The sequence below is a fragment of the Schistocerca serialis genome, unplaced genomic scaffold (assembly GCF_023864345.2).
Source record: "Schistocerca serialis cubense isolate TAMUIC-IGC-003099 unplaced genomic scaffold, iqSchSeri2.2 HiC_scaffold_1393, whole genome shotgun sequence".
In the NCBI taxonomy this organism is placed as follows: domain Eukaryota; kingdom Metazoa; phylum Arthropoda; class Insecta; order Orthoptera; family Acrididae; genus Schistocerca; species Schistocerca serialis.
The window spans coordinates 11,469,459-11,541,547 of record NW_026047617.1 but is presented as its reverse complement, the minus strand read 5'-3'; the positions used below and the strand labels follow the sequence as shown (position 1 = coordinate 11,541,547).

General features: G+C 39.1%; 1 protein-coding gene across 1 annotated transcript; it reads left to right on the top strand.

Moving 5' to 3' along the window:
• Positions 1–42,173: 42,173 nt before the first annotated feature.
• Positions 42,174–66,486, top strand: LOC126442626 (craniofacial development protein 2-like). Its single transcript, XM_050090713.1, has 3 exons — positions 42,174–42,299; positions 42,494–43,262; positions 66,470–66,486. Exons 1-3 carry the CDS (start codon positions 42,174–42,176, stop codon positions 66,484–66,486), a joined length of 912 nt encoding a protein of 303 aa, XP_049946670.1.
• Positions 66,487–72,089: the final 5,603 nt, after the last annotated feature.

Sequence of the window (72,089 nt, the reverse complement as noted above, 5' to 3'; positions counted from 1 at the left end):
CAATGCCGACTTAAGTACAAGAAGACTGGCACTTCTTACTGTCTATGATTTGAACCATTCCTGAGACACTAATCATAGATTCCGAAGCTTCACTTCAGGTTTACTGTATCCCTTGGACCTTCTTATTGACGACGAAACACAGAAATTGCATCGGAATTAAATACAAAAGGTACAATGCCGATTAAAGTACAAGAAGACTGACTCTTCTTACTGCCTATGGTTTGAACCATTCCTGTGACACTAGATATAGATCCGATGCTTCACTTTAGGTTTACTGTATCCATTGGACCTTCTTATTGTCGACGAAACACAAAAGTTGCATCGGAATTAAATACAAAAGGCACAATGCCGACTTAAGTACTAGAACACTGACTCATCTTACTGACTATGTTATGAACATTTCCCGTGAGACCAGTTTTAGATTCCGATGCTTCACTATATGTCTACTGTATCCCTTGGACCCTCTTATTGACGATGAAACACAGAAGTTGCATTGGAATTAAATACAAAAGGCACAAGGCTGGCTTAAGTACAAGAAGACTGACTCTTCTTACTGACTATGTTTTGAATATTTCCTGTGAGACCAGTATTAAATTCCGATGCTTCACTATATGTCTACTGTATCTCTTGGACCGTCTTATTGACGATGAAACACAGAAGTTGCATCGGAATTAAATACAAAAGGCACAATGCCGGCTTAAGTACAAGATGACTGACTCTTCTCACTGACTATGATTTGAACATTTCCTGTGAGACCTGTATTATGTTCCGATGCTTCACTATATGTTTACTATATCCCTTGGACCTTCTTATTGACGATGAAACACAGAACTTACATCGGAATTAAATACAAAAGACACAATGCCGACTTAAGTACAAGAAGAGTGGCTCATCTTACTGTCTATGTTTTGAACCATTCCTGCGACACTAGTTATAGATTCCGATGCTTCACTTCAGGTTTACTGTAACCCTTGGACGTTCTTATTGACGACGAAACACAGAAATTGCATCAGGATTTAATACAAAAGGCACAATGCCGACTTAAGTACAAGAAGACTGACTCTTCTTACTGACTATGTTTGAACATTTCCTGTGAGACCAGTATTAAATTCCGAAGCTTCGCTATATGTTTACTGTATCCCTTGGACCTTCTTATTGACGATGAAACACAGAAATTGCATAGTAATTAAATACAAAAGGCACAACGCGGACTTAAGTACAAGAGGAGTCGCTCTTCTTACTGTATATGATTTGAACCGTTCCTGTGACACTAGTTATAGATTCCGATGCTTCACTTCAGGTTTACTGTATCCCTTGGAGCTTCTTATTGACGACTAAATACAAAAATTGCTTCGGAAGTAAATACAAAACGCACAATGCCGACTTAAGTACAAGAAGACTGGCTCTTCTTACTGTCTATGTTTTGAACCATTCCTGTGTCACTAGTTATAGATTCCGATGCTTCACTTCAGGTTTACTGTATCCCTTGGACTTTCTTATTGACGACAAAACACAGAAATTGCATCGGAATTAAATACAAAAGGCACAATGATGACTTAATTACAAGAAGACTGGCTCGTCTTACTGTCTATGTTTTGAACCATTCCTGTGACACTAGTTATAGATTCCGATGCTTCACTTCAGGTTTACTGTATCCCTTGGACCTTCTTATTGACGACGAAACACACAAATTGCATCGGAATTAAATACAAAAGGCACAATGCCGTCTTAAGTACAAGAAGGTTGGGTCTTCTTACTGTCTATGTTTTGAACCATTCCTGTGTCACTAGTTATATATTCCGATGCTTCACTTCAGGTTTACTGTATCCCTTGGGCCTTCTTATTGCCGACGAAACACAGAAATTGCATCGGAATTAAATACAAAAGGCACAATGCCGAATTAAGTACAGGAAGACTGGCTCTTCTTACTGTCTATGTATTGAACCATTCCTGTGACACTAGTTATAGTTTCCGATGCTTCACTTCAGGTTTACAGTATCCCTTCATCCTTCTTATTGATGACGATACACAGAGAATGCATCGGAATTAAATACAAAAGGCACAATGCCGACTTAAGTACAAAAAGACTAACTCTTCTTACTGACTATGTTTCAACATTTCCTGTGAGACCAGTTTTAAATTCCGATGCTTCACTATATGTTTACTGTATCCCATGGGCATTCTTATTGACAATAAAACATAGAGATTGCATCGGAATTAAATCCTAAACGCACAATGCCGACTTAAGTACAAGAAGACTGGCTCTTCTTACTGTCTATGTTTTGAACCATTCCTGTGACACTAGTTATAGATTCCGATGCCTCACTTCTGGTTTACTGTATCCCTTGGACCTCCTTATTGACGACGAAACACAGATATTGCCTCGGAATTAAATAGAAAAGGCACAATGCCAACTTAAGTACAAGAAGACTGGCTCTTCTTACTGTCTATGTTTTGAACATTTCCTGTGAGACCAGTCTTGATACCGATGCTTCACTATATGTCTACTGTATCCCTCGGACCTTCTTATTGACGATGAAACACAGAAGTTGCATCGGAATTAAATCCAAAAGGCACAATGCCGACTTAAGTACAAGAAGAAGGACTCTTCTTACTGTCTATGTTTAGAACTATTCCTGTGACACTAGTTATAGTTTCCGATGCCTCAATTCAGGTTTACTGTATCCCTTGGGCCCTTTTTTAGACGACGAATCACAGAAATATACATCGGAATTAAATCCAAAATGCACAATGCCTACTTAAGTACAAAAAGACTGACCCTTCTTACTGACTAAGTTTTGAACATTTCCTGTGAGACCAGTTTTAGATTCCGATGCTTCACTATATGTTTACTGTATCCCTTGGGCATTCTTATTGACAATGAAACACAAAGATTGCATCGGAATTAAATACAAAAGACGCAATGCCGACTTAAGTACAAGAAGAGTGGCTCTTCTTACTGTCTATGTTTTGAACCGTTCCTGTGACTCTAGTTATGGATTCCGATGCTTCACTTCAAGTTTACTGTATCCCTTGGACCTTCTAATTGACGACGAAACACAGAAATTGCATCAGAATTTTATATAAAAGGCACAATGCCGACATAAGTACAAGAAGACTGGCTCTTCTTACTGACTATGTTTTGAACATTACCTGTGAGACCAGTATTAAATTCCGATGCTTCACCATATGTTTACTGTATCCCTTGGAGCTTCTTCTTGACGATGAAACACAGAAATTGCATCGGAATTAAATACAAAAGGCACAATGCTGACTTAAGTACAAGAAGACTGGCTCTTCTTACTGTATATGTTTTGAACCATTCCTGTGACACTAGTTATAGATTACGGTGCTTCACTTCGGGTTTACTGTATCCCTTGGACCTTCTTATTGACGACAAAACACAGAAATTCCACCGGAATTAAATACAAAAGGCACAATGCCGACGTAAGTACAAGATGACTGGCTCGTCTTACTGTCTATGTTTAGAACCGTTCCTGTGACACTAGTTCTAGATTCCGATGCTTCACTTCAGGTTTACTGTATCCCTTGGACCTTCTTATTGACGACGAAACACCGACATTGCATCGGAAATAAATACAAAAGGCACTATGCCGACTTAAGTACAAAAAGACTGGCTCTTCTTACTGTCTATGTTTTGAACCATTCCTGTGACACTAGTTATAGATTCCGATGCCTCACTTCAGGTTTACCGTATCCCTTGGACCTTCTTATTGACGACCAAACGCAGAAATTGCATCGGAATTAAATATGAAAGACACAATGCCGACTTAAGTACAAGAAGACTGACTCTTCTTACTGACTATGTTTTGAACATTTCATGTGAGACCAGTTTTTAATTCCGATGCGTCACTATATGTCTACTGTATCCCTTGGACCTTCTTATTGACGACGGAACACAGAAGTTTCATCGGAATTAAATACAAAAGGCTCAATGCCGGCTTAAGTACAAGAAGACTGACTCTTCTTACTGAATATGGTTTGCACATTTCCTGTGAGACCAGTATTAAATTCCGATGCTTCACAATATGTTTACTGTATCCCTTGGACCTTATTATTGACGATGAAACACAGAAATTGCATCGGAATAAAATACTAAAGGCAGAATGCCGACTTAAGTACAAGAAGAGTGGCTCTTCTTACTGTCTATGTTTTGAACCATTCCAGTGACACTAGTTATAGATTCCGATGCTTCACTTCAGGTTTACTGTATCCCTTGGACCTTCTTATTGACGACGAAACACAGGAATTGCTTCGGAATTATATACAAAAGGCAATATGCCGACTTTAGTACAAGAAGACTGCCTCTTCTTACTGTCCATGTTTCAACCATTCCTGTGACACTAGTTATAGATTCCGATGCTTCACTTCAGGTTTACTGTATCCCTTGGACCTTCATATTGACGAAAAAACACAGAAATTGCATCGTAATTAAATACAAAAGGCACAATGCCGACTTAAGTACAAGAAGACTGGCTCGTCTTACTGTCTATGTTTTGAACCATTCCTCTGACACTCGTTATAGATTCCGATGCTTCACTTCAGGTTTACTGTATCCCTTGGACCTTCGTATTGACGAGGAAACACAGAAATTGCATCGGAACTAAATAGAAAGGGTACAATGCCGAATTAAGTACAAGAAGACTGACTCTTCTTACTACCTATGTTTTGAACCATTTCTGTGACACTAGTTATGGATTCCGATGCTTCGCTTCAGGTTTACTGTATCCCTTGGACCTACTTATTGAAGACGAAACACTGAAATTGCATCGGAATTGAATACAAAAGGCACAATGCCGACTTAAGTACAAGAAGACTGATCTTCTTACTGTCTATGCTTTGAACCATTCCTGTGACACTAGTTATAGATTGCGATGCTTCACTTCAGGTTTACTGTATCCCTCTGACTTTCTTATTGACGATGAAACACAGAAATTGCATCGGAATTAAATACAAAAGGCACAATGAGACTTAAGTACAAGAAGTCTGGCTCTTCTTACAGTCTATGTTTTGAACCATTCCTGTGACACTAGTTATAGATTCCGATGCTTCACTTCAGCTTCACTGTATCCCTTGGACTTTCTTATTGACGACAAAACACAGAAATGGCATCGGAATTAAATACAAAAGGCACAATGATGACTTAATTACAAGAAGACTGGCTCGTCTTACTGTCTATGTTTTGAACCATTCCTGTGACACTAGTTATAGATTCCGATGCTTCACTTCAGGTTTACTGTATCCCTTGGACCTTCTTATTGACGACGAAATACACAAATTGCATCGGAATTAAATACAAAAGGCACAATGCCGACTTAAGTACAAGAAGGTTGGGTCTTCTTACTGTCTATGTTTTGAACCATTCCTGTGTCACTAGTTATAGATTCCGATGCTTCACTTCAGGTTTACTGTATCCCTTGGGCCTTCTTATTGCCGACGAAACACAGAAATTGCATCGGAATTAAATACAAAAGGCACAATGCCGAATTAAGTACAGGAAGACTGGCTCTTCTTACTGTCCATGTATTGAACCATTCCTGTGACACTAGTTATAGTTTCCGATGCTTCACTTCAGGTTTACAGTATCCCTTCATCCTTCTTATTGATGACGATACACAGAGAATGCATCGGAATTAAATACAAAAGGCACAATGCCGACTTAAGTACAAAAAGACTAACTCTTCTTACTGACTATGTTTCAACATTTCCTGTGAGACCAGTCTTGATACCGATTCTTCACTATATGTCTACTGTATCCCTCGGACCTTCTTATTGACGATGAAACACAGAAGTTGCATCGGAATTAAATCCGAAAGGCACAATGCCGACTTAAGTAAAAGAAGAAGGACTCTTCTTACTGTCTATGTTTAGAACCATTCCTGTGACACTAGTTATAGTTTCCGATGCCTCAATTCAGGTTTACTGTATCCCTTGGGCCCTCTCATAGACGACGAATCACAGAAATTACATCGGAATTAAATCCAAAATGCACAATGCCGACTTAAGTACAAATAGACTGACCCTTCTTACTGACTAAGTTTTGAACATTTCCTGTGAGACCAGTTTTAGATTCCGATGCTTCACTATATGTTTACTGTATCCCTTGGGCATTCTTATTGACAATGAAACACAAAGATTGCATCGGAATTAAATACAAAAGACGCAATGCCGACTTAAGTACAAGAAGACTGGCTCTTCTTACTGACTATGTTTCAACATTTCCTGTGAGACCAGTTTTAAATTCCGATGCTTCACTATATGTTTACTGTATCCCTTGGGCATTCTTATTGACAATAAAACATAGAGATTGCATCGGAATTAAATCCAAGACGCACAATGCCGACTTAAGTACAAGAAGACTGGCTCTTCTTACTGTCTATGTTTAGAACCATTCCTGTGACACTAGTTATAGTTTCCGATGCCTCAATTCAGGTTTACTGTATCCCTTGGGCCCTCTTGTAGACGACGAATCACAGAAATTACATCGGAATTAAATCCAAAATGCACAATGCCGACATAAGTACAAGAAGACTGGCTCTTCTTACTGTATATGTTTCGAACCATTCCTGTGACACTAGTTATAGATTACGGTGCTTCACTTCAGGTTTACTGTATCCCTTGGACCTTCTTATTGACGACAAAACACAGAAATTCCACCGGAATTAAATACAAAAGGCACAATGCGACGTAAGTACAAGATGACTGGCTCGTCTTACTGTCTATGTTTAGAACCGTTCCTGTGACACTAGTTATAGATTCCGATGCTTCACTTCAGGTTTACTGTATCCCTTGGACCTTCTTATTGACGACGAAACACCGACATTGCATCGGAAATAAATACAAAAGGCACTATGCCGACTTAAGTACAAAAAGACTGGCTCTTCTTACTGTCTATGTTTTGAACCATTCCTATGACACTAGTTATAGATTCAGATGCCTCACTTCAGGTTTACCGTATCCCTTGGACCTTCTTATTGACGACGAAACGCAGAAATTGCATCGGAATTAAATATGAAAGACACAATGCCGACTTAAGTACAAGAAGTCTGACTCTTCTTACTGACTATGTTTTGAACATTTCATGTGAGACCAGTATTTAATTCCGATGCGTCACTATATGTCTACTGTATCCCTTGGACCTTCTTATTGACGACGGAACACAGAAGTTTCATCGGAATTAAATACAAAAGGCTCAATGCCGGCTTAAGTACAAGAAGACTGACTCTTCTTACTGAATATGTTTTGCACATTTCCTGTGAGACCAGTATTAAATTCCGATGCTTCACAATATGTTTACTGTATCCCTTGGACCTTATTATTGACGATGAAACACAGAAATTGCATCGGAATAAAATACTAAAGGCCGAATGCCGACTTAAGTACAAGAAGAGTGGCTCTTCTTACTGTCTATGTTTTGAACCATTCCTGTGACACTAGTTATAGTTTCCGATGCTTCACTTCAGGTTTACTGTATCCCTTGCACCTTATTGACGACAAAACACAGAAATTGCATCGTAATTAAATGCAAAAGGCACAATGCCGACGTAAGTAAAAAGACTGGCTCGTCCTACTGTCTATGTTTTCAACCATTCCTCTGACACTCGTTATAGATTCCGATGCTTCACTTCAGGTTTACTGTATCCCTTGGACCTTCTTATTGACGACGAAACACAGAAATTGCATTGGAATTAATAACAAAGAGCACAATGCCGACTTATGTACAATATGACTGGCTCTTCTTAATGTCTATGATTTGAACCATTCCTGAGACACTAGTTATAGATTCCGAAGCATCACTTCAGGTTTACTGTATCCCTTGCACCTTCGTATTGACGACGAAACACAGAAATTGCATCGGAACTAAATTGAAAAGGTACAATGCCGAATTAAGTACAAGAAGACTGACTCTCCTTACTGCCTATGTTTTGAACCATTTCTGTGACACTAGTTATAGATTCCGATGCTTCACTTCAGGTTTACTGTATCGCTTGGACCTTCTTATTGACTACGAAACACAGAAATTGCATCGGAATTAAATACAAAAGGACAACGCCGACTTAAGTACAAGAAGATTGTCTCTTCGAACTGTCTATGTTTTGAACCATTCCTGTGACACTAGTTATAGATTCCGATGCTTCACTTCAGGTTTACTGTATCCCTCTGACTTTCTTATTGACGATGAAACACAGAGATTGCATCGGAATTAAGTACAAAAGGCACAATGAGACTTAAGTACAAGAAGACTGCCTCTTCTTACTGTCTATGTTTTGAACCATTCCTGTGACACTAGTTATAGATTCCGATGCTTCACATCAGGTTAACTGTATTCCTTGGGCCTTCTTATTGACGACGAAACACAGAAATTTCATCGGAATTAAATGCAAAAGGCACAATGCCGACAAGTACAGGAAGACTGGCTTTTCTTACTGTTTATGTTTTGAACCATTTCTGTGACACTAGTTATAGATTCCGATGCTTCACTTCTGGTTTACTGTATCCCTTGGACCTTCTAAATGACGACGAAACACAGAAATTTCATCGGAATTAAATACAAAAGGCACAATGCCGACAAGTACAGGAAGACTGGCTCTTTTTACTGTCTATGTTTTGAACCATTTCTGTGTCACTAGTTATAGATTCCGATGCTTCACTTCAGGTTTACTGCATCCCTTGGACCTTCTTATTGCGACGAAACACAGAAATTGCATCGGAATTAAATATAGAAGGCACAATGCCGCCTTAAGTACAAGAAGACTGGCTCTTCTTACTGTCTGTATTTTTAACCATTCCTGTGACACTAGTTACGGATTCCGATGCTTCACTTCAGCTTTACTGTATCCCTTGGACCTACTTATTGAAGACGAAACACAGAAATTGCATCGGAATGAAATACAAAAGGCACAATGCCGACTTAAGTACAAGAAATCTGACTCTTCTTACTGTCTATGTTTTGAACCATTCCTGTGACACTAGTTATAGATTCCGATGCTTCACTTCAGGTTTACTGTATCCCTCTGACTTTCTTGTTGACGATGAAACACAGAGATTGCATCGGAATTAAATACAAAATGCACAATGAGACTTAAGTACAAGAAGACTTGCTCTTCTTACTGTCTATGTTTTCAACCATTCCTGTGACACTAGTTATAGATTCCGATGCTTCACATCAGGTTAACTGTATTCCTTGGGCCTTCTTAATAACGACGAAACACAGAAATTTCATCGGAATTAAATGCAAAAGGCACAATCCCGACAAGTACAGGAAGACTGGCTTTTCTTACTGTTTATGTTTTGAACCTTTCCTGTGACACTAGTTACAGATTCCGATGCTTCAATTCAGGTTTACTCTATCCCTCTGACCTTCTTATTGATGATGAAACACAGAAATTGCATCGGAATTAAATACAAAAGGCACAATGCCGACTTAAGTACAAGAAAACTGGTTCTTCTTACTGTCTATGTTTTGAACCATTCCTGTGACCCTAGTTATAGATTCCGATGCTTCACTTCTAGTTTACTGTATCCCTCGGACCTTCTTATTGACGACGAAACACAGCAATTGCATCGGAATTAAATACAAATGGACATTGCCGACTTAAGTACAAGAAGACTGGCTCTTCTTCCTGTCTATGTTTTGAACCATTTCTGTCACACTAGTTATAGATTCCTATGCTTCACTTCAGGTTTACTGTATCCCTTGGACCTTGTTATTGACGACGAAGCACAGTAATTGCATCGGAATTAAATACAACAGATACAATGCCGACTTAAGTACAAGAAGACTGACTCTTCTTACTGACTATGCTTTGAACATTTCATGTGAGACCAGTTATTGATTCCGATGCTTTACTATATGTCTACTGTATCCTTTGGACCTTCTTGTTGACGATGAAACACAGAAGTTGCATTGGAATTAAATACAAAAGGCACAATGAGACTTAAGTACAAGAAGACTGGCTCTTCTTACTGTCTATGATTTGAACCATTCCTGTGACACTAGTTATAGATTCCGATGCTTCACATCAGGTTAACTGAATCCCTTGGGCCTTCTTATTAACGACGAAACACAGAAATTTCATCATAATTAAATACAAAAGGTACAATGCCGACTTAAGTACAAGAAGACTGGCTCTTCTTACTGTCTAAGATTTGAACGATTCCTGAGACACTAGTTATAGATTCCGGTCCTTTACTTCAGATGTACTGTATCCCTTGGATCTTCTTATCTACGACAAAACACAGAAATTGCATCTGAATTAAATACAAAAGGTACAATGCCGAATTAAGTACAAGAAGACTGACTCTTCTTACTGTCTATGTTTTGAACCATTTCTGTGACACTAGTTATAGATTCCTATGCTTCACTTCAGGTTTACTGTATCCCTTGGACCTTCTTATTGACGACGAAACACAGAAATTGCATCGGAATTAAATACAAAAGACACAATGCCGACTTAAGTACAAGAAGACTGACTCTTCTTACTGACTATGATTTGAACGTTTCATGTGAGACCATTTTTTGATTCCGATGCTTAACTATATGTCTACTGTATCCTTTGGACCTTCTTATTGACGATGAAACACAGAAGTAGCATCGGAATTAAATACAAAAGGCAAAATGCCGACTTAAGTACAAGAAGACTGGCTCGTCTTACTGTCTATGTTTTGAACCATTCCTCTGACACTCGTTATAGATTCCGATGCTTCACTTCAGGTTTACTGTATCCCTTGGTCCTTCTTATTGACGACGAAACACAGAAATTGAATCTGAAATAAATACAAAAGGAACAATGCCGACTTAAGTACAAGAAGACTGGCTCTTCTTACTGTCTATGTTTTCAACCATTCCTGTGACACTAGTTATAGATTACGATGCCTCACTTCGGCTTTACTGTATCCCTTGGACCTTCTTATTGACGATGAAACACAGAAATTGCATCGGAATTAAATATAAAACGCATAATGCCGACATAAGTACAAGAAGACTGGCTCTTCTTGCTGTCTATATTTTGAACCATTCCTGTGACACTAGTTATGGATTCCGATGCTTCACTTCAGGTTTACTGTATCCCTTGGACCTACTTATTGAAGACGAAACACAGAAATTGCATCGGAATGAAATACAAAAGGCACAATGCCGACTAAAGTATAAGAATTCTGACTCTTCTTACTGTCTATGTTTTGAACCATTCCTGTGACACTAGTTATAGATTCCGATGCTTCACTTCAGGTTTACTGTATCCCTCTGACTTTCTTATTGACGATGAAACACAGAGATTGCATCGGAATTAAATACAAAAGGCACAATGAGACTTAAGTACAAGAAGACTGGCTCTTCTTACTGTCTATGTTTTGAACCATTGCTGTGACACTATTTATAGATTCCGATGCTTCACATCAGGTTAACTGTATCCCTTGGGCCTTCTTATTGACGACGAAACACAGAAATTTCATCGGAATAAAATACAAAAGGTACAATGCCGACATAAGTACAAGAAGACTGGCTCTTCTTACTGTCTATGATTTGAACCATTCCTGAGACACTAGTTATAGATTCTGGTGCTTCACTTCAGATTTATTGTATCCCTTGGACCTTCTTATTGACGACGAAACACAGTAATTGCATCGGAATTAAATACAAAAGGTACAATGCCGAATTAAGTACAAGAAGACAGATTCTTCTTACTGCCTATGCTTTGAACCGTTCCTGTGACACTAGTTATAGATTCCGATGCTTCACTTCTGGTTAACTGTGTACCTTGGACCTTCTTATTGACGACGAAACACAGCAATTGCATCGGAATTAAATACAAAAGGACATTGCCGACTTAAGTACAAGAAGACTGGCTCTTCTTACTGTCTATGTTTTGAACCATTTCTGTGACACTAGTTTTAGACTCCTATGCTTCACTTCAGGTTTACTGTATCCCTTGGACCTTCTTATTGACGACGAAACACAGAAATTGCATCGGAATTAAATACAAAAGACACAATGCCGACTTAAGTACAAGAAGACTGACTCTTCTTACTGACTATGTTTTGAACATTTCATGTGAGACCATCTTTTGATTCCGGTGCTTCACTATATGTCTACTGTATTCTTTGGATCTTCTTATTGACGATGAAACACAGAAGTTGCATCGGAATTAAATACAAAAGGCACAATGCCGACATAAGTACAAGATGAGTGGCTCTTCTTACTGTCTATGCTTAGAACCATCCCAGTGACACTAGTTACAGATTCCGAAGCTTCACTTCAGGTTTACTGTATCCCTTGGACCTTCGTATTGACGACGAAACACAGGAATTGCTTCGGAATTAAATACAAAAGGCAAAATGCCGACTTAAGTACAAGAAAACTGGCTCTTCTTAGTGTCTAAGAATTGAACCATTCCTGAGACACTAGTTATAGTTTCCGATGCTTCACTTCAGGTTTACTGTATCCCTTGGACCTTATTGACGACAAAACACAGAAATTGTATCGTAATTAAATACAAAAGGCACATTGCCGACGTAAGTACAAGAGGACTGGCTCGTCTTACTGTCTATGTTTTGAACCATTCCTCTGACACTCGTTATAGATTCCGATGCTTCATTTCCGGTTTACTGTATCCCTTGGTCCTTCTTATTGCGACGAAACACAGAAATTGCATCGGAATTAAATACAAAAGGCACAATGCCGACATCAGTACAAGAAGACTGGCTCTTCTTATTGTCTATATTTTGAACCATTCCTGTGACACTAGTTATGGATTGCGATGCTTCACTTCAGGTTTACTGTATCCCTTGGACCCACTTATTGAAGACGAAACACAGAAATTGCATCGGAATGAAATACAAAAGGCACAATGCCGACTTAAGTACAAGAATTCTGACTCTTCTTACTGTCTATGTTTGAACCATTCCTCTGACACTAGTTATAGATTCCGATGCTTCACTTCAGGTTTACTGTATCCCTCTGACTTTCATATTAACGATGAAACACAGACATTGGATCGGAAATAAATACAAAAGGCACAATGACACTTAAGTACAAGAAGACTCGCTCTACTTACTGTCTATGTTTTGAACCATTCCTGTGACACTAGTTATAGATTCCGATGCTTCACATCAGGTTAACTGTATCCCTTGGGCCTTCTTATTGACGACGAAACACAGAAATTTCATCGGAATTAAATACAAAAGGTACAATGCCGACTTAAGTACAAGAAAACTGGCTCTTCTTACTGTCTAAGAATTGAACCATTCCTGAGACACTAGTTATAGATTCCGGTGCTTCACTTCAGATTTACTGTATCCCTTGGACCTTCTTATTGACGACGAAACACAGAAATTGCATCGGAATTAAATACAAAAGGTACAATGCCGATTTATATACAAGAAGACTGACTCTTCTTATTGCCTATGTTTTGAAACATTCCTGTGACACCAGTTATAGATTCCGATGCTTCACTCCTGGTTAACAGTATCCCTTGGACCTTCTTATTGACGACGAAACACTGCAATTGCATCGGAATTAAATACAAAAGGACATTGCCGACTTAAGTACAAGAAGACTGGCTCGTCTTACTGTATATGTTTTGAACCATTTCTGTTACACTAGTTATAGATTCCTATGCTTCACTTCAGGTTTACTATATCCCTTGGACCTTCTTATTGACGACGAAACACAGAAATTGCATCGGAATTTAATACAAAAGGACATCGTCGACTTAAGTACAAGAAGATTGGCTCTTCTAACTGTCTATGTTTTGAACCATTCATGTGACTCTAGTTATAGAGTCCGATGCTTCACTTCTGGTTTACTGTATCCCTTGGACCTTCTAATTGACGACGAAACACAGAAATTGCGTCGGAATTAAATACAAAAGGCTCAATGCCGACTTAAGTACGGGAAGACTGGCTCTTCTTACCGCCTATGTTTGGAACCATTCCTGTGACACTAGTTATAGATTCCGATGCTTCACTTCAAGTTTGCTGTATCCCTTGGACGTTCGTATTGACGTAGAAACACAGATATTGCATCGGAATTAAATAGAAAAGGCATGATGCCGACTTAAGCACAAGAAGACTGGCTCTTTTTACTGTCTATGTTTTGAACCATTTCTGTGTCACTAGTTGTAGATTCCGATGCCTTACGTCAGGTTTACTGTATCCCTTGGACCTTCTTATTGACGACGAAACACAGAAATTGCATTGGAATTAAATACTAAAGGCACAATGCCGTCTTAAGTAAAAGACGACTAGCTCTTCTTACTCTCTTTAATTTTTGAACTATTCCTGTGACACTAGTAATTGGATCCGATGCTTCACTTCAGGTTTACTGCATCCATTGGACCTTCTAATTGCGACGAAACACAGAAATTGCATCGGAATTAAATACAAAAGGCACAATGCCGACTTCAGTACAAGAAGACTGGCTCTTCTTATTGTCTATATGTTGAACCATTCCTGTGACACTAGTTATGGATTGCGATGCTTCACTTCAGGTTTACTGTATCCCTTGGACCTACTTATTGAAGACGAAACACAGAAATTGCATCGGAATGAAATACAAAAGGCACAATGCCGACTTAAGTACAAGAATTCTGACTCTTCTTACTGTCTATGTTTTGAACCATTCCTGTGACACTAGTTATAGATTCCGATGCTTCACTTGAGGTTAACTGTATCCCTCTGATTTTCTTATAGACGATGAAACACAGAGATTGCATCGGAATTAAATATAAAAGGCACAATGACACTTAAGCACAAGAAGACTCGCTCCACTTACTGACTATGTTTTGAACCATTCCTGTGACACTAGTTATAGATTCCGATGCTTCACATCAGGTTAACTGTATCCCTTGGTCCTTCTTATTGACGACGAAACACAGAAATTTCATCGGAATTAAATACAAAAGGTACAGTGCCGACTTAAGTACAAGAAGACTGGCTCTTCTTACTGTCTAAGATTTGAACCATTCCTGAGACACTAGTTATAGATTCCGGTGCTTCACTTCAGATTTACTGTATCCCTTGGACCTTCTTATTGACGACGAAAGACAGAAATTGAATCGGAATTAAATACAAAATGTACAATGCCGAATTAAGTACAAGAAGACTGACTCATCTTACTGCCTATGTTTTGAACCATTCCTGTGACACTAGTTATAGATTCCGATGCTTCACTTCTGGTTAACTGTATCCCTTGGACCTTCTTATTGACGACGAAACACAGCAATTGCTTCGGAATTAAATACAAAAGGACATTGCCGACTTAAGTAAAAGAAGACTGGCTCTTCTTACTGTCTATGTTTTGAACCATTTCTGTGACACTAGTTATAGATTCCTATGCTTCACTTCAGGTTTACTGTATCCCTTGGACCTTCTTATTGACGACGAAACACAGAAATTGCATCGGAAATAATAACAAAAGGCACAATGCCGACTTAAGTACAAGAAGACTGGCTCTTCTTACTGTCTATATTTTGAACCATTCCTGTGACACTAGTTATGGATTCCGATGCTTCGCTTCAGGTTTACTGTATCCCTTGGACCGACTTATTGAAAACGAAACACTGAAATTGCATCGGAATTAAATACAAAAGGCACAATGCCGACTTAAGTACAAGAAGACTGATCTTCTTACTGTCTATGTTTTGAACCATTCCTGTGACACTAGTTATAGTTTGCGATGCTTCACTTCAGGTTTTCTGTATCCCTCTGACTTTCTTATTGACGATGAAACACAGAAATTGAATCGGAATTAGATACAAAAGGCACAATGAGACTTAAGTACAAGAAGTCTGGCTCTTCTTACTGTACATGTTTTGAACCATTCCTGTGACACTAGTTATAGATTCCCATGCTTCACATCAGGTTAACTGTATCCCTTGGACCTTCTTATTGACGACGAAACACAGAAATTTCATCGGAATTAAATACAAAAGGTACAATGCCGACTTAAGTACAAGAACACTGGCTCTTCTTACTGTGTAAAATTTGAACCATTCCTGAGACACTAGATATAGATTCCGATGCTTCACTTCAGATTTACTGTATCCCTTGGACCTTCTTATTGACGACGAAACACAGGAATTGCTTCGGAATTAAATACAAAAGGCAAAATGCCGACTTAAGTACAAGAAGACTGGCTCTTCTTACTGTACATGTTTGAACCATTCCTGTGGCACTAGTTATAGTTTCCGATGCTTCACTTCAGGTTTACTGTATCCCTTGGTCTTTCTTATTGACGACGAAACACAGAAATTGAATCGGAAATAAATACAAAAGGCACAATGCCGACTTAAGTACAAGAAGACTGACTCTTCTTACTGTCTATGTTTTCAACCATTCTTGTGACACTAGTTATAGATTCCGATGCTTCACTTCGGGTTTACTGTATCCCTTGCACCTTCGTATTGACGACGAAACACAGAAATTGCATCGGAACTAAATTGAAAAGGTACAATGCCGAATTAAGTACAAGAAGACTGATTCTCCTTACTGCCTATGTTTTCAACCATTTCTGTGACACTAGTTATAGATTCCGATGCCTCACTTCAGGTTTACTGTATCGCTTGGACCTTCTTAATGACGACGAAACACAGAAATTGCATCGGAATTAAATACAAATGGACAACGACGACTTAAGTACAAGAAGATTGGCTCTTCTAACTGTCTATGTTTTGAACCATTCCTGTGACACTAGTTATAGATTCCGATGCTTCACTTCAAATTTACTGTATCCCTTGGACGTTCTTATTGACGAAGACACACAGATATTGCATCGGAATTAAATAGAAAAGGCATGATGCGGACTTAAGTACAAGAAGACTGGCTCTTTTTACTGTCTATGTTTTCAACCATTTCTGTGTCACTAGTTATAGATTCCGATGCTTCACGTCCGGTTTACTGTATCCCTTGGACCTTCTTATTGACGACGAAACACAGAAATTGCATTGGAATTAAATACTAAAGGCCCAATGCCGACTTAAGTACAAGACGACTAGCTCTTCTTACTCTCTATGTTTTTAACTATTCCTATGACACTAGTTACAGGATCCGATGCTTCACTTCAGGTTTACTGCATTCCTTGGACCTTCTTATTGCGACGAAACACAGAAATTGCATCGGAATTAAATATAAAAGGCACAATGCCGACTTAAGTACAAGAACACTGGCTCTTCTTACTGTCTATGCTTTGAACCATTCCTGTGACACTAGTTATAGCTTCCGATGCTTCACATCAGGTTAACTGTATCCCTTGGGCCTTCTTATTGACGACGAAACACAGAAATTTCATCGGAATTAAATACAAAAGGTACAATGGCGAATTAAGTACAAGAAGACTGAATCTCCTTACTGCCCATGTTTTGAACCATTCCTGTGACACTAGTAATAGATTCCGATGCTTCACTTCTGGTTAACTGTATCCCTTGGACCTTCTTGTTGACGACGAAACACAACAATTGCATCGGAATTAATTACAAAAGGACATTGCCGACTTAAGTACAAGAAGACTGGCTCTTCTTACTGTCTATGTTTGGAACCATTTCTGTGACACTAGTTATAGATTCCTATGCTTCACTTCAGGTTTACTGTATCCCTTGGACCTTCTTATTGACGACGAAACACAGAAATAGCATCGGAATTAAATACAAAAGACACAATGCCGACTTAAGTACAAGAAGTCTGACTCTTCATACTGACTATGTTTTGAACATTTCATGTGAGACCAGTTTTTGATTCCGATGCTTCACTATATGTCTACTGTATCTCTTGGACCTTCTTATTGGCGATGAAACACAGAAGTTGCATCGGAATTAAATACAAAAGGCACAATGCCGACTTAAGTATAAGAAGAGTGGCTCTTCTCACTTTCTATGTTTTGAACCATTCCAGTGACACTAGTTATAGATTCCGATGCTTCACTTCAGGTTTACTGTATCCCTTGGTCCTTCTTATTGACGACGAAAAACAGGAATTGCTTCGGAATGAAATACAAAAGGCAAAATGCCGACTTAAGTACAAGAAGACTGGCTCTTCTTACTGTCCATGTTTGAACCATTCCTGTGACACTAGTTATAGATTCCCATGCTTCACTTCAGGTTTAATGTATCCCTAGGTCCTTTTTATTGATGACGAAACACAGAAATTGAATCGGAATTAAATACAAAAGGCACAATGCCGACTTAAGTACAAGAAGACTGGCTCTTCTTACTGTCTATGTTTTCAACCATTCCTGTGACACTAGTTATAGATTCCGATGCTTCACTTCAGGTTTACTGTATCCGTTCGACCTTCTTATTGACGACGAAAAACAGAAATTGCATCGGAATTAAAATCAAAGGGCACAATGCCGACTTAAGTACAAGAACACTGGCTCTTCTTAATGTCTATGATTTGAACCATTCCTGAGACACTAGTTATAGATTCCGAAGATTCATTTCAGGTTTACTGTATCCCTTGCACCTTCATATTGACGACGAAACACAGAAATTGCATCGGAACTAAATACAAAAGGTACAATGCCGAATTAAGTACAAGAAGACTGACTCTTCTCACTGCATGTGTTTTGAACCATTTCTGTGACACTAGTTATAGATTCCGATGCTTCACTCCAGGTTTACTGTATCCCTTGGACCTTCTTATTGACGACGAAACACAGAGATTGCATCGGAATTAAATACAAAAGCACAATGCCGACTTAAGTACAAGAAGATTGGCTCTTCTTACTGTCTATGTTTTGAACCATTCCTGTGACTCTAGTTATAGATTCCGATGCTTCACTTCAGGTTTGCTGTATACCTTGGACCCTCTTATTGACGACGAATCACAGAAATTGCATCGGAATTAAATCCAAAAGGCACAATGCCGACATAAGTACAAGAAGGCTGGCTCTTCTTATTGTCTATGTTTTGAACCATTCCTGTGACATTAGTTATAGATTTCGATGCTTCACATCAGGTTTACTGTATCCCTTGGACCTTCTTATTGACGACGAAATACAGAAATTGCATCGGAATTAAATACAAGAGGCTCAATGCCGACTTAAGTACGGGAAGACAGGCTCTTCTTACCGTCTATGGTTGGAACCATTCCTGTGACACTTGTTATAGATTCCGATGCTTCACGTCAGGTTTACTGTATCCCATGGACCTTCTTATTGACGAAGAAACACAGATATTGCAACGGAATTAAATAGAAAAGGCATGATGCCTACTTAAGTAGAAGAAGACTGCTCTTTTTACTGTCTATGTTTTGAACCATTTCTGTGACACTAGTTATAGATTCCGATGCTTTTCCTCAGGTTTACGGTGTCCTTTGGACCTTCTTATTGACGACGAAACACAGAAATTGCATTGGAATTAAATACTAAAGGCCCAATGCCGACTTAAGTACAAGACGACTAGCTCTTCTTACGCTCTATGTTTTGAACTATTCCAGTGACACTAGTTATAGGTTCCGATGCTTCACTTCAGGTTTACTGTATCCCTTGGACCTTCTGATTCCGACGAAACACAGAAATTGCATCGGAATTAAATACAAAAGGCACAATGCCGACTTAAGTACAAGAAGACTGGCTCTTCTTACTGTCTATATTTTGAACCATTCCTGTGACACTAGTTATAAATTCCGATGCTTCACTTCAGGTTTACAGTATCCCATGGACCTACTTATTGAAGACGAAACACAGAAATTGCATCGGAATTTTATACAAAAGGCACAATGCCGACTTAAGGACAAGAACACTGACTCTTCTTACTGTCTATATTTTGAACCATTCCTGTGACACTAGTTATAGATTCCGATGCTTCACTTCAGGTTTACTGTATCCCTCTGACTTTCTTATAGACGATGAAACAAGGAAATTGTATCGGAATTAAATACAAATGGCACAATGAGACTTAAGTACAAGAAGACTGGCTCCTCTTACTGTCTATGTTTTGAACCATTCCTGTGACATTAGTTATAGATTCCGATGCTTCACATCAGGTTAACTGTATCCCTTGGACCTTCTTATTGACGACGAAACACAGAAATTTCATCGGAATTTAATACAAAAGGTACAATGCCGACTTAAGTACAAGAAGACTGACTCTTCTTACTGCCTATGTTTTGAACCAATCCTGTGACACTAGTTATAGATTCCGATGCTTCACTTCTGGTTAACTGTATCCCTTGGACCTTCTCATTGACGACTAAAACAGCAATTGCATCGGAATCAAATACAAAACGACAATGCCCACATAAGTACAAGAAGACTGGCTCTTCTTACTGTCTATGCTTTGAACCATTCCTGTGACACTAGTTATAGATTCCGATGCTTCACATCAGGTTAACTGTATCCCTTGGACCTTCTTATTGACGACGAAACACAGAAATTTCATCGGAATTTAATACAAAAGGTACAATGCCGACTTAAGTACAAGAAGACTGGCTCTTCATATTGTCTATGTTTGGAACCATTCCTTTGACATTAGTTATAGATTTCGATGCTTCACATCAGGTTTACTGTATCCCTTGGACCTTCTTATTGACGACGAAATACAAAAATTGCATCGGAATTATATACAAAAAGCTCAATGCCGACTTAAGTACGGGAAGACTGGCTCTTCTTACCGTCTATGGTTGGAACCATTCCTGTGACACTAGTTATAGATTCCGATGCTTCACTTCAGGTTTACCGTATCCCATGGACCTTCTTATTGACGAAGAAACACAGGAAGTGCTTCGAAATCAAATACAAAAGGCAAAATGCCGACTTAAGTACAAGAAGACTGGCTCTTCTTACTGTACATGTTTGAACCATTCCTGTGACACTAGTTATAGTTTCCGATGCTTCACATCAGGTTAACTGTATCCCTTGGACCTTCTTATTGACGACGAAACACAGAAATTTCGTCGGAATTAAATACAAAAGGTACAATGCCGACTTAAGTACAAGAACACTGGCTCTTCTTACTGTCTAAAATGTGAACCATTCCTGAGACACTAGATATAGATTCCGATGCTTCACTTCAGATTTACTGTATCCCTTGGACCTTCTTATTGACGACGAAACACAGGAATTGCTTCGGAATTAAATACAAAAGGCAAAATGCCGACTTAAGTACAAGAAGACTGGCTCTTCTTACTGTAAATGTTTGAACCATTCCTGTGACACTAGTTATAGTTTCCGATGCTTCACTTCAGGTTTACAATATCCCTTGGACCTTATTGACGACAAAACACAGAAATTGCATCGTAATTAAATTCAAAAGGCACAATGCCGACGTAAGTACAAGAAGACTGGCTCGTCTTACAGTCTATGTTTTGAACCATTCCTCTGACACTCGTTATAGATTCCGATGCTTCACTTCAGGTTTACTGTATCCCTTGGTCCTTCTTATTGACGACGAAACACAGATATTGAATCGGAAATAAATACAAAAGGCACAATGCCGACTTAAGTACAAGAAGACTGGGCCTTCTTACTGTCTATGTTTCAACCATTCTTGTGACACTAGTTATAGATTCCGATGCTTCACTTCGGGTTTACTGTATCCCTTGGACCTTCTTATTGACGACGAAACCCAGAAATTGCATCGGAATTAAAAACAAAGGGCTCAATGCTCACTTAAGTACAAGATGACTGGCTCTTCTTAATGTCTATTATTTGAACCATTCCTGAGACACTAGTAATGGATTTCGAAGCTTCACTTCAGGTTTACTGTATCCCTTGCACCTTCGTATTGACGACGAAACACAGAAATTGCATCGGAACTAAATTGAAAAGGTACAGTGCCGAATTAAGTACAAGATGACTGATTCTCCTTACTGCCTATGTTTTGAACCATTTCTGAGACACTAGTTATAGATTCCGATGCCTCACTTCAGGTTTACTGTATCGCTTGGACCTTCTTATTGACGACGAAACACAGAAATTGCATCGGAATTAAATACAAAAGGACAACGACGACTTAAGTACAAGAAGTTTGGCTCTTCTAACTGTCTATGTTTTGAACCATTCCTGTGACACTAGTTATAGATTCCGATGCTTCACTTCAAATTTACTGTATCCCTTGGACGTTCTTATTGACGAAGAAACACAGATATTGCATCGGAATTAAATGTAAAGGCATGATGCGGACTTAAGTACAAGAAGACTGCCTCTTTTTACTGTCTATGTTTTCAACCATTTCTGTGTCACTAGTTATAGATTCCGATGCTTCACGTAAGGTTTACTGTATCCCTTGGACCTTCTTATTGACGACGAAACACAGAAATTACAATGGAATTAAATACTAAAGGCCCAATGCCGACTTAAGTACAAGACGACTAGCTCTTCTTACTCTCTATGTTTTTAACTATTCCTATGACACTAGTTATAGGATCCGATGCTTCACTTCAGGTTTACTGCATTCCTTGGACCTTCTTATTGCGACGAAACACAGAAATTGCATCGGAATTAAATATAAAAGGCACAATGCCGACTTAAGTACAAGAAGACTGGCTCTTCTTACTGTCTATGTTTTGAACCATTCCTGTGACACTAGTTATAGATTCCGATGCTTCACATCAGGTTAACTGTATCCCTTGGGCCTTCTCATTGACGACGAAACACAGAAATTTCATCGGAACTAAATACAAAAGGTACAATGGCGGATTAAGTACAAGAAGACTGACTCTTCTTACTGCCCATGTTTTGAACCATTCCTGTGACACTAGTAATAGATTCCGATGCTTCACTTCTGGTTAACTGTATCCCTTGGACCTTCTTGTTGACGACGAAACACAGCAATTGCATCGGAATTAAATACAAAAGGACATTGCCGACTTAAGTACAAGAAGACTGGCTCTTCTTACTGTCTATGTTTTGAACCATTTCTGTGACACTTGTTATAGATTCCTATGCTTCACTTTAGGTTTACTGTATCCCTTGGACCTTCTTATTGACGACGAAACACAGAAATTCCATCGGAATTAAATACAAAAGACACAATGCCGACTTAAGTACAAGAAGACTGACTCTTCTTACTGACTATGTTTCGAACATTTCATGTGAGACCAGTTTTTGATTCCGATGGTTCACTATATGTCTACTGTATCTCTTGGACCTTCTTATTGGCGATGAAACACAGAAGTTGCATCGGAATTAAATACAAAAGGCACAATGCCGACTTAAGTATAAGAAGAGTGGCTCTTCTCACTTTCTATGTTTTGAACCATTCCAGTGACACTAGTTATAGATTCCGATGCTTCTCTTCAGGTTTACTGTATCCCTTGGTCCTTCTTATTGACGACGAAAAACAGGAATTGCTTCGGAATTAAATACAAAAGGCAAAATGCGGACTTAAGTACAAGATTCCTGGCTCTTCTTACTGTCCATGTTTGAACCATTCCTGTGACACTAGTTATAGATTCCGATGCTTCACTTCAGGTTTAATGTATACCTAGGTCCTTCTTATTGACGACGAAACACAGAAATTGAATCGGAATTAAATACAAAAGGCACAATGCCGACTTAAGTACAAAAAGACTGGCTCTTCTTACTGTCTATGTTTTCAACCACTCCTGTGACACTAGTTATAGATTCCGATGCTTCACTTCAGGTCTACTGTATCCGTTGGACCTTCTTATTGACGACGAAACACAGAAATTGCATTGGAATTAAATACTAAAGGCCCAATGCCGACTTAAGTACAAGACGACTAGCTCTTCTTACTCTCTATGTTTTGAACTATTCCAGTGACACTAGTTATAAGTTCCGATGCTTCACTTCAGGTTTACTGTATCCCTGGGACCTTCTGATTCCGACGAAACACAGGAATTGCATCGGAATTAAATACAAAAGGCACAATGCCGACTTAAGTACAAGAAGACTGGCTCTTCTTACTGTCTATATTTTGAACCATTCCTGTGACACTAGTTATAAATTCCGATGCTTCACTTCAGGTTTACAGTATCCCATGGACCTACTTATTGAAGACGAAACACAGAAATTGCATCGGAATTTTATACAAAAGGCACAATGCCGACTTAAGGACAAGAAGACTGACTCTTCTTACTGTCTATATTTTGAACCATTCCTGTGACACTAGTTATAGATTCCGATGCTTCACTTCAGGTTTACTGTATCCCTCTGACTTTCTTATAGACGATGAAACAAGGAAATTGTATCGGAATTAAATACAAATGGCACAATGAGACTTAAGTACAAGAAGACCGGCTCCTCTTACTGTCTATGTTTTGAACCATTCCTGTGACATTAGTTATAGATTCCGATGCCTCACATCAGGTTAACTGTATCCCTTGGACCTTCTTATTGACGACGAAACACAGAAATTTCATCGGAATTTAATACAAAAGGTACAATGCCGACTTAAGTACAAGAAGACTGACTCTTCTTACTGCCTATGTTTTGAACCAATCCTGTGACACTAGTTATAGATTCCGATGCTTCACTTCTGGTTAACTGTATCCCTTGGACCTTCTCATTGACGACTAAACACAGCAATTGCATCGGAATCAAATACAAAAGGACAATGCCCACATAAGTACAAGAAGACTGGCTCTTCTTACTGTCTATGCTTTGAACCATTCCTGTGACACTAGTTATAGATTCCGATGCTTCACATCAGGTTAACTGTATCCCTTGGACCTTCTTATTGACGACGAAACACAGAAATTTCATCGGAATTTAATACAAAAGGTACAATGTCGACTTAAGTACAAGAAGACAGGCTCTTCTAACTGTCTATATTTTGAACCATTCCTGTGACACTAGTTATAAATTCCGATGCTTCACTTCAGGTTTACTGTATCCCTTGGACCTACTTATTGAAGACGAAACACAGAAATTACATCGGAATTAAATACAAAAGGCACAATGCCGACTTAAGTAAAAGAAGACTGACTCTTCTTACTGTCCATGTTTTGAACCATTCCTGTGACACTAGTTATAGATTCCGATGCTTCACATCAGGTTAACTGTATCCCTGGGACCTTCTTATTGACGACGAAACACAGAAATTTCATCGGAATTTAATACAAAAGGTACAATGCCGACTTAAGTACAAGAAGTCTGACTCTTCTTATTGCCTATGTTTTGAACCATTCCTGTGACACTAGTTATAGATTCCGATGCTTCACTTCTGGTGAACTGTATCCCTTGGACCTTCTCATTGACGAAGAAACACAGCAATTGCATCGGAATCAAATACAAAAGGACAATGCCGACTTAAGTGCAAGAAGACTGACTCTTCTTACTGTCTATGTTTTGAACCATTTCTGTGACACTAGTTCTAGATTCCTATGCTTCACTTCAGGTTTACTGCATCCCTTGGACCCTCTTATTGATGACGAAACACAGAAATTGCATCAGAATTAAATACAAAAGACACAATGCCGACTTAAGTACAAGAAGACTGACTCTTCTTTCTGACTATGTTTTGAACATTTCATGTGAGACGAGTTTTTGATTCCGATGCTTCACTATATGTCTGCTGTATCTCTTGGACCTTCTTATTGACGATGAAACACAGAAGTTGCATGGGAATTAAAATCAAAAGGCACAATGCCGGATTAAATACAAGAAGACTGACTCTTCTTACTGACTATGTTTTGAACCATTCCTGTGGCACTAGTTATAGATTCCGATGCTTCACTTCAGGTTTACTGTATCCCTCTGACTTTCTTATAGACGATGAAACAATGAAATTGCATCGGAATTAAATACAAATGGCACAATGAGACTTAAGTACAAGAAGACTGGCTCCTCTTACTGTCTATGATTTGAACCATTCCTGTGACATTAGTTATAGATTCCGATGCTTCACATCAGGTTAACTGTATCCCTTGGACCTTCTTATTGACGACGAAACACAGAAATTTCATCGGAATTTAATACAAAAGGTACAATGCCGACTTAAGTACAAGAAGACTGACTCTTCTTACTGCCTATGTTTTGAACCATTCCTGTGACACTAGTTATAGATTCCGATGCTTCACTTCTGGTTAACTGTATCCCGTGGACCTTCTCATTGACGAGTAAACACAGCAATTGCATCGGAATCAAATACAAAAGGACAATGCCCACATAAGTACAAGAAGACTGGCTCTTCTTACTGTCTATGCTTTGAACCATTCCTGTGACACTAGTTATAGATTCCGATGCTTTACATCAGGTTAACTGTATCCCTTGGACCTTCTAATTCACGAAGAAACACAGAAATTTCATCGGAATTTAATACAAAAGGTACAATGCCGACTTAAGTACAAGAAGACTGGCTCTTCTTATTGTCTATGTTTTGAACCATTCCTGTGACACTAGTTATAGATTCCGATGCTTCACATGAGGTTAACTGTATCCCTGGGACCTTCGTATTGACGACGAAACACAGAAATTTCATCAGAATTTAATACAAAAGGTACAATGCCGACTTAAGTACAAGAAGTCTGACTCTTCTTACTGCCTATGTTTTGAACCATTCCTGTGACACTAGTTATAGATTCCGATGCTTCACTTCTGGTGAACTGTATCCCTTGGACCTTCTCATTGACGAAGAAACACAGCAATTGCATCGGAATCAAATACAAAAGGACAATGCCGACTTAAGTGCAAGAAGACTGACTCTTCTTACTGTCTATGTTTTGAACCATTTCTGTGACACTAGTTCTAGATTCCTATGCTTCACTTCACGTTTACTGCATCCCTTGGACCCTCTTATTGATGACGAAACACAGAAATTGCATCAGAATTAAATACAGAAGACACAATGCCGACTTAAGTACAAGAAGACTGACTCTTCTTACTGACTATGTTTTGAACATGTCATGTGAGACCAGTTTTTTATTCCGATGCTTCACAATATGTCTACTGTATCTCTTGGACCTTCTTATTGACCATGAAACACAGAAGTTGCATGGGAATTAAAATCAAAAGGCACAATGCCGGATTAAGTACAAGAAACTGACTCTTCTTACTGACTATGTTTTGAACATTTCCTGTGAGACCAGTATTAAATTCCGATGCTTCACTATCTGTTTACTGTATCCCGTGGACCTTCTTATTGACGATGAAACACAGAAATTGCATCGGAATAAAATACAAAAGGCACAATGACGACTTAAGTACAAGAAGTGTGGCTCTTCTTACTGTCTATGTTTTGAACCATTCCTGTGACACTAGTTATAGATTCCGATGCTTCACTTCAGGTTTACTGTATCCCTTCATCCTTCTTATTGACGACTAAACACAGAAATTGCATCGGAATGAAATAGAAAAGGCACAATTCCGACTTAAGTACAAGAAGACTGGCTCTTCTTACTGTCTATGATTTGAACCATTTCTGTGACACTGGTTATAGATTCCGATGCTTCACGTCAGGTTTACTGTATCCCTTGGACCTTCTTATTGACGACGAAACACAGAAATTGCATTGGAATTAAATACTAAAGGCCCAATGCCGACATAAGTACAAGACGACTAGCTCTTCTTACTCTCTATGCTTTGAACTATTCCTGTGACACTAGTTATAGGTTCCGATGCTTCACTTCAGGGTAACTGTATCCCTTGGACCTTCTTATTGCGACGAAACACAGAAATTGCATCGGAATTAAATACAAAAGGAACAATGCCGACTTAAGTACAAGAAGGCTGGCACTTCTAACTGTCTATATTTTGAACCATTCCTGTGACACTAGTTATAAATTCCGATGCTTCACTTCAGGTTTACAGTATCCCGTGGACCTACTTATTGAAGACGAAACACAGAAATTGCATCGGAATTATATACAAAAGGCACAATGCCGACTTAAGTACAAGAAGACTGACTCTTCTTACTGTCTATGTTTTGAACCATTCCTGTGACACTAGTTATAGATTCCGATGCTTCACTTCAGGTTTACTGTATCCCTCTGACTTTCTTATAGACGATGAAACAAAGAAATTGCATCGGAATTAAATACAAATAGCACAATGAGACTTAAGTACAAGAAGACTGGCTCCTCTTACTGTCTATGTTTTGAACCATTCCTGTGACATTAGTTATAGATTCCGATGCCTCACATCAGGTTAACTGTATCCCTTGGACCTTCTTATTGACGACGAAACACAGAAATTTCATCGGAATTTAATACAAAAGGTACAATGCCGACTTAAGTACAAGAAGACTGACTCTTCTTACTGCCTATGTTTTGAACCATTCCTGTGACACTAGTTATAGATTCCGATGCTTCACTTCTGGTTAACTGTATCCCTTGGACCTTCTCATTGACGACTAAACACAGCAATTGCATCGGAATCAAATACAAAAGGACAATGCCCACATAAGTACAAGAAGACTGGCTCTTCTTACTGTCTATGCTTTGAACCATTCCTGTGACACTAGTTATAGATTCCGATGCTTCACATCAGGTTAACTGTATCCCTTGGACCTTCTTATTCACGTCGAAACACAGAAATTGCATCGGAATTAAATACAAAAGGCACAATGCCGACTTAAGTACAAGAAGACAGGCTCTTCTAACTGTCTATATTTTGAACCATTCCTGTGACACTAGTTATAATTTCCGATGCTTCACTTCAGGTTTACTGTATCCCTGGGACCTTCTTATTGACGACGAAACACAGAAATTTCATCGGAATTTAATACAAAAGGTACAATGCCGACTTAAGTACAAGAAGTCTGACTCTTCTTACTGCCTATGTTTTGAACCATTCCTGTGACACTAGTTATAGATTCCGATGCTTCACTTCTGGTGAACTGTATCCCTTGGACCTTCTCATTGACGAAGAAACACAGCAATTGCATCGGAATCAAATACAAAAGGACAATGCCGACTTAAGTGCAAGAAGACTGACTCTTCTTACTGTCTATGTTTTGAACCATTTCTGTGACACTAGTTCTAGATTCCTATGCTTCACTTCAGGTTTACTGCATCCCTTGGACCCTCTTATTGATGACGAAACACAGAAATTGCATCAGAATTAAATACAAAAGACACAATGCCGACTTAAGTACAAGAAGACTGACTCTTCTTTCTGACTATGTTTTGAACATTTCATGTGAGACGAGTTTTTGATTCCGATGCTTCACTATATGTCTGCTGTATCTCTTGGACCTTCTTATTGACGATGAAACACAGAAGTTGCATGGGAATTAAAATCAAAAGGCACAATGCCGGATTAAGTACAAGAAGACTGACTCTTCTTACTGACTATGTTTTGAACATTTCCTGTGAGACCAGTATTAAATTCCGATGCTTCACTATCTGTTTACTGTATCCCGTGGACCTTCTTATTGACAATGAAACACAGAAATTGCATCGGAATAAAATACAAAAGGCACAATGCCGACTGAAGTACAAGAAGTGTGGCTCTTCTTACTGTCTATGTTTTGAACCATTCCTGTGACACTAGTTATGGATTCCGATGCTTCACTTCAGGTTTACTGTATCCCTTGGACCTTCTTATTGACGACGAAACACAGAAATTGCATCGGAATTAAATACAAAAGGCACAATGCCGACTTAATACAGGAAGACTGGCTCTTCTTACTGTCTATGATTTGAACCATTCCTGTGACACTAGTTATAGATTCCGATGCTTCACTTCAGGTTTACTGTATCCCTTCATCCTTCTTATTGACGACTAAACACAGAAATTGCATCGGAATGAAATAGAAAAGGCACAATTCCGACTTAAGTACAAGAAGACTGGCTCTTCTTACTGTCTATGATTTGAACCATTTCTGTGACACTAGTTATAGATTCCGATGCTTCACGTCAGGTTTACTGTATCCCTTGGACCTTCTTATTGACGACGAAACACAGAAATTGCATTGGAATTAAATACTAAAGGCCCAATGCCGACATAAGTACAAGACGACTAGCTCTTCTTACTCTCTATGCTTTGAACTATTCCTGTGACACTAGTTATAGGTTCCGATGCTTCACTTCAGGTTAACTGTATCCCTTGGACCTTGTTATTGCGACGAAACACAGAAATTGCATCGGAATTAAATACAAAAGGCACAATGCCGACTTAAGTACAAGAAGACTGGCTCTTCATACTGTCTATATTTTGAACCATTCCTGTGACACTAGTTATGGATTCCGATGCTTCACTTCAGGTTTACTGTATCCCTTGGACCTACTTGTTGAAGACGAAACACAGAAATTGCATCGGAATTAAATACAAAAGGCACAATGCCGACTTAAGTACAAGATGACTGACTCTTCTTACTGTCTATGTTCTGAACCATTCCTGTGTCACTAGTTACAGATTCCAATGCTTCACTTCAGGTTTACTGTATCCCGCTGACTTTCTTATAGACGATGAAACACAGAAATTGTATCGGAATTAAATACAAAAGGCACAATGAGACTTAATTACAAGAAGACTGGCTCTTCTTACTGTCTATGTTTTGAACCATTCCTGTGACACTAGTTATAGATTCCAATCCTTCACATCAGGTTAACTGTATCCCTTGGACCTTCTTATTGACGACGAAAAACAGAAATTTCATCGGAATTAAATACAAAAGATACAATACCGAATTAAGTTCAAGACGACTGACTCTTCTTACTGCCTATGTTTTGAACCATTCCTGAGACACTAGTTATAGATTCCGATGCTTCACATCAGGTTAACTGTAGCCCTTGGACCTTCTTATTGACGACGAAACACAGAAATTTCATCGGAATTAAATACAAAGGGGAAAATGCCGACTTAAGTTCAAGAAAACTGGCTCTTCTTACTGTCTAAGATTTGAACCATTCCTGAGACACTAGTTATAGATTCCGATGCTTCACTTCAGATTAACTGCATCCCTTGGACCTTCTTATTGACGACGAAGCACAGAAATTGCTTCGGAATTAAATACAAAAGGTACAATGCCGAATTAAGTACAAGAAGACTGACTCTTCTTACTGCCTATGTTTTGAACCATTACTATGACACTAGTTATAGATTCCGATGCCTCACTTCTGGTTAAATGTATCCCTTGGACCTTCTTATTGACGACGATACACAGCAATTGCATCGGAATTAAATACAAAAGGACAATGCCGACTTAAGAACAAGAAGACTGGCTCTTCTTACTGTCTATGTTTTGAACATTTCATGTAAGACCAGTTTTTGATTTCGATGCTTCACTATATGTCTACGGTATCTCTTGGACCTTCTTATTGACGATGAAACACAGAAGTTGCATCGGAATTAAATACAAAAGGTACAATGCTGACTGAAGTACAAGAAGAGTGGCTCTTCATACTGTCTATGTTTGAACCATTCCAGTGACACTAGTTATAGATTCCGATGCTTCACTTCAGGTTTACTGTATCCCTTGGACCTTCTTATTGGGGACGAAACACAGGAATTGCTTCGGAATGAAATACAAAAGTCAAAATTCCGACTTAAGTACAAGAAGACTAGCTCTTCTTACTGTCCATGTTTGAACCATTCCTGTGACACTAGTTATAGATTCCGATGCTTCACTTCAGGTTTAATGTATCCCTAGGTCCTTCTTATTGACGACGAAACACAGAAATTGCATTGGAATTAAATACTCAAGGCCCAATGCCGACATAAGTACAAGACGACTAGCTCTTCTTACTTTCTATGCTTTGAACTATTCCTGTGACACTAGTTATAGGTTCCGATGCTTCACTTCAGGTTAACTGTATCCCTTGGACCTTCTTATTGCGACGAAACACAGAAATTGCATCGGAATTAAATACAAAAGGCACAATGCCGACTTAAGTACAAGAAGACTGGCTCTTCTTACTGTCTATATTTTGAACCATTCCTGTGACACTAGTAATAGGCTCCGATGCTTCACTTCAGTTTCACTGCATCCTTTGGACCTTCTGATTGCGACGAAACACAGAAATTGCATCGGAATTAAATACAAAAGGCACAATGCCGACTTAAGTACAAGAAGACTGGCTCTTCTTACTGTCTATATTTTGAACCATTCCTGTGACACTAGTTATTAATTCCGATGCTTCACTTCAGGTTTACTGTATCGCTTGGACCTACTTATTGAAGACGAAACACAGAAATTGCATTGGAATTAAATACAAAAGGCACAATGCCGACTTAAGTACAAGAAGATTGACTCTTCTTACTGCCTATGTTTTGAACCATTCCTGTGACACTAGTTATAGATGCCGATGCTTCACTTCTGGTTAACTGTATCCCTTGGACCTTCTTATTGACGACGAAACACAGCAATTGCATCGGAATCAAATACAAAAGGACAATGCCGACTTAAGTACAAGAAGACTGACTCTTCTTACTGACTATGCTTTGAGCATTTCCTGTGATACCAGTTTTAAATTCCGATGTTTCACTATATGTTTACTGTATCCCGTGGACCTTCTTATTGACGATGAAGCACAGAAATTGCATCGGAATTAAATACAAATGGCACAATGAGACTTAAGTACAAGAAGACTGGCTCTTCTTACTGCCTATGTTTTGAACCATTCCTGTGACACTAGTTATAGATGCCGATGCTTCACTTCTGGTTAACTGTATCCCTTGGACCTTCTTATTGACGACGAAACACAGCAATTGCATCGGAATCAAATACAAAAGGACAATGCCGACTTAAGTACAAGAAGACTGACTCTTCTTACTGACTATGCTTTGAGCATTTCCTGTGATACCAGTTTTAAATTCCGATGCTTCACTATATGTTTACTGTATCCCGTGGACCTTCTTATTGACGATGAAACACAGAAATTGCATCGTAATAAATTACAAAAGGCACAATGCCGACTTAAGGACTAGAAGTGTGGCTCTTCTTACTGTCTGTGTTTTGAACCATTCCTGTGACGCTAGTTATAGATTCCGATGCTTCACTTCAGGTTTACTGTATCCCTTGGACGTTCTTATTGACGACGAAACACAGAAATTGCATCGGAATTAAATACAAAAGGCACAATGCCGACTTAAGTACAGGAAGACTGGCTCTTCCCACTGTCTATGTTTTGAACCATTCCTGTGACACTAGTTATAGATTCCGATGCTTCACTTCAGGTTTACTGTATCCCTTCATCCTTCTTATTGACGACTAAACACAGAAATTGCATCGGAATGAAATAGAAAAGGCACAATTCCGACTTAAGTACAAGAAGACTGGCTCTTCTTACTGTCTATGATTTGAACCATTTCTGTGACACTAGTTATAGATTCCGATGCTTCACGTCAGGTTTACTGTATCCCTTGGACCTTCTTATTGACGACGAAACACAGAAATTGCATTGGAATTAAATACTAAAGGCCCAATGCCGACATAAGTACAAGACGACTAGCTCTTCTTACTCTCTATGCTTTGAACTATTCCTGTGACACTAGTTATAGGTTCCGATGCTTCACTTCAGGTTAACTGTATCCCTTGGACCTTGTTATTGCGACGAAACACAGAAATTGCATCGGAATTAAATACAAAAGGCACAATGCCGACTTAACTACAAGAAGACTGGCTCTTCATACTGTCTATATTTTGAACCATTCCTGTGACACTAGTTATGGATTCCGATGCTTCACTTCAGGTTTACTGTATCCCTTGGACCTACTTGTTGAAGACGAAACACAGAAATTGCATCGGAATTAAATACAAAAGGCACAATGCCGACTTAAGTACAAGATGACTGACTCTTCTTACTGTCTATGTTCTGAACCATTCCTGTGTCACTAGTTACAGATTCCAATGCTTCACTTCAGGTTTACTGTATCCCGCTGACTTTCTTATAGACGATGAAACACAGAAATTGTATCGGAATTAAATACAAAAGGCACAATGAGACTTAATTACAAGAAGACTGGCTCTTCTTACTGTCTATGTTTTGAACCATTCCTGTGACACTAGTTATAGATTCCAATCCTTCACATCAGGTTAACTGTATCCCTTGGACCTTCTTATTGACGACGAAAAACAGAAATTTCATCGGAATTAAATACAAAAGATACAATACCGAATTAAGTTCAAGACGACTGACTCTTCTTACTGCCTATGTTTTGAACCATTCCTGAGACACTAGTTATAGATTCCGATGCTTCACATCAGGTTAACTGTAGCCCTTGGACCTTCTTATTGACGACGAAACACAGAAATTTCATCGGAATTAAATACAAAGGGGAAAATGCCGACTTAAGTTCAAGAAAACTGGCTCTTCTTACTGTCTAAGATTTGAACCATTCCTGAGACACTAGTTATAGATTCCGATGCTTCACTTCAGATTAACTGCATCCCTTGGACCTTCTTATTGACGACGAAGCACAGAAATTGCTTCGGAATTAAATACAAAAGGTACAATGCCGAATTAAGTACAAGAAGACTGACTCTTCTTACTGCCTATGTTTTGAACCATTACTATGACACTAGTTATAGATTCCGATGCCTCACTTCTGGTTAAATGTATCCCTTGGACCTTCTTATTGACGACGATACACAGCAATTGCATCGGAATTAAATACAAAAGGACAATGCCGACTTAAGTACAAGAAGACTGGCTCTTCTTACTGTCTATGTTTTGAACATTTCATGTAAGACCAGTTTTTGATTTCGATGCTTCACTATATGTCTACGGTATCTCTTGGACCTTCTTATTGACGATGAAACACAGAAGTTGCATCGGAATTAAATACAAAAGGTACAATGCTGACTGAAGTACAAGAAGAGTGGCTCTTCATACTGTCTATGTTTGAACCATTCCAGTGACACTAGTTATAGATTCCGATGCTTCACTTCAGGTTTACTGTATCCCTTGGACCTTCTTATTGGGGACGAAACACAGGAATTGCTTCGGAATGAAATACAAAAGTCAAAATTCCGACTAAAGTACAAGAAGACTAGCTCTTCTTACTGTCCATGTTTGAACCATTCCTGTGACACTAGTTATAGATTCCGATGCTTCACTTCAGGTTTAATGTATCCCTAGGTCCTTCTTATTGACGACGAAACACAGAAATTGCATTGGAATTAAATACTCAAGGCCCAATGCCGACATAAGTACAAGACGACTAGCTCTTCTTACTTTCTATGCTTTGAACTATTCCTGTGACACTAGTTATAGGTTCCGATGCTTCACTTCAGGTTAACTGTATCCCTTGGACCTTCTTATTGCGACGAAACACAGAAATTGCATCGGAATTAAATACAAAAGGCACAATGCCGACTTAAGTACAAGAAGACTGGCTCTTCTTACTGTCTATATTTTGAACCATTCCTGTGACACTAGTTATGGATTCCGATGCTTCACTTCAGGTTTACTGTATCCCTTGGACCTACTTGTTGAAGACGAAACACAGAAATTGCATCGGAATTAAATACAAAAGGCACAATGCCGACTTAAGTACAAGAAGACTGACTCTTCTTACTGTCTATGATTTGAACCATTCCTGAGACACTAGTTATAGATGCCGAAGCTTCACTTCAGGTTTACTGTATCCCTTGCACCTTCGTATTGACGACGAAACACATAAATTGCATCGGAACTAAATACAAAAGGTACAATGCCGAATTAAGTACAAGAAGACTGACTCTTCTTACTGCATGTGTTTTGAACCATTTCTGTGACACTAGTTATAGATTCCGATGCTTCACTTCAGGTTTACTGTATCCCTTGGACCTTCTTATTGACGACGAAACACAGAGATTGCATCGGAATTAATTACAAAAGGACAATACCGACTTAAGTACAAGAACATTGGCTCTTCTTACTGTCTATGCCTTGAACCATTCCTGTGACTCTAGTTATTGATTCCGATGCTTCACTACAGGTTTGCTGTATACCTTGGACCCACTTATTGACGACGAATAACAGAAATTGCATCGGAATTAAATCCAAAAGGCACAATGCCGACTTAAGTACAAGAAGACTAGCTCTTCTTATTGTCTATGTTTTGAACCTTTCCTGTGACATTAGTTATAGATTCCGATGCTTCACATCAGGTTTACTGTATCCCTTCGACCTTGTTATTGACGACGAAATACAGAAATTGCATCGGAATTAAATACAAAAGACTCAATGCCGACTTAAGTACGGGAAGACTGGCTCTTCTTACCGTCTATGTTTGGAACCATTCCTGTGACACTAGTTATAGATTCCGATGCTTCACTTCAGGTTTACTGTATCCCATTAACCTTCTTATTGACGAAGAAACACAGATGTTGCGTCGGAATTAAATAGAAAAGGCATGATGCCGACTTAAGTAGAAGAAGACTGCCTCTTCTTACTGTCTATGTTTTGAACCATTTCTGTGACACTAGTTATAGATTCCGATGCTTTCCCTCAGGTTTATTGTATCCTTTGGACCTTCTTATTGACGACGAAACACAGAAATTGCATTGAAATTAAATACTAAAAGCCCAATGCCCACTTAAGTACAAGACGACTAGCTCTTCTTACTCTCTATGTTTTAAACTATTCCTGTGACACTAGTAATAGGCTCCGATGCTTCACTTCAGTTTCACTGCATCCTTTGGACCTTCTGATTGCGACGAAACACAGAAATTGCATCGGAATTAAATACAAAAGGCACAATGCCGACTTAAGTACAAGAAGACTGGCTCTTCTTACTGTCTATATTTTGAACCATTCCTGTGACACTAGTTATTAATTCCGATGCTTCACTTCAGGTTTACTGTATCGCTTGGACCTACTTATTGAAGACGAAACACAGAAATTGCATTGGAATTAAATACAAAAGGCACAATGCCGACTTAAGTACAAGAAGATTGACTCTTCTTACTGCCTATGTTTTGAACCATTCCTGTGACACTAGTTATAGATGCCGATGCTTCACTTCTGGTTAACTGTATCCCTTGGACCTTCTTATTGACGACGAAACACAGCAATTGCATCGGAATCACATACAAAAGGACAATGCCGACTTAAGTACAAGAAGACTGACTCTTCTTACTGACTATGCTTTGAGCATTTCCTGTGATACCAGTTTTAAATTCCGATGTTTCACTATATGTTTACTGTATCCCGTGGACCTTCTTATTGACGATGAAGCACAGAAATTGCATCGGAATTAAATACAAATGGCACAATGAGACTTAAGTACAAGAAGACTGGCTCTTCTTACTGCCTATGTTTTGAACCATTCCTGTGACACTAGTTATAGATGCCGATGCTTCACTTCTGGTTAACTGTATCCCTTGGACCTTCTTATTGACGACGAAACACAGCAATTGCATCGGAATCAAATACAAAAGGACAATGCCGACTTAAGTACAAGAAGACTGACTCTTCTTACTGACTATGCTTTGAGCATTTCCTGTGATACCAGTTTTAAATTCCGATGCTTCACTATATGTTTACTGTATCCCGTGGACCTTCTTATTGACGATGAAACACAGAAATTGCATCGTAATAAATTACAAAAGGCACAATGCCGACTTAAGGACTAGAAGTGTGGCTCTTCTTACTGTCTGTGTTTTGAACCATTCCTGTGACGCTAGTTATAGATTCCGATGCTTCACTTCAGGTTTACTGTATCCCTTGGACGTTCTTATTGACGACGAAACACAGAAATTGCATCGGAATTAAATACAAAAGGCACAATGCCGACTTAAGTACAGGAAGACTGGCTCTTCCCACTGTCTATGTTTTGAACCATTCCTGTGACACTAGTTATAGATTCCGATGCTTCACTTCAGGTTTACTGTATCCCTTCATCCTTCTTATTGACGACTAAACACAGAAAATGCATCGGAATGAAATAGAAAAGGCACAATTCCGACTTAAGTACAATCAGACTGGCTCTTCTTACTGTCTATGATTTGAACCATTTCTGTGACACTAGTTATAGATTCCGATGCTTCACGTCAGGTTTACTGTATCCCTTGGACCTTCTTATTGACGACGAAACACAGAAATTGCATTGGAATTAAATACTAAAGGCCCAATGCCGACTTAAGTACAAGACGTCTAGCTCTTCTTACTCTCTATGCTTTGAACTATTCCTGTGACACTAGTTATAGCTTCCGATGCTTCACTTCAGGTTAACTGTATCCCTTGGACCTTCTTATTGCGACGAAACACAGAAATTGCATCGGAATTAAATACAAAAGGCACAATGCCGACTTAAGTACAAGAAGACTGGCTCTTCTTACTGTCTATATCTTGAACCATTCCTGTGACACTAGTTATGGATTCCGATGCTTCACTTCAGGTTTACTGTATCCCTTGGACCTACTTGTTGAAGACGAAACACAGAAATTGCATCGGAATTAAATACAAAAGGCACAATGCCGACTTAAGTACAAGAAGACTGACTCTTCTTACTGTCTATGTTTTGAACCATTCCTGTGTCACTAGTTATAGATTCCGATGCTTCACTTCAGGTTTACTGTATCCCTGTGACTTTCTTATAGACGATGAAACACAGAAATTGCATCGGAATTAAATACAAAAGGCACAATGAGACCTAATTACAAGAAGACTAGCTCTTCTTACTGTCTATGTTTTGAACCATTCCTGTGACACTAGTTCTAGATTCCGATGCTTCACATCAGGTTAACTGTATCCCTTGGACCTTCTTATTGACGACGAAACACAGAAATTGCATCAGTATTAAATACAAACGATACAATGCCGAATTAAGTACAAGAAGACTGACTCTTCTTACTGCCTATGTTTTGAACTATTCCTGTGACACTAGTTATAGATTCCGATGCTTCACTTCAGATTTACTGCATCCCTTGGACCTTCTTATGGACGACGAAGCACAGAAATTGCATCGGAATTAAATACAAAAGGTACAATGCCGAATTAAGTACAAGAAGACTGACTCTTCTTACTGCCTATGTTTTGAACCATTCCTGTGACACTAGTTACAGATTCCGATGCCTCACTTCTGGTTAAATGTATCCCTTGGACCTTCGTATTGACGACGATACACAGCAATTGCATCGGAATTAAATACAAAAGGACAATGCCGAATTAAGTACAAGAAGACTGGCTCTTCTTACTGTCTATGTTTTGAACATTTCATGTGAGACGAGTTTTTGATTCCGATGCTTCACTATATGTCTACGGTATCTCTTGGACCTTCTAATTGACGATGACACAGAAGTTGCAAAGGAATTAAATACAAAAGGCACAATGCCGACTGAAGTACAAGAAGAGTGGCTCTTCATACTGTCTATGTTTTGAACCATTCCAGTGACACTAGTTATAGATTCCGATGCATCACTTCAGGTTTACTGTATCCCTTGGACCTTATTATTGAGGACGAAACACAGGAATTACTTCGGAATGAAATACAAAAGGCAAAATGCCGACTAAAGTACAAGAAGACTGGCTCTTCTTACTGTCCATGTTTGAACCATTCCTCTGACACTAGTTACAGATTCCGATACTTCACTTCAGGTTTAATGTATCCCTAGGTCCTTCTTATTGACGACGAAACACAGAAATTGAATCGGAATTAAATACAAAGGGCACAATGCCGACTTAAATACAAGAAGACTAGCTCTTCTTACTGTCTATGTTTTCAACCATTCCTGTGACACTAGTTATAGATTCCGATGCTTCATTTCAGGTTTACAGTATCCGTTGGACCTTCTTATAGACGACGAAACACAGAAATTGCATCGGAATTAAAAGCAAAGAGCACAATGCCGACTTAAGTACAAGAAGACTGGCTCTTCTTAATGTCTATGATTTGAACCATTCCTGAGTTACTAGTTATAGATTCCGAAGCTTCACTCCAGGTTTACTGTATCCCTTGCACCTTCGTATTGACGACGAAACACACAAATTGCATCGGAACTAAATACAAAAGGTACAATGCCGAATTAAGTACAAGAAGACTGACTCTTCTTACTGCATGTGTTTTGAACCATTTCTGTGACACTAGTTATAGATTCCGATGCTTCACTTCAGGTTTACTGTATCCCTTGGACCTTCTTATTGACGACGAAACACAGAGATTGCATCGGAATTAATTACAAAAGGACAATGCCGACTTAAGTACAAGAAGATAGGCTCTTCTTATTGTCTATGTCTTGAACCATTCCTGTGACTCTAGTAATTGATTCCGATACTTCACCTCAGGTTTGCTGTATACCTTGGACCCTCTTATTGACGACGAATCACAGATATTGCATCGGAATAAAATACAAAAGGCACAATGCCGACTTAAGTACAAGAAGTATGGCTCTTCTTACTGTCTATGTTTTGAACCATTCCTGTGACACTAGTTATAGATTCCGATGCTTCACTTCAGGTTTACTGTATCCCTTGGACCTTCTTATTAACGACGAAACACAGAAATTGCATCGGAATTAAATACAAAAGGCACAATGCCGACTTAAGTACAGGAAGACAGGCTCTTCTTACTGTCTATGCTTTGAACCATTCCTGTGACACTAGTTATAGTTTCCGATGCTTCACTTCAGGTTTACTGTATCCCTTCATCCTTCTTATTGACGACTAAACACAGAAATTGCATCGGAATGAAATAGAAAAGGCACAATTCCGACTTAAGTACAAGAAGACTGGCTCTTCTTACTGTCTATGTTTTGAACCATTTCTATGACACTAGTTATGGATTCCGATGCTTCACTTCAGGTTTACTGTATCCCTTGGACCTACTTGTTGAAGACGAAACACAGTAATTGCATCGGAATTAAATTCAAAAGGCACAATGCCGACTTAAGTACAAGAAGACTTACACTTCTTACTGTCTATATTTTGAACCATTCCTGAGTCACTAGTTATAGATTCCGATGCTTCACTTCAGGTTTACTGTATACCGCTGACTTTCTTATAGACGATGAAACACAAAAATTGCATCGGAATTAAATACAAAAGACACAATGAGACTTAATTACAAGAAGACTGGCTCTTCTTACTGTCTAAGATTTGAACCATTCCTGAGACACTAGTTATAGATTCCGATGCTTCACTTCAGATTTACTGCATCCCTTGGTCCTTCTTATTGACGACGAAGCACAGAAATTGCATCGGAATTAAATACAAAAGGTACAATGCCGAATTAAGTACAAGAAGACTGACTCTTCTTACTGCCTATGTTTTGAACCATTCCTGTGACACTAGTTATAGATTCCGATGCCTCACTTCTGGTTAAATGTATCCCTTGGACCTTCTTATTGACGACGATACACAGCAATTGCATCGGAATTAAATACAAAAGGACAATGCCGACTTAAGTACAAGAAGACTGGCTCTTCTTACTGTCTTTGTTTTGAACATTTCATGTAAGACCAGTTTTTGATTCCGATGCTTCACTATATGTCTACGGTATCTCTTGGACCTTCTTATTGGCAATGAAACACCGAAGTTGCATCGGAATTAAATACAAAATGCACAATGCCGACTGAAGTACAAGAAGAGTGGCTCTTCTTACTGTCTATGTTTTGAACCATTCCAGTGACACTAGTTATAGATTCCGATGCTTCACTTCAGGTTTACTGTATCCCTTGGACCTTCTTATTGAGGACGAAACACAGGAAGTGCTTCGGAATGAAATACAAAAGGCAAAATGCCGACTTAAGTACTAGAAGACTGGCTCTTCTTACTGTCCATGTTTGAACCATTCCTGTGACACTAGTTATAGATTCCGATGCTTCACTTCAGGTTTAATGTATCCCTAGGTCCTTCTTATTGACGACGAAACATAGAAATTGAATCGGAATTAAATACAAAGGGCACAATGCCGACTTAAATACAAGAAGACTGGCTCTTCTTACTGTCTATGTTTTCAACCATTCCTCTGACACTAGTTATAGATTCCGAAGCTTCACTTCAGGTTTACTGTATCCCTTGCACCTTCGTATTGACGACGAAACACAGAAATTGCATCGGAATTAAATACAAAAGGCACAATGCCGACTTAAGTACAGGAAGACTGGCTCTTCTTACTGTCTATGTTTTCAACCATTCCTGTGACACTAGTTATAGATTCTGATGCTTCACTTCAGGTTTACTGTATCCCTCCATCCTTCTTATTGACGACTAAACACAGAAATTGCGTCGGAATGAAATGGAAAAGGCACAATTCCGACTTAAGTACAATCAGACTGGCTCTTCTTACTGTCTATGTTTTGAACCATTTCTGTGACACTAGTTATAGGTTGGGGCCCAGGAAATGACCTGGGGTGGTCTCTGCAGACATCATGAGACTCTGGCATAAAATGGGGGTGATATGCGATTACAAGAACTCAGCAAGAGAGTTCTCACAGCCTCTGTCACCTCAGTTCTCCAACTTCCTACCTACACGTGGTGCCCCTGTTAAGCCGAGCAACTCAGCGGAAGGTTGGGTAACCAACCCCAGCGGGAAACTGAGTCGGTGAGCAGATAGGAGTTGGAGGACAGTGGAAGACAACGGGAAACCACCACTGAACTATCCCAAGAAAACCCCATGTCTTGGCTCAGCTCAGAATGTTCCGGAGTTTCAAGTTCCCCGATCGGATCTCCGGGGGGAACCAGGTTGAGAGGAGCTTCACGAAGAGTAAGATGGTGCAAAGAGAAGCACTGCATAGGAACATGGAATGTAAGATCCATGTATCAAGGAAAACTAGACATAGTGAAAAGAGAAATGGAGAAAATTAACATCGACATATTGGGAATAAGTGAAATGAGGTGGACTGGCATGGGAGAATTTGCTTCGGATGGCCATATGGTGTATTATTCTGGGCACGATAACAACAGAAGTAATGGAGTAGCCTTCATAGTTAGTGATAAAGTGAGAAAAGCTGTGATCGGATGCAAATATAAAAATGATAGAATGATGTCCATCAGACTTCAAGGTCAGCCCCTCAACATCACAGTAATTCAAGTTTATGCACCAACAACCGATGCTGAAAAGGAAATTATTGACCAGTTCTATGGAGATTTACAAGAATTACTACTGTCAACACCAAAAAAGGATATCGTCTTCATAGTTGGAGATTGGAATGCAAAAGTGGGAAATGAAGCTGTAGAAGGTATAACAGGGAAATATGGTCTTGGTACAACAAATGAAGCTGGACAGAGACTCCTAGAATTCTGCCAAGAAAATTCATTGATAATTACTAATACACTGTTTCAACTACCAAAACGACGCCTATATACCTGGACTTCGCCAGATGGCCAACACCGGAACCAAATTGCTTACATACTTTGTAATCAGAGGTGGAAGAGCGCGGTTCAGTCAGCTACAACAAGACCTGGTGCTGACTGCGGATCAGATCATGAGCTCCTGATTGCAAAATTTCAGATGAAACTTCAGAATGTACCAAAAAGTATCCCAACTTGCAGATACGACCTTAACTCTATACCCTCCGACTATGCTGCAGAGGTACAAAACAGATTTAATGTATTACAGCTGGAGGACAAAAGCTCGCAAGAGATGTGGACAGAAGTAGCTAATACTGTCAAGGAGGCAGCAGAGAAACACATTCCCAAGAAAAGGAACAGTAAGAAGGCTAGATGGCTATCAGTTGAGGCACTGCAAGTTGCAGAAGAACGAAGGAAAGCAAAAATCAAGGGAGATAGATCAGCTATGTTTGTATTAAATAAAGATTTTCAGAAATTAGCTAGAAGAGATAAAAATATATTCTTTAATGAACAGTGCAAGGAAGTTGAAGATAGTAACGTAATGGGGAAGACAAGAGATCTTTATAAGAAAATTAGAGAAATTAAAGGAAAATTCCAGACAAAAATTGGAATGATAAAAGATAGAAACGGGAAAGATCTGAGTGAAGCGGAGGATGTTAAGGAAAGATGGGCAGAATATGTAGAAGACCTATACAAGAGAGAACTGCATCATGACAGGGCTCCTACTGCTGATGTTAATGTTAATTTAGAACTAGAGCCAGATATTTTGGAGAGCGAAATCCAGTGGGCCCTTGAAAATATGGCTGATAACAAAACTAGTGGACATGATGAAATACCAGCAGAATTGTTTAAAGTCACTGGAAAGGATGCAGTGAAAGTGCTGCACTCAATATGTCAAAAAATATGGATCACGCAGCAGTGGCCAGAAGACTGGAAAAGATCAGTATTCATCCCCATTCCAAAGAAGAAAAGTTCTAAAGAATGCTCAGATTATCGAACAATCGCACTTATTTCACATGCTAGCAAAGTTATGTTGAAAATCTTACAAAATAGACTTCGCCAATATCTAGATCGAGAGCTGCCAGAAGAACAAGCTGGATTTAGGAAAGGAAGAGGAACTAGAGATCAAATTGCTAACATTCGGTGGATTATGGAAAAAGCGAGAGAATTCCAGAAAGATGTGTACCTCTGCTTTATTGACTACGCCAAAGCCTTTGACTGCGTCGATCACAACAAATTATGGAACGTACTGAAAAACATGGGTGTACCAGATCACCTCATTCATCTGATACGGAGTTTATACCTTGACCAAGAAGCCACGGTGAGAACTATGTATGGAACAACGAAATGGATAAAGATTCAGAAAGGGGTCCGGCAAGGCTGCATACTGTCACCGTACTTATTCAATCTGTATGCAGAACATGTCATGAGGAATGCAAGGCTAGATGAAGGAGAAACAGGAATTAAAATAGCTGGAATAAATGTAAACAACCTCAGGTACGCGGATGATACGATCCTATTGGCAGAAAGTGAAGAAGATTTGAGAACACTCTTACTGAAGGTGAAAGACGAAAGTGAAAAGGCTGGTCTTATGCTGAATGTGAAGAAAACGAAAATTATGGCAACTACACCTACCAATTCGTGGGATATAGCAGGAGAAACCATGGAAGTAGTGACCACATTCAGTTATCTCGGTTCCCAGAACTCTGCTGACGGTGACTGCAGCCATGAAATCCGGAGACGCCTGTTGCTCGGTAGACAGGCGATGTCAAACCTTGACAAGGTTATAAGGTCCAGAGATATAACACTAGCAACAAAGATCCGTATTGTGAGGGCTATGGTCTTTCCAGTTGTGATGTATGGATGTGAGACCTGGACCATTAGAAAGGCTGCACGGCGAAGAATTGACTCCTTCGAATTGTGGTGTTGGAGGAAACTTCTTAGAGTTCCATGGAGTGCAAAGAGAACCAACAGATCAATTTTGGAGCAAATTAAACCAGATTTCTCCCTGGAAGGTCTAATCTTAAAACAAAAGCTGACCTACTTTGGACACACAATGCGAAGGCATGCCTCGCTGGAAAAAAACATTAATGCTGGGGAAGATTGAAGGAACTAGAAGAAGAGGACGTCAGAGGATGAGATGGATCGATGGCATCACAGAAGCAATGTGTTCCAACCTGAAAGGTCTACGGGAGAAAGTGCAAGACAGGAAAAAGTGGCGTGATTTGGTTCATGGGGTCACGAAGAGTCGGAACCGACTAAACGAATAGAGAGAGAGAGAGTTATAGGTTCCGATGCTTCACTTCATGTTAACTGTATCCCTTGGACCTTCTTATTGCGACGAAACACAGAAATTGCATCGGAATTAAATACAAATGGCAAAATGCCGACTTAAGTACAAGACGACTGGCTCTTCTTACTGTCTATATTTTGAACCATTCCTGTGACACTAGTTATGGATTCCGATGCTTCACTTCAGGTTTACTGTATCCCTTGGACCTACTTGTTGAAGACGAAACACAGAAATTGCATCGGAATTAAATACAAAAGGCACAATGCCGACTTAAGTACAAGAAGACTGACTCTTCTTACTGTCTATGTTTTGAACCATTCCTGTGTCACTAGTTATAGATTCCGATGCTTCACTTCAGGTTTACTGTATTCCTGTGACTTTCTTATAGACGATGAAACACAGAAATTGCATCGGAATTAAATACAAAAGGCACAATGAGACTTAATTACAAGAATACTCTTTCTTCTTACTGTCTATGTTTTGAACCATTCCTGTGACACTAGTTTTAGATTCCGATGCTTCACATCAGGTTAACTGTATCCCTTGGACCTTCTTATTGACGACGAAACACAGAAATTGCATCTGAATTAAATACAAACGATACAATGCCGAATTAAGTACAAGAAGACTGACTCTTCTTACTGCCTATGTTTTGAACCATTCCTGTGACACTAGTTTTAGATTCTGATGCTTCACATTAGGCTAACTGTAGCCCTTGGACCTTCTTATTGACGACGAAACACAGAAATTTCATCGGAATTAAATACAAAAGGGAAAATGCCGACTTAAGTACAAGAAGACTGGCTCTTCTTACTGTCTAAGATATGAACCATTCCTGAGACACTAGTTATAGATTCCGATGCTTCACTTCAGATTTACTGCATCCCTAAGACCTTCTTATTGACGAAGAAGCACAGAAATTCATCGGAATTAAATACAAATGGTACAATGCCGAATTAAGTACAAGAAGACTGATTCTTCTTACTGCCTATGTTTTGAACCATTCTTGTGACACTAGTTATAGATTCCGATGCCTCACTTCTGGTTAAATGTATCCCTTGGACCTTCTTATTGACGACGATACACAGCAATTGCATCGGAATTAAATACAAAAGGACAATGCCGACTTAAGTACAAGAAGACTGGCTCTTCTTACTGTCTATGTTTTGAACATTTCATGTGAGACCAGTTTTTGATTCCGATGCTTCACTATATGTCTACGGTATCTCTTGGACCTTCTTATTGACGATGAAACACAGAAGTTGCATCGGAATTAAATACAAAAGGCACAATGACGACTGAAGTACAAGAAGAGTGGCTCTTCATACTGTCTATGTTTTCAACCATTCCTGTGACACTAGTTATAGATTCCGATGCTTCACTTCAGGTTTACTGTATCCGTTGGACCTTCTTATTGACGACGAAACACAGAAATTGCGTCGGAATTAAAAACAAAGAGCACAATGCCGACTTAAGTACAAGAAGACTGGCTCTTCTTAAAGTCTATGATTTGGACCGTTCCTGAGATACTAGTTATAGATTCCGAAGCTTCACTTCAGGTTTACTGTATCCCTTGCACCTTCGTATTGACGACGAAACACAGAAATTGCATCGGAACTAAATACAAAAGGTACAATGCCGAATTAAGTACAAGAAGACTGACTCTTCATACTGCATGTGTTTTAATTCATTTCTGTGAAACTAGTTATAGATTCCGATGCTTCACTTCAGGTTTACTGTATCCCTTGGACCTTCTTATTGACGACGAAAAACAGAAATTGCATCGGAATTAATTACAAAAGGACAATGCCGACTTAAGTACAAGAAGGTTGGCTCTTCTTACTGTCTATGTCTTGAACCATTCCTGTGACTCTAGTTATTGATTCCGATGCTTCACTTCAGGTTTGCTGTATACCTTGGACCCTCTTATTGACGACGAATCACAGAAATTGCATTGGAATAAAATACAAAAGGCACAATGCCGACTTAAGTACAAGTAGTATGGCTCTTCTTACTGTCTATGTTTTGAACCATTCCTGTGATACTAGTTATGGATTCCGATGCATCACTTCAGGTTTACTGTATCCCTTGGACCTTCTTATTCACGACGAAACACAGAAATTGCATCGGAATTAAATACAAAAGGCACAATGCCGACTTAAGTCCGGGAAGACTGGCTCTTCTTACTGGCTATGTTTTGAACCATTCCTGTGACACTAGTTATAGATTCCGATGCTTCACTTCAGGTTAACTGTATCCCTTCATCCTTCTTATTGACGACTAAACACAGAAATTGCATCGGAATGAAATAGAAAAGGCACAATTCCGACTTAAGTACAAGAAGACTGGCTCTTCTTACTGTCTATATTTTGAACCATTCCTGTGACACTAGTTATGGATTCCTATGCTTCACTTCAGGTTTACTATATCCCTTGGACCTACTTGTTGAAGACGAAACACAGAAATTGCATCGGAATTAAATACAAAAGGCACAATACCGACTTAAGGACAAGAAGACTGACTCTTCTTACTGTCTATGTTTTGAACCATTCCTGTGTCACTAGTTATAGATTCCGATGCTTCACTTCAGGTTTACTGTATCCCGCTGACTTTCTTATTGACGATGAAACACAGAAATTGCATCGGAATTAAATACAAAAGGCACAATGAGACTTAATTACAAGAAGACTGGCTCTTCTTACTGTCTAAGATTTGAACCATTCCTGAGACACTAGTTATAGATTCCGATGCTTCACTTCAGATTTACTGCATCCCTGGGACCTTCTTATTGACGACGAAGCACAGAAATTGCATCGGAATTAAATACAAAAGGTACAATGCCGAATTAAGTACAAGAAGACTGACTCTTCTTACTGCCTATGTTTTGAACCATTCCTGTGACACTAGTTATAGATTCCGATGCCTCACTTCTGGTTAAATGTATCCCTTGGACCTTCTTATTGACGACGATACACAGCAATTGCATCGGAATTAAATACAAAAGGACAATGCCGCCTTAAGTACAAGAAGACTGGCTCTTCTTACTGTCTATGTTTTGAACATTTCATGTAAGACCAGTTTTTGATTCCGATGCTTCACTATATGTCTACGGTATCTCTTGGACCTTCTTATTGACGATGAAACACAGAAGTTGCATCGGAATTAAATACAAAAGGCACAATGCCGACTGAAGTACAAGAAGAGTGGCTCTTCATACAGTCTATGTTTTGAACCATTCCTGTGACACTAGTTATAGATTCCGATGCCTCACATTAGGTTAACTGTAGCCCTTGGACCTTCTTATTGACGACGAAACACAGAAATTTCATCGGAATTAAATACAAAAGGGAAAATGCCGACTTAAGTACAAGAAGACTGGCTCTTCTTACTGTCTAAGATATGAACCATTCCTGCGACACTAGTTATAGATTCCGATGCTTCACTTCAGATTTACTGCATCCCTAAGACCTTCTTATTGACGACGAAGCACAGAAATTCATCGGAATTAAATACAAATGGTACAATGCCGAATTAAGTACAAGAAGACTGATTCTTCTTACTGCCTATGTTTTGAACCATTCTTGTGACACTAGTTATAGATTCCGATGCCTCACTTCTGGTTAAATGTATCCCTTGGACCTTCTTATTGACGACGATACACAGCAATTGCATCGGAATTAAATACAAAAGGACAATGCCGACTTAAGTACAAGAAGACTGGCTCTTCTTACTGTCTATGTTTTGAACATTTCATGTGAGACCAGTTTTTGATTCCGATGCTTCACAATATGTCTACGGTATCTCTTGGACCTTCTTATTGACGATGAAACACAGAAGTTGCATCGGAATTAAATACAAAAGGCACAATGACGACTGAAGTACAAGAAGAGTGGCTCTTCATACTGTCTATGTTTTCAACCATTCCTGTGACACTAGTTATAGATTCCGATGCTTCACTTCAGGTTTACTGTATCCATTGGACCTTCTTATTGACGACGAAACACAGAAATTGCGTCGGAATTAAAAACAAAGAGCACAATGCCGACTTAAGTACAAGAAGACTGGCTCTTCTTAATGTCTATGATTTGAACCATTCCTGAGATACTAGTTATAGATTCCGAAGCTTCACTTCAGGTTTACTGTATCCCTTGCACCTTCGTATTGACGACGAAACACAGAAATTGCATCGGAACTAAATACAAAAGTTACAATGCCGAATTAAGTACAAGAAGACTGACTCTTCATACTGCATGTGTTTTAAACCATTTCTGTGAAACTAGTTATAGATTCCGATGCATCACTTCAGGTTTACTGTATCCCTTGGACCTTCTTATTGACGACGAAAATCAGAAATTGCATCGGAATTAATTACAAAAGGACAATGCCGACTTAAGTACAAGAAGGTTGGCTCTTCTTACTGTCTATGTCTTAAACCATTCCTGTGACTCTAGTTATTGATTCCGATGCTTCACTTCAGGTTTGCTGTATACCTTGGACCCTCTTATTGACGACGAATCAGAGAAATTGCGTTGGAATAAAATACAAAAGGCACAATGCCGACTTAAGTACAAGTAGTATGGCTCTTCTTACTGTCTATGTTTTGAACCATTCCTGTGACACTAGTTATGGATTCCGATGCATCACTTCAGGTTTACTGTATCCCTTGGACCTTCTTATTGACGACGAAACACAGAAATTGCATCGGAATTAAATACAAAAGGCACAATGCCGACTTAAGTCCGGGAAGACTGGCTCTTCTTACTGGCTATGTTTTGAACCATTCCTGTGACACTAGTTATAGATTCCGATGCTTCACTTCAGGTTTACTGTATCCCTTCATCCTTCTTATTGACGACTAAACACAGAAATTGCATCGGAATGAAATAGAAAAGGCACAATTCCGACTTAAGTACAAGAAGACTGGCTCTTCTTACTGTCTATATTTTGAACCATTCCTGTGACACTAGTTATGGATTCCTATGCTTCACTTCAGGTTTCCTATATCCCTTGGACCTACTTGTTGAAGACGAAACACAGAAATTGCATCGGAATTAAATACAAAAGGCACAATACCGACTTAAGTACAAGATAACTGACTCTTCTTACTGTCTATGTTTTGAACCATTCCTGTGACACTAGTTATAGATTCCGATGCCTCACTTCTGGTTAAATGTATCCCTTGGACCTTCTTATTGACGACGATACACAGCAATTGCATCGGAATTAAATACAAAAGGACAATGCCGCCTTAAGTACAAGAAGACTGGCTCTTCTTACTGTCTATGTTTTCAACATTTCATTTAAGACCAGTTTTTGATTCCGATGCTTCACTATATGTCTACGGTATCTCTTGGACCTTCTTATTGACGATGAAACACAGAAGTTGCATCGGAATTAAATACAAAAGGCACAATGCCGACTGAAGTACAAGAAGAGTGGCTCTTCATACAGTCTATGTTTTGAACCATTCCAGTGACACTAGTTATAGATTCCGATGCTTCACTTCAGGTTTACTGTATCCCTTGGACCTTCGTATTGAGGACGAAAAACAGGAATTGCTTCGGAATGAAATACAAAAGGCAAAATGCCGACTTAAGTACAAGAAGACTGGCTCTTCTTACTGTCCATGTTTGAACCATTCCTGTGACACTAGTTATAGATTCCGATGCTTCACTTCAGGTTTATTGTATCCCTAGGTCCTTCTTATTGACGACGAAACACAGAAATTGAATCGGAATTAAATACAAAGGGCACATTGCCGACTTAAATACAAGAAGACTGGCTCTTCTTCCTGTCTATGTTTTCAACCATTCCTGTGACACTAGTTATAGATTCCGATGCTTCACTTCAGGTTTACTGTATCCGTTGGACCTTCTTATTGACGACGAAACACAGAAATTGCATCAGAATTAAAAACAAAGGGCACAATGCCGACTTAAGTACAAGAAGACTGGCTCTTCTTAATGTCTATGATTTGAACCATTCCTGAGACACTAGTTATAGATTCCGAAGCTTCAGTTCAGGTTTACTGTATCCCTTGCACCTTCGTATTGACGACGAAACACAGAAATTGAATCGGAACTAAATACAAAAGGTACAGTGCCGAATTAAGTACAAGAAGACTGACTCTTCTTACTGCATGTGTTTTAAACCATTTCTGTGACACTAGTTATAGATTCCGATGCTTCACTTCAAGTTTACTGTATCCCTTGGACCTTCTTATTGACGACGAAACACAGAGACTGCATCGGAATTAATTACAAAAGCACAATGCCGACTTAAGTACAAGAAGATTGGCTCTTCTTACTGTCTATGTCTTGAACCATTCCTGTGACTCTAGTTATTGATTCCGATGCTTCACTTCAGGTTTGCTGTATACCTTGGACCCTCTTATTGACGACGAATAACAGAAATTGCATCGGAATTAAATCCAAAAGGCACAATGCCGACTTAAGTACAAGAAGACTGGCTCTTCTTATTGTCTATGTTTTGAACCTTTCCTGTGACACTAGTTATAGATTCCGATGCTTCACTTCAGGTTTACTGTATCCCTTCATCCTTCTTATTGACGACTAAACACAGAAATTGCATCGGAATGAAATAGAAAAGGCACAATTCCGACTTAAGTACAAGAAGACTGGCTCTTCTTACTGTCTATATTTTGAACCATTCCTGTGACACTAGTTATGGATTCCTATGCTTCACTTCAGGTTTACTATATCCCTTGGACCTACTTGTTGAAGACGAAACACAGAAATTGCATCGGAATTAAATACAAAAGGCACAATACCGACTTAAGTACAAGAAGACTGACTCTTCTTACTGTCTATGTTTTGAACCATTCCTGTGTCACTAGTTATAGATTCCGATGCTTCACTTCAGGTTTACTGTATCCCGCTGACTTTCTTATTGACGATGAAACACAGAAATTGCATCGGAATTAAATACAAAAGGCACAATGAGACTTAATTACAAGAAGACTGGCTCTTCTTACTGTCTAAGATTTGAACCATTCCTGAGACACTAGTTATAGATTCCGATGCTTCACTTCAGATTTACTGCATCCCTGGGACCTTCTTATTGACGACGAAGCACAGAAATTGCATCGGAATTAAATACAAAAGGTACAATGCCGAATTAAGTACAAGAAGACTGACTCTTCTTACTGCCTATGTTTTGAACCATTCCTGTGACACTAGTTATAGATTCCGATGCCTCACTTCTGGTTAAATGTATCCCTTGGACCTTCTTATTGACGACGATACACAGCAATTGCATCGGAATTAAATACAAAAGGACAATGCCAGCTTAAGTACAAGAAGACTGGCTCTTCTTACTGTCTATGTTTTGAACATTTCATGTAAGACCAGTTTTTGATTCCGATGCTTCACTATATGTCTACGGTATCTCTTGGACCTTCTTATTGACGATGAAACACAGAAGTTGCATCGGAATTAAATACAAAAGGCACAATGACGACTGAAGTACAAGAAGAGTGGCTCTTCATACTGTCTATGTTTTCAACCATTCCTGTGACACTAGTTATAGATTCCGATGCTTCACTTCAGGTTTACTGTATCCATTGGACCTTCTTATTGACGACGAAACACAGAAATTGCGTCGGAATTAAAAACAAAGAGCACAATGCCGACTTAAGTACAAGAAGACTGGCTCTTCTTAATGTCTATGATTTGAACCATTCCTGAGATACTAGTTATAGATTCCGAAGCTTCACTTCAGGTTTACTGTATCCCTTGCACCTTCGTATTGACGACGAAACACAGAAATTGCATCGGAACTAAATACAAAAGTTACAATGCCGAATTAAGTACAAGAAGACTGACTCTTCATACTGCATGTGTTTTAAACCATTTCTGTGAAACTAGTTATAGATTCCGATGCATCACTTCAGGTTTACTGTATCCCTTGGACCTTCTTATTGACGACGAAAAACAGAAATTGCATCGGAATTAATTACAAAAGGACAATGCCGACTTAAGTACAAGAAGGTTGGCTCTTCTTACTGTCTATGTCTTGAACCATTCCTGTGACTCTAGTTATTGATTCCGATGCTTCACTTCAGGTTTGCTGTATACCTTGGACCCTCTTATTGACGACGGATCAGAGAAATTGCGTTGGAATAAAATACAAAAGGCACAATGCCGACTTAAGTACAAGTAGTATGGCTCTTCTTACTGTCTATGTTTTGAACCATTCCTGTGACACTAGTTATGGATTCCGATGCATCACTTCAGGTTTACTGTATCCCTTGGACCTTCTTATTGAGGACGAAACACAGAAATTGCATCGGAATTAAATACAGAAGGCACAATGCCGACTTAAGTCCGGGAAGACTGGCTCTTCTTACTGGCTAAGTTTTGAACCATTCCTGTGACACTAGTTATAGATTCCGATGCTTCACTTCAGGTTTACTGTATCCCTTCATCCTTCTTATTGACGACTAAACACAGAAATTACATCGGAATGAAATACAAAAGGCACAATACCGACTTAAGTACAAGAAGACTGACTCTTCTTACTGTCTATGTTTTGAACCATTCCTGTGTCACTAGTTATAGATTCCGATGCTTCACTTCAGGTTTACTGTATCCCGCTGACTTTCTTATAGACGATGAAACACAGAAACTGCATCGGAATTAAATACAAAAGGCACAATGAGACTTAATTACAAGAAGACTGGCTCTTTTTACTGTCTAAGATTTGAACCATTCCTGAGACACTAATTATAGATTCCGATGCTTCACTTCAGATTTACTGCATCCCTGGGACCTTCTTATTGACGACGAAGCACAGAAATTGCATCGGAATTAAATACAAAAGGTACAATGCCGAATTAAGTACAAGAAGACTGACTCTTCTTACTGCCTATGTTTTGAACCATTCCTGTGACACTAGTTATAGATTCCGATGCCTCACTTCTGGTTAAATGTATCCCTTGGACCTTCTTATTGACGACGATACACAGCAATTGCATCGGAATTAAATACAAAAGGACAATGCCGCCTTAAGTACAAGAAGACTGGCTCTTCTTACTGTCTATGTTTTGAACATTTCATGTAAGACCAGTTTTTGATTCCGATGCTTCACTATATGTCTACGGTATCTCTTGGACCTTCTTATTGACGATGAAACACAGAAGTTGCATCGGAATTAAATACAAAAGGCACAATGCCGACTGAAGTACAAGAAGAGTGGCTCTTCATACAGTCTATGTTTTGAACCATTCCAGTGACACTAGTTATAGATTCCGATGCTTCACTTCAGGTTTACTGTATCCCTTGGACCTTCGTATTGAGGACGAAAAACAGGAATTGCTTCGGAATGAAATACAAAAGGCAAAATGCCGACTTAAGTACAAGAAGACTGGCTCTTCTTACTGTCCATGTTTGAACCATTCCTGTGACACTAGTTATAGATTCCGATGCTTCACTTCAGGTTTAATGTATCCCTAGGTCCTTCTTATTGACGACGAAACACAGAAATTGAATCGGAATTAAATACAAAGGGCACATTGCCGACTTAAATACAAGAAGACTGGCTCTTCTTCCTGTCTATGTTTTCAACCATTCCTGTGACACTAGTTATAGATTCCGATGCTTCACTTCAGGTTTACTGTATCCGTTGGACCTTCTTATTGACGACGAAACACAGAAATTGCATCAGAATTAAAAACAAAGGGCACAATGCCGACTTAAGTACAAGAAGACTGGCTCTTCCTAATGTCTATGATTTGAACCATTCCTGAGACACTAGTTATAGATTCCGAAGCTTCAGTTCAGGTTTACTGTATCCCTTGCACCTTCGTATTGACGACGAAACACAGAAATTGAATCGGAACTAAATACAAAAGGTACAGTGCCGAATTAAGTACAAGAAGACTGACTCTTCTTACTGCATGTGTTTTGAACCATTTCTGTGACACTAGTTATAGATTCCGATGCTTCACTTCAAGTTTACTGTATCCCTTGGACCTTCTTATTGACGACGAAACACAGATTGGCTCTTCTTACTGTCTATGTCTTGAACCATTCCTGTGACTCTAGTTATTGATTCCGATGCTTCACTTCAGGTTTGCTGTATACCTTGGACCCTCTTATTGACGACGAATAACAGAAATTGCATCGGAATTAAATCCAAAAGGCACAATGCCGACTTAAGTACAAGAAGACTGGCTCTTCTTATTGTCTATGTTTTGAACCTTTCCTGTGACATTAGTTATAGATTCCGATGCTTCACATCAGGTTTACTGTATCCCTTCGACCTTCTTATTGACGACGAAATACAGAAATTGCATCGGAATTAAATACAAAAGGCTCAATGCCGACTTAAGTACGGGAAGACTGGCTCTTCTTACCGTCAATGTTTGGAACCATTCCTGTGACACTAGTTATAGATTCCGATGCTTCACTTCAGGTTTACTGTATCCCATTAACCTTCTTATTGACGAAGAAACACAGATATTGCATCGGAATTAAATAGAAAAGGCATGATGCCGACTTAAGTAGAAGAAGACTGCTTCTTCTTACTGTCTATGTTTTGAACCATTTCTGTGACACTGTGACATTCCGATGCTTTACCTCAGGTTTACTGTATCCTTTGGAACTTCTTATTGACGACGAAACACAGAAATTGCATTGGAATTAAATACTAAAGGCCTAATGCCCACTTAAGTACAAGACGACTAGCTCTTCTTACTCTCTATGTTTTAAACTATTCCTGTGACACTAGTAATAGGTTCCGATGCTTCACTTCAGGTTTACTGTATCCCTTGGACCTTCTGATTGCGACGAAACACAGAAATTGCATCGGAATTAAATACAAAAGGCACAATGCCGACTTAAGTGCAAGAAGAATGGCTCTTCTTACTGTCTATAGTTTGAACCATTCCTGTGACACTAGTTATAAATTCCGATGCTTCACTTCAGGTTTACTGTATCGCTTGGACCTACTTATTGAAGACGAAACACAGAAATTGCATAGGAATTAAATACAAAAGGCACAATGCCGACTTAAGTACAAGAAGACTGACTCTTCTTACTGTCTATGTTTTGAACCATTCCTGTGACACTAGTTATAGATTCCGATGCTTCACTTCAGGTTTACTGTATCCCTCTGACTTTCTTATAGACGATGAAACACAGAAATTGCATCGGAATTAAATACAAATGGCACAATGAGACTTAAGTACAAGAAGACTGGCTCTTCTTACTGTCTATGTTTTGAACCATTCCAGTGACACTAGTTATAGATTCCGATGCTTCACTTCTGGTTAACTGTATCACTTGGACCTTCTTATTGACGACGAAACACAGCAATTGCATCGGAATCAAATACATAAGGACAATGCCGACTTAAGTACAAGAAGACTGGCGCTTCTTACTGTCTATGTTTTGAACCATTTCTGTGACACTAGTTTTAGATTCCTATGCTTCACTTCACGTTTACTGTATCCCTTGGAGCCTCTTATTGATGACGAAACACAGAAATTGCATCGGAATTAAATACAAAAGACACAATGCCGACTTAAGTACAAGAAGACTGACTCTTCTTACTGACTATGTTTTGAACATTTCCTGTGAGACCAGTATTAAATTCCGATGCTTCACTATATGTTTACTGTATCCTGTGGACCTTCTTATTGACGATGAAACACAGAAATTGCATCGGAATAAAATACAAAAGGCACAATGCCGACTTAAGTACAAGAAGTGTTGCTCTTCTTACTGTCTATGTTTTGAACCATTCCTGTGACACTAGTTATAGATTCCGATGCTTCACTTCAGGTTTACTGTATCCCTTGGACGTTCTTATTGACGACGAAACACAGAAATTGCATTGGAATTAAATACTAAAGGCCCAATGCCGACTTAAGTACAAGACGACTAGCTCTTCTTACTCTCTATACTTTGAACTATTCCTGTGACACTAGTTATAGGTTTCGATGCTTCACTTCAGGTTAACTGTATCCCTTGGACCTTCTTATTGTGACGAAACACAGAAATTGCATCATAATTAATTACAAAAGGCACAATGCCGACTTAAGTACAAGAAGACTGGCTCTTCTTACTGTCTATATTTTGGACCATTCCTGTGACACTAGTTATGGATTCCGATGCTTCACTTCAGGTTTACTGTATCCCTTGGACCTACTTGTTGAAGACGAAACACAGAAATTCCATCGGAATTAAATACAAAAGGCACAATGCCGACTTAAGTACAAGAAGACTGACTCTTTTTACTGTCTATGTTTTGAACCATTCCTGTGTCACTAGTTATAGATTCCGATGCTTCACTTCAGGTTAACTGTATCCCTGTGACTTTCTTATAGACGATGAAACACAGAAATTGCATCGGAATTAAATACAAAAGGCACAATGAGACTTAATTACAAGAAGACTGGCTCTTCTTACTGTCTATGATTTGAACCATTCCTGTGAAACTAGTTCTAGATTCCGATGCTTCACATCAGGTTAACTGTATCCCTTCGACCTTCATATTGACGACGAAACACAGAAATTGCATCGGAATTAAATACAAAACATACAATGCCGAATTAAGTACAAGAAGACTGACTCTTCTTACTGCCTATGTTTTGAACCATTCCTGTGACACTAGTTATAGATTCCGATGCTTCACATCAGGTTAACTGTAGCCCTTGGACCTTCTTATTGACGACGAAACACAGAAATTTCATCGCAATTAAATACAGAAGGGAAAATGCCGACTTAAGTGCAAGGAGACTGGCACTTCTTACTGTCTAAGATTTGAACCATTCCTGAGACACTAGTTATAGATTCCGATGCTTCACTTCAGATTTACTGCATCCCTTGGACCTTCTTATTGACGACGAAGCACAGAAATCGCATCGGAATTAAATACAAAAGGTACAATGCCGAATTAAGTACAAGAAGATTGACTCTTCTTACTGCCAATGTTTTGAACCATTCCAGTGACACTAGTTATAGATTCCGATGCCTCACTTCTGGTTAAATGTATACCTTGGACCTTCTTATTGACAACGATACACAGCAATTACATCGGAATTAAATACAAAAGGACAATGCCGACTTAAGTACAAGAAGACTGGCTCTTCTTACTGTCTATGTTTTGAACATTTCATGTGAGACCAGTTTTTGATTCCGATGCTTCACTATATGTCTACGGTATCTCTTGGACCTTCTTATTGACGATGAAACACAGAAGTTGCATCGGAATTAAATACAAAAGGCACAATGCCGACTGAAGTACAAGAAGAGTGGCTCTTCATACTGTCTATGTTTTGAACCATTCCAGTGACACTAGTTATAGATTCCGATGCTTCACTTCTGGTTTACTGTATCCCTTGGACCTTCTTATTGACGATGAAACACAGAAATTGCATCGGAATTAAATACAAAAGGCACAATGCCGAATTAAGTACAAGAAGACTGACTCTTCTTACTGCATGTGTTTTGAACCATTTCTGTGACACTAGTTATAGATTCCGATGCTTCACTTCAGGTTTACTGTATCCCTTGGACCTTCTTATTGACGACGAAACACAGAAATTGAATCGGAATTAAATACAAAGGGCACAATACCGACTTACATACATGAAGACTGGCTGTTCTTACTGTCTATGTTTTCAACCATTCCTGTGACACTGGTTATAGTTTCCGATGCTTCACTTCAGGTTTACTGTATCTATTGGACCTTCTTATTGACGACGAAACACAGAAATTGCATCGGAATTAAAAACAAAGAGCACAATGCCGACTTAAGTACAATAAGACTGGCTCTTCTTAATGTCTATGATTTGAACCATTCCTGAGATACTAGTTATAGATTCCGAAGCTTCACTTCAGGTTTACTGTATCCCTTGCACCTTCGTATTGACGACGAAACACAGAGATAGCATCGGAACTAAATACAAAAGGTACAATGCCGAATTAAGTACAAGAAGACTGACTCTTCTTACTGCATGTGTTTTGAACCATTTCTGTGACACTAGTTATAGATTCCGATGCTTCACTTCAGGTTTACTCTATCCCTTGGACCTTCTTATTGACGACGAAACACAGAGATTGCATCGGAATTAATTACAAAAGGATAATGCCGACTTAAGTACAAGAAGATTGGCTCTTCATACTGTCTATGTCTTGAACCATTCCTGATACTCTAGTTATTGATTCCGATGCTTCACTTCAGGTTTGCTGTATACCTTGGACCCTCTTATTGACGACGAATCACAGAAATTGCATCGGAATTAAATCCAAAAGGCACAATGCCGACTTAAGTACAAGAAGACTGGCTCTTCTTATTGTCTATGTTTTGAACCTTTCCTGTGACACTAGTTATAGATTCCGATGCTTCACTTCAGGTTTACTGTATCCCTTGGACCTTCTTATTGACGACGAAACACAGAGATTGCATCGGAATTAATTACAAAAGGATAATGCCGACTTAAGTACAAGAAGATTGGCTCTTCTTACTGTCTATGTCTTGAACCATTCCTGATACTCTAGTTATTGATTCCGATGCTTCACTTCAGGTTTGCTGTATACCTTGGACCCTCTTATTGACGACGAATCACAGAAATTGCATCGGAATTAAATACAAAAGTCTCAATGCCGACTTAAGTACGGGATGACTGGCTCTTCTTACCGTCTATGTTTGGAACCATTCCTGTGACACTAGTTATAGACTCCGATGCTTCACTTCAGGTTTACTGTATCCCATCAACCTTCTTGTTGACGAAGAAACGCAGATATTGCATCGGAATTAAATAGAAAAGGCATGATGCCGAATTAAGTACAAGTGGACTGACCCTTCTTACTGCCTATGTTTTGCACCATTGCTGTGACACTAGTTATAGATTCCAATACTTCACTTCAGATTTACTGTATCCCTTGGACCCTCTTATTGACGACGAAACACAGAAATTGCATTGGAATTAAATACTAAAGGCCCAATGCCCACTTAAGTACAAGACGACTAGCTCTACTTACTCTCTATGTTTTAAACTATTCCTGTGACACTAGTAATAGGTTCCGATGCTTCACTTCAGGTTTACTGTATCCCTTGGACCTTCTGATTGCGACGAATTACAGAAATTGCATCGGAATTAAATACAAAAGGCACAATGCCGACTTAAGTACAAGAAGACTGGCTCTTCTTACTGTCTATATTTTGAACCATTCCTGTGACACTAGTTATAAATTCCGATGCTTCACTTCAGGTTTACTGTATCGCTTGGACCTACTTATTGAAGACGAAACACAGAAATTGCATCGGAATTAATTACAAAAGGCACAATGCCGAATTCAGTACAAGAAGACTGACTCTTCTTACTGACTATGTTTTGAACATTTCATGTAAGACCAGTTTTTGATTCCGATGCTTCACTATATGTCTACTGTATCTCTTGGACCTTCTTATTGACAATGAAACACAGAAGTTGCATCGGAATTAAAATCAAAAGGCACAATGCCGGCTTATGTACAAGAAGACTGACTCTTCTTACTGACTATGTTTTGAACATTTCCTGTGAGACCAGTATTAAATTCCGATGCTTCACTATATGTTTACTGTATCCCTCTGACTTTCTTATACACGATGAAACACAGAAATTGCATCGGAATTAAATACAAAAGGCACTATGAGACTTAAGTACAGGAAGACTGGCTCTTCTTACTGTCTATGTTTTGAACCATTCCTGTGACACTAGTTATAGATTCCGATGCTTCACATCAGGTTAACTGTATCCCTTGGACCTTCTTATTGACGACGAAACACAGAAATTGCATCGGAATTAAATACGAAAGGTACAAGGCCGAATTAAGTACAAGTGGACTGACTCTTCTTACTGCCTATGTTTTGCACCATTGCTGTGACACTAGTTATAGATTCCAATACTTCACTTCAGATTTACTGTATCCCTTGGACCCTCTTATTGACGACGAAACACAGAAATTGCATCGGAATGAAATACAAAAGACACAATGCCGGCTTAAGTACAAGAAGACTGACCCTTCTTACTGACTATGTTTTGAACATTTCCTGTGGGACCAGTATTAAATTCCGATGCTTCACTATATGTTTAGTGTATCCCGTGGACCTTCATATTGACGATGAAACACAGAAATTGTGTCGGAATAAAATACAAAAGGCACAATGCCGACCTAAGTACAAGAAGACTGGCTCATGTTACTGTGTCTGCTATGAACAATTCCTGTGACACTAGTTATAGATTCCGATGCTTCACTTCAGGTTTACTGTATCCCTTCATCCTTCTTATTGACGACTAAACACAGAAATTGCATCGGAATGAAATAGAAAAGGCACAATTCCGACTTAAGTACAAGAAGACTGGCTCTTCTTACTGTCTCTGTTTTGAACCATTCCTGTGACACTAGTTATAGATTCCGATGCTTCACATCCAGTTTACTGTATCCCTTGGACCTTCGTATTGACGACGAAACACAGATATTGCATCGGAATTAAATACTAAATACACAATGCCGACTTAAGTACACCACGACTGGCTCTTCTTACTGTCTGCGATTTGAACTATTCCTGTGACATTAGTTATAGGTTCCGATGCTTCACTTCAGGTTTACTTTATCCCTTGGACCTTCTAATTTACGGCGAAACACAGAAATTGCATCGGAATTAAATACAAATGGCACAATGCAGACTTAAGTACAGGAAGACTGGCTCTTCTTACTGTCTATATTTTGAACCGTTCCTGTGACACTAGTTAAAGATTCCGATGCTTCACTGCAGGCTTACTATTTCCCTTGGGCCTTCTTATTGACGAAGAAACACAGAAATTGCATCGGAATTAAATACAAAAGGCACAATGCCTACTTAAGTACAAGATGACTGACTCTTCTTAGTGTCTATGTTTTGAACCATTCCTGTGACACTAGTTATAGATTCCGATGCGTCACTTCAGGTTTACTGTATCCCTCTGACCTTATGGACGATGAAACAAAGAAATTGCATCGGAATTAAATACAAAAGGCACAATGCCGACTTAAGTACAAGAAGACTGGCTCTTCTTAATGTCTATGATTTCACCCATTCCTGTGACACTAGTTATAGATTCTGATGCTTTACTTCAGGTTTACTGTATCCCTTGGACCTTCTTATTGACGACGAAACACAGAAATTGCATCGGAACTAAATACAAAACGTACAATGCTGAAATAAGTACAAGAAGACTGACTCTTCTTACTGCCTATGTTTTGAACCATTTCTGTGACACTAGTTATAAATTCCGATGCTTCACTTCAGGTTTACTGTATTCCTTAGACCTTCTTATTGACGACGAAACACAGAAATTGCGTCGGATTTAAATACATAAGGACAATGCCGACTTCAGTACAACAATAAAGCCTCTTCTTAATGTCTGTGTTTTGAACCATTCCTGTGACACTAGTTATAGATTCCGATGCTTCACTTCAGGTTTACTGTATCCCTTGGACCCTCTTATTGACGACGAATTACAGAAATTGGATCGGAATTAAATACAAAAGGCTCAATGCCGACCTAAATACAGGGAGACTGGCTCTTCTTACCGTTGCCCGCATCTCGTGGTCTTGCGGTAGCGTTCTCGCTTCCCACGCCCGGGTTCCCAGGTTCGATTCCCGGCGGGGTCAGCGATTTTCTCCGCCTCGTGATGGCTGGGTGTTGTGTGCTGTTCTTAGGTTAGTTAGGTTTAAGTAGTTCTAAGTTCTAGGGGACGTATGACCACAGCAGTTGAGTCCAATAGTGCTCAGAGCCATTTGAACCATTTTTTTCTTCTTACCGTCTATGTTTGGAACCATTCCTGTGACACTAGTTATAGATTCCGATGCTTCACTTCAGGTTTACTGTATCCCTTGGACCTTCTTATTGACGAAGAAAAACAGATATTGCATCGGAATTAAATACAGATGCACAATGCCGACGTAACTACAAGAAGACTGGCTCTTCTTACTGTCTATGTTTTGAACCATTCCTGTGACACTAGTTATAGATTCCGATGCTTCACTTCAGGTTTACTGTATCCCTCTGACTTTCTTATTGACGATGAAACACAGAAATTGCATCGGAATTAAATACAAAAGGCACAATTAGACTAAAGTACAAGAAGACTGTTTATTCTTACTGTCTATGTTTTGAACCATTTCTGTGACACTAGTTATAGATTCTTATGCTTCACATCAGGTTGACTGTATCCCTTGGACCTTCTTATTGACGACGAATCACAGAAATTGCATCGGAGTTAAATCCAAAATGCATAATGCCGACATAACTTCAAGAAGACTGGCTCTTCTTACTGTCTATGCTTTGAACCATTCCTGTGGCACTAGTTATAGATTCCGATGCTTCACTTCAGGTTTACTGTATCCCTTGGACCTTCTTATTGACGACGAAACACAAAAATTGCATCGGAATTAAATACAAAAGGCACAATGCCGACTTAAGCACAAGAAGACTAGCTCTTCTTACTGTCTATGTTTTGAACAATTCCTGTGACACTAGTTATACATTCCGATGCTTCACTTCAGGTTTACTGTATCCCTTGGACTTTCTTATTGACGACGATACACAGATTTTGCATCGGAATAATTTACAAAAGGCACAATGCCGACTAAAGTACAAGAATACTGAATCTTCTTACTGACTATGTTTTGAACATTTCCTGTGAGACCAGTATTAAATTCCGATGCTTCACTATATGTTTACTGTATCGCTTGGACCTTCGTATTGACGATGACACACAGAAATTGCTTCGGAATTAAATACAAAAGGCACAATGCCTACTTAAGTACAAGAAGAGTGGCTCTTCATACGGTCTATGTTTTCAACCATTCCTGTGACACTAGTTATGGATTACGATGCTTCACCTCAGGTTTACTGTATCCCTTGGGCCTTCTTATTGACGACGAAACACAGAAATTGCATCGGAATTAAATACAAAATGTCACAATGCCGACTTAAGTACAAGACGACTGGCTCTTCTTACTGACTATGTTTTGAACCATTTCTGTGACACTAGTTATAGATTCCTATGCATCACATCAGGTTAACTGTATCCCTTGGACCTTCTTATTGACGACGAAACACTGAAATTTCATCGGAATTAAATACAAAAGGTACAATGCCGACTTAAGTACAAATAAACTGCCTCTTCTTACTGTCTAAGATTTGAACCATTCCTGAGACACTAGTTATAGATTCCGATGCTTCACTTAAGATTTACTGTATCCCTTAGACCTCCTTATTGACGACGAAACACAGAAATTGAATCGGAATGAAATACAACAGGTACAATGCCGAATTAAGTTCTAGAAGACTGACTCTTCTTACTGCCTGTGCTTTGAACCTTTCCTGTGACACTACTTATAGATTCCAATGCTTCACTTCAGGGTAACTGTATGCCTTGGACCTTCTTATTGACGACGAAACACAGCAATTGCATCGGAATTAAATACAAAAGGACAATGTCGACTTAAGTACAAGAAGACTGGCTCTTCTTACTGTCTATGTTTTGAACCATTTCTGTGACAGTAGTTATAGATTCCTATGCTTCACTTCAGGTTGATTGTATCCCTCGGACCTTCTTATTGACGACGAATCACAGAAACTGCATCGGAATTAAATCCAAAATGCATAATGCCGACTTAACTTCAAGAAGCCTGGCTCTTCTTACTGTCTATGTTTTGAACCATTCCTGTGACACTAGTTATGGATTCCGATGCTTTACCTCAGGTTTACTGTATCCCTTGGACCTTCTTATTGACGATGAAACACAGAAATTGCATCGGAATTAAATACAAAAGGCACAATGCCGAATTAAGTACAAGGAGACTGACTCTTCTTACTGACTATGTTTTGAACATCTCCTGTGAGACCAGTATTAAATTCCGATGCTTCACTATATGTTTACTGTATCCCTTGGACCTTCTTATTGACGATGAAACACAGAAATTGCATCGGAATTAAATACAAAAGGCACAATGCCGACTTAAGTACAAGAAGAGTGGCTATTCTTACTGTCTATGTTTTGAACCATTCCTGTGGCACTAGTTATAGATTCCGATGCTTCACTGCAGGCTTACTATTTCCCTTGGGCCTTCTTATTGACGAAGAAACACAGAAATTGCATCGGAATTAAATACGTAAGGCACAATGCCGACTTAAGTACAAGATGACTGATTCTTCTTAGTGTCTATGTTTTGAACCATTCCTGTGACACTAGTTATAGATTCCGATGCGTCACTTCAGGTTTACTGTATCCCTCTGACCTTCTTATGGACGATGAAACAAAGAAATTGCATCGGAATTAAATACAAAAGGCACAATGCCGACTTAAGTACAAGAAGACTGGCTCTTCTTAATGTCTATGATTTCACCCATTCCTGTGACACTAGTTATAGATTCTGATGCTTTACTTCAGGTTTACTGTATCCCTTGGACCTTCTTATTGACGACGAAACACAGAAATTGCATCGGAACTAAATACAAAACGTACAATGCTGAAATAAGTACAAGAAGACTGACTCTTCTTACTGCCTATGTTTTGAACCATTTCTGTGACACTAGTTATAAATTCCGATGCTTCACTTCAGGTTTACTGTATTCCTTAGACCTTCTTATTGACGACGAAACACAGAAATTGCGTCGGATTTAAATACATAAGGACAATGCCGACTTCAGTACAACAATAAAGCCTCTTCTTACTGTCTGTGTTTTGAACCATTCCTGTGACACTAGTTATAGATTCCGATGCTTCACTTCAGGTTTACTGTAGCCCTTGGACCCTCTTATTGACGACGAATTACAGAAATTGGATCGGAATTAAATACAAAAGGCTCAATGCCGACCTAAATACAGGGAGACTGGCTCTTCTTACCGTTGCCCGCATCTCGTGGTCTTGCGGTAGCGTTCTCGCTTCCCACGCCCGGGTTCCCAGGTTCGATTCCCGGCGGGGTCAGCGATTTTCTCTGCCTCGTGATGGATGGGTGTTGTGTGCTGTTCTTAGGTTAGTTAGGTTTAAGTAGTTCTAAGTTCTAGGGGACGTATGACCACAGCAGTTGAGTCCCATAGTGCTCAGAGCCATTTGAACCATTTTTTTCTTCTTACCGTCTATGTTTGGAACCATTCCTGAGACACTAGTTATAGATTCCGATGCTTCACTTCAGGTTTACTGTATCCCTTGGACCTTCTTATTGACGAAGAAACACAGATATTGCATCGGAATTAAATACAGAAGCACAATGCCGACTTAACTACAAGAAGACTGGCTCTTCTTACTGTCTATGTTTTGAACCATTCCTGTGACACTAGTTATAGATTCCGATGCTTCACTTCAGGTTTACTGTATCCCTCTGACTTTCTTATTGACGATGAAACACAGAAATTGCATCGGAATTAAATACAAAAGGCACAATTAGACTTAAGTACAAGAAGACTGTTTCTTCTTACTGTCTATGTTTTGAACCATTTCTGTGACACTAGTTATAGATTCCTATGCTTCACTTCAGGTTGATTGTATCCCTCGGACCTTCTTATTGACGACGAATCACAGAAATTGCATCGGAATTAAATCCAAAATGCATAATGCCGACTTAACTTCAAGAAGCCTGGCTCTTCTTACTGTCTATGTTTTGAACCATTCCTGTGACACTAGTTATGGATTCCGATGCTTTACCTCAGGTTTACTGTATCCCTTGGACCTTCTTATTGACGACGAAACACAGATATTGCATCGGAATTAAATACAGAAGCACAATGCCGACTTAACTACAAGAAGACTGGCTCTTCTTACTGTCTATGTTTTGAACCATTCCTGTGACACTAGTTATAGATTCCGATGCTTCACTTCAGGTTTACTGTATCCCTCTGACTTTCTTATTGACGATGAAACACAGAAATTGCATCGGAATTAAATACAAAAGGCACAATTAGACTTAAGTACAAGAAGACTGTTTCTTCTTACTGTCTATGTTTTGAACCATTTCTGTGACACTAGTTATAGATTCCTATGCTTCACTTCAGGTTGATTGTATCCCTCGGACCTTCTTATTGACGACGAATCACAGAAATTGCATCGGAATTAAATCCAAAATGCATAATGCCGACTTAACTTCAAGAAGCCTGGCTCTTCTTACTGTCTATGTTTTGAACCATTCCTGTGACACTAGTTATGGATTCCGATGCTTTACCTCAGGTTTACTGTATCCCTTGGACCTTCTTATTGACGATGAAACACAGAAATTGCATCGGAATTAAATACAAAAGGCACAATGCCGAATTAAGTACAAGGAGACTGACTCTTCTTACTGACTATGTTTTGAACATCTCCTGTGAGACCAGTATTAAATTCCGATGCTTCACTATATGTTTACTGTATCCCTTGGACCTTCTTATTGACGATGAAACACAGAAATTGCATCGGAATAATTTACAAAAGGCACAATGCCGACTTAAGTACAAGAAGAGTGGCTATTCTTACTGTCTATGTTTTGAACCATTCCTGTGGCACTAGTTATAGATTCCGATGCTTCACTGCAGGCTTACTATTTCCCTTGGGCCTTCTTATTGACGAAGAAACACAGAAATTGCATCGGAATTAAATACGTAAGGCACAATGCCGACTTAAGTACAAGATGACTGATTCTTCTTAGTGTCTATGTTTTGAACCATTCCTGTGACACTAGTTATAGATTCCGATGCGTCACTTCAGGTTTACTGTATCCCTCTGACCTTCTTATGGACGATGAAACAAAGAAATTGCATCGGAATTAAATACAAAAGGCACAATGCCGACTTAAGTACAAGAAGACTGGCTCTTCTTAATGTCTATGATTTCACCCATTCCTGTGACACTAGTTATAGATTCTGATGCTTTACTTCAGGTTTACTGTATCCCTTGGACCTTCTTATTGACGACGAAACACAGAAATTGCATCGGAACTAAATACAAAACGTACAATGCTGAAATAAGTACAAGAAGACTGACTCTTCTTACTGCCTATGTTTTGAACCATTTCTGTGACACTAGTTATAAATTCCGATGCTTCACTTCAGGTTTACTGTATTCCTTAGACCTTCTTATTGACGACGAAACACAGAAATTGCGTCGGATTTAAATACATAAGGACAATGCCGACTTCAGTACAACAATAAAGCCTCTTCTTACTGTCTGTGTTTTGAACCATTCCTGTGACACTAGTTATAGATTCCGATGCTTCACTTCAGGTTTACTGTATCCCTTGGACCCTCTTATTGACGACGAATTACAGAAATTGGATCGGAATTAAATACAAAAGGCTCAATCCCGACCTAAATACAGGGAGACTGGCTCTTCTTACCGTTGCCCGCATCTCGTGGTCTTGCGGTAGCGTTCTCGCTTCCCACGCCCGGGTTCCCAGGTTCGATTCCCGGCGGGGTCAGCGATTTTCTCTGCCTCGTGATGGATGGGTGTTGTGTGCTGTTCTTAGGTTAGTTAGGTTTAAGTAGTTCTAAGTTCTAGGGGACGTATGACCACAGCAGTTGAGTCCCATAGTGCTCAGAGCCATTTGAACCATTTTTTTCTTCTTACCGTCTATGTTTGGAACCATTCCTGAGACACTAGTTATAGATTCCGATGCTTCACTTCAGGTTTACTGTATCCCTTGGACCTTCTTATTGACGAAGAAACACAGATATTGCATCGGAATTAAATACAGAAGCACAATGCCGACTTAACTACAAGAAGACTGGCTCTTCTTACTGTCTATGTTTTGAACCATTTCTGTGACACTAGTTATAGATTCTTATGCTTCACATCAGGTTGACTGTATCCCTTGGACCTTCTTATTGACGACGAATCACAGAAATTGCATCGGAGTTAAATCCAAAATGCATAATGCCGACTTAACTACAAGAAGACTGGCTCTTCTTACTGTCTATGTTTTGAACCATTCCTGTGGCACTAGTTATAGATTCCGATGCTTCACTTCAGGTTTACTGTATCCCTTGGACCTTCTTATTGACGACGAAACACAGAAATTGCATCGGAATTAAATACAAAAGGCACAATGCCGACTTAAGCACAAGAAGACTGGCTCTTCTTACTGTCTATGTTTTGAACAATTCCTGTGACACTAGTTATACATTCCGATGCTTCACTTCAGGTTTACTGTATCCCTTGGACTTTCTTATTGACGACGAAACACAGATTTTGCATCGGAATTAATTACAAAAGGCACAATGCCGACTAAAGTACAAGAATACTGAATCTTCTTACTGACTATGTTTTGAACATTTCCTGTGAGACCAGTATTAAATTCCGATGCTTCACTATATGTTTACTGTATCGCTTGGACCTTCGTATTGACGATGACACACAGAAATTGCTTCGGAATTAAATACAAAAGGCACAATGCCTACTTAAGTACAAGAAGAGTGGCTCTTCATACGGTCTATGTTTTCAACCATTCCTGTGACACTAGTTATGGATTCCGATGCTTCACTTCAGGTTTACTGTATCCCTTGGACCTTCTCATTGACGACGAAACACAGAAATTGCATAGGAATTAAACACAAAAGGCACAATGCCGACTTAAGTACAAGGAGACTGACTCTTCTTACTGACTATGTCTTGGACATCTCCTATGAGACCACTATTAAATTCCGATGCCTCACTATATGTTTACTGTATCCCTTGGACCTTCGTATTGACGATGAAACACAGAAATTGCATCGGAATTAAATACAAAAAAGCACAATGCCGACTTAAGTACAAGAAGAGTGGCTCTTCTTACGGTCTATGTTTTCAACCATTCCTGTGACACTAGTTATGGATTCCGATGCTTCACCTCAGGTTTACTGTATCCCTTGGGCCTTCTTATTGACGACGAAACACAGAAATTGCATCGGAATTAAATACAAAAAGTCACAATGCCGACTTAAGTACAAGACGACTGGCTCTTCTTACTGACTATGTTTTGAACCATTTCTGTGACACTAGTTATAGATTCCTATGCATCACATCAGGTTAACTGTATCCCTTGGACCTTCTTATTGACGACGAAACACTGAAATATCATCGGAATTAAATACAAAAGGTACAATGCCGACTTAAGTACAAATAAACTGCCTCTTCTTACTGTCTAAGATTTGAACCATTCCTGAGACACTAGTTATAGATTCCGATGCTTCACTTAAGATTTACTGTATCCCTTGGACCTCCTTATTGACGACGAAACACAGATATTGCATCGGAATGAAATACAACAGGTACAATGCCGAATTAAGTACAAGAAGACTGACTCTTCTTACTGTCTGTGTTTTGAACCTTTCCTGTGACACTACTTATAGATTCCGATGCTTCACTTCAGGGTAACTGTATGCCTTGGACCTTCTTATTGACGACGAAACACAGCAATTGCATCGGAATTAAATACAAAAGGACAATGTCGACTTAAGTACAAGAAGACTGGCTCTTCTTACTGTCTATGTTTTGAACCATTTCTGTGACACTAGTTATAGATTCCTATGCTTCACTTCAGGTTGATTGTATCCCTCGGACCTTTTTATTGACGACGAATCACAGAAATTGCATCGGAATTAAATCCAAAATGCATAATGCCGACTTAACTTCAAGAAGCCTGGCTCTTCTTACTGTCTATGATTTGAACCATTCCTGTGACACTAGTTATGGATTCCGATTCTTTACCTCAGGTTTACTGTATCCCTTGGACCTTCTTATTGACGATGAAACACAGAACTTGCATCGGAATTAAATACAAAAGGCACAATGCCGAATTAAGTACAAGGATACTGACTCTTCTTACTGACTATGTTTTGAACATCTCCTGTGAGACCAGTATTAAATTCCGATGCTTCACTATATGTTTACTGTATCCCTTGGACCTTCTTATTGACGATGAAACACAGAAATTGCATCGGAATTAAATACAAAAGGCACAATGCCGACTTAAGTACAAGAAGAGTGGCTATTCTTACTGTCTATGTTTTGAACCATTCCTGTGGCACTAGTTATAGATTCCGATGCTTCACTGCAGGCTTACTATTTCCCTTGGGCCTTCTTATTGACGAAGAAACACAGAAATTGCATCGGAATTAAATACATAAGGCACAATGCCGACTTAAGTACAAGATGACTGACTCTTCTTAGTGTCTATGTTTTGAACCATTCCTGTGACACTAGTTATAGATTCCGATGCGTCACTTCAGGTTTACTGTATCCCTCTGACCTTCTTATGGACGATGAAACAAAGAAATTGCATCGGAATTAAATACAAAAGGCACAATGCCGACTTAAGTACAAGAAGACTGGCTCTTCTTAATGTCTATGATTTCACCCATTCCTGTGACACTAGTTATCGATTCTGATGCTTTACTTCAGGTTTACTGTATCCCTTGGACCTTCTTATTGACGACGAAACACAGAAATTGCATCGGAACTAAATACAAAACGTACAATGCTGAAATAAGTACAAGAAGACTGACTATTCTTACTGCCTATGTTTTGAACCATTTCTGTGACACTAGTTATAAATTCCGATGCTTCACTTCAGGTTTACTGTATTCCTTAGACCTTCTTATTGACGACGAAACACAGAAATTGCGTCGGATTTAAATACATAAGGACAATGCCGACTTCAGTACAACAATAAAGCCTCTTCTTACTGTCTGTGTTTTGAACCATTCCTGTGAC

Excerpts from the sequence above, each read along its gene's own strand:
- LOC126442626 (XM_050090713.1), top strand. The coding sequence starts at position 42,174 with ATGGGGGTGATATGCGATTACAAGAACTCAGCAAGAGAGTTCTCACAG. Across the intron at positions 42,300-42,493 it reads GCAACTCAGCGGAAGGTTGG|AGATGGTGCAAAGAGAAGCA; the intron begins GTAACCAACCCC and ends TCACGAAGAGTA.